At 37.6% G+C, this 72,089-nt stretch overlaps 3 protein-coding genes across 3 annotated transcripts; all 3 read left to right on the top strand.

The window, feature by feature from the left end:
• The first annotated feature begins 34,434 nt into the window (after positions 1–34,434).
• Positions 34,435–38,392, top strand: LOC122020382 (transmembrane 9 superfamily member 8-like). The gene is made up of 7 exons (XM_042578295.1): positions 34,435–34,661; positions 35,965–36,129; positions 36,215–36,324; positions 36,405–36,513; positions 36,592–36,704; positions 36,782–36,935; positions 37,016–38,392. The coding sequence occupies exons 1-7, from the start codon at positions 34,545–34,547 to the stop codon at positions 38,171–38,173; spliced, it is 1,926 nt and encodes a 641-aa protein (XP_042434229.1). The 5' UTR covers positions 34,435–34,544; the 3' UTR covers positions 38,174–38,392.
• Positions 38,393–39,770: 1,378 nt separating this feature from the next.
• LOC122020587 (tubby-like protein 4) lies at positions 39,771–57,532 on the top strand. Its single transcript, XM_042578571.1, has 9 exons — positions 39,771–40,178; positions 40,266–40,377; positions 55,689–55,865; positions 55,951–56,003; positions 56,101–56,203; positions 56,726–56,815; positions 56,897–56,992; positions 57,074–57,141; positions 57,300–57,532. Exons 1-9 carry the CDS (start codon positions 39,847–39,849, stop codon positions 57,373–57,375), a joined length of 1,107 nt encoding a protein of 368 aa, XP_042434505.1. The 5' UTR covers positions 39,771–39,846; the 3' UTR covers positions 57,376–57,532.
• A 1,438-nt stretch (positions 57,533–58,970) lies between these two features.
• Positions 58,971–60,668, top strand: LOC122021431 (60S ribosomal protein L7-2-like). The gene is made up of 7 exons (XM_042579551.1): positions 58,971–59,123; positions 59,226–59,414; positions 59,517–59,614; positions 59,721–59,778; positions 59,852–59,931; positions 60,008–60,110; positions 60,270–60,668. Exons 2-7 carry the CDS (start codon positions 59,235–59,237, stop codon positions 60,483–60,485), a joined length of 735 nt encoding a protein of 244 aa, XP_042435485.1. The 5' UTR covers positions 58,971–59,123; positions 59,226–59,234; the 3' UTR covers positions 60,486–60,668.
• The last annotated feature ends 11,421 nt before the right edge of the window (positions 60,669–72,089 follow it).

Here is a 72,089-nt window from a genome sequence, read left to right as displayed (position 1 = left end):
AATCCTTTTAATTTTCTTAGGGCCGGCCACATCATGCTTGGACTCCAATAATTGGCCGACCACATACTTGGCTCATCCTATTGGTCTTGGCCGGCCCTTAGCTTGGGTTCCAAGCTAGCTTGGCCGACCCCATTAGGATGGGTATAAAGGTGGGTATAGGTGGGTATTATAAATAAGAGACTATGTAGGGACCGAGAGGAGAAATTGGTTTTGGTCTCCCGATGAAATTAAGCCTCCCGTGTTCGCCCCAAACATCCAACTTAATTTCATCAATAATAATTCATACCACTAAAGAATTATTATTGAACTACCGCACCAATCTCAAATTACGTTTTGGGCTCCTTTTTATTATTAGTGTGTTAATCTCCCTGTGTTTAAGATGTCGAATGTCCACTAATTAAATGAGTTATTGACAACTCACTTTAATTAATTTCTTAGTCCAAGAGTAGTACCACTCAATCTTATCATCATGTCGGACTAAGTCCACCTGCAGGATTTAACATGACAATCCTTATGAGCTCCTCTTGAGGACATTATCAACCTATATTACTAGGACACAGTTTCCTTCTATAATCAACAACACGCACTATAAATAATATCATTTCCCAACTTATCGGGTCTATTGATTTATCGAGCTAAATCTCACCCTTTCATAAGTCAAAGAAATAAATACTAAATATATGTGCTTGTTATTATATTAGGATTAAGAGCACACACTTTCATAATAACTAAGGTCTTGTTCTTTTATTAAGTCGGTATAAAAAGAACTTACCTTAAATGGTCCTACTCAATACACTTAGAGTGTACTAGTGTAATTTATTAGTCAAGATAAACTAATACCTAATTAACTACAACTATTCCAACGGTTTGTTCCTTTCTATCTTAGTCGTGAGCAACTATTTATAATTCATAAATAACTGATAACATAATATTCTGTGTGTGACACCACACACCATGTTATCTACTATATAAATTAATTGAACAACTACATTTAGCATATAAATGTAGATATTGACCAATATGATTCTTATTTCTAAGTAAATGTTTATACAAAAAGCTAGGCTTTTAGTATACATTCCAATAGTTAATCCAAACGAGAGATCAAAAATGGGTGATGTCTATATCATGGTCTCTGAATTGAACTTAGTGGGTTCAAACCTGTGGCAACGGTGGATTGATACTGGAGCCACCAGACATATCTGCTGCAATAAGGAGTTGCTCCATAACTTTGAAGAAGTCAATGGAGATAAGATGTTCATGAGGAACTTGACAACCTTGAACATCGTGGGCTAAGGAAAAGTGGTGTTAAAGATGACCTCGGGCAAGGACCTTTCTTTGAATAATGTGTTGTGCATTCCGAAGATTCAGAAGAATCTAGTGTCCAGATCACCATTAAGGAAGCATGGCTTTTGCATTGTGTATTATCCAAAAATGAAATGTTTGTAGGAAGGGGCTATGTATCTGATGGCTATTCAAGCTCAATGTAATGGCCATTAGGCCTAAGATAAATAAAATGAAAGTTCTTTCACTTATATGCTTGAGGCTTAGTGTTTGTGATATGGTAGAGTAGGACATGTTAACTACGATGTGTTGTGTAGAGTAATAAATATGTAGAGCATACCTACATTCTACCTTGACCCAAAACACAAGTGTGAGATTTGTGTTGAAGTAAAAATGATAAGGTCATCCTTTCAACATATTGAAAGAAGTATGAACTATTTGACCTAATCCACACTGATGTGTGTGACCTAAAAGGTACACCAACACGTGGCAGTAATAAATACTTCATCACTTTTGTAAATGATAACACAAAATACTGTTATGTGTATCTTCTTAAAAATAAAGATAAAGCTATAGAGAAATTTGCTCTCCATAAGAATGAGGTTGAAAATCATCTTAATAAAAAGATTAAGGTGGTTCAAAGTGACCGAGGCGGTGAATATGTATCACCATTCGCTGAGTTATGTGTTGAACATAGGATCAGACATGAAACAACTGCTCCTTATACACCTCAGCAAAATAATCGAACTCTAAAGGAGATGATGAATGCTCTTCTATTGAGCTTTGGGCTGCCAGAGTTCATGTGAGAGGAAGTTGTGTTAATAGCTAATTACCTTTTAAATAAGGTGGCCCAGAAGAAAATAGATAAGAGCCCTTATGAGTTATAGAATGGAAAACAACCATCTTATAAATATTTATGAATATGGAGGTGTCTTGCCAAAGTGTTGGTGTCTGATCCAAAAAGGACTAAGATAGGACCAAAGAATGTTGATTGTATATTTATTGGATATACACATAATAGCAGTGTGTATCAATTTTTTATGTATGAGTCACAAATACTGGATATATACAATAAATCGATAATAGAATCGAGAAATACCTCGTTCTTCGAGCATATGTTTCCGTATAAGACCTGAGAGGATGCTAGCTCCTCAAAACGGGCATATGAAACACAAGGCAAAGAAGATGATGATGAACCAGTCGAGATTAAGCCTAGAATGAGTAAAAGATCTTGGGTAGAAAAATCCTACGAATGGGATTTTACCACTTTCATGTTGGAAAGTGAGTCCCAAAGTTACTCAGAAGCTGTAGGCTCTTCTAATGGACCTCACTAGAGAGAGATAATTGCATCTGAGATAGATTCTATCTTGTAAAATCATACTTGGAATCTTATGGATCTTCCTCCTGAAATTAAACCACTAGGTTGTAAGTGGATCTTCAAAAAGAAAATGAAGTCAGAGGGCACAATTGATAAGTATAAGGCCAGATTGATAATCAAAAGATACCGACAATGAGAAGGTCTTGATTACTTAGATACGTATTCTCCCATTTCGAGAATAACTTCTATTAGAGTGTTGTTGGCTATTGCAGATCTATAAAATCTTGAAACACATCAGATGGATGTAAAGACAGTCTTTCTAAATAGTGATTTAGAAGAGGAAATATACATGGAGTAACCTGAGGGACTTTCTGTGCCAGGACAGAAAAATAAGGTTTATAGATTTGTGAAGTTATTATATGACTTGAAACAAGCACCAAAACAGTGACATGAGAAATTTGATAATACCATGAAGGAATATGGATTCAAAATTAATGAGTGTGATAAATGCATCTACATGAAAGACACATAGGATGATTATGTCATCTTGTGTCTATATGTAAATGACATACTTATCATTGGGAGTAATGATAAGATAATCAAATCTACTAAGGACTTGCTGAACTCAAGGTGGAAAAAGACGAATACGCTCACCCCCAGCGCCCCCCCCCCAACCCATCCCAGGGCCAACACAGAGGAGGTAAATCACGGGCGGCTACTAGACTTTAGAATAGTGACTAGAACAATGACTTGTTAAACTCAAGATTTGACATGAAAGACATAGGCCTAACTGATGTGATTCTAGAAATTAAAATTTTTAGAACCACAGAAGGACTTGTTCTTAGTCAGTCCCATTATGTGGACAAGATTCTTGAGAAATTTATTAAGGGTGATACTTGTTGGCACAAACATCAATAGATACGAGTCAACATCTATCAAAAAATTAAGGTGAAAGTATCTTTCAGATAGAGTACTCTTGAGTGATTGAAAGTTTGATGTATCTGATGAGTTGTACATGACCAGACTTTGCCTACGGAGTAAGTAAATTGAGTAGATACACAAGTAATCCCAGTGTTGAGCACTGGAAAAGGATAACAAGAGTACTGAGGTACTTGAGGTATACTCGTGAAGATGAACTGTACTATATGAGATATCCTGCTGTGATCAAAGGATACAACAATGCAAGTTGGATATCTGGCATAAAAGACTCTAAGTCTACAAGTGGATATATATTCACTCTAGAAGATGCAGCATTTCCTAGAAGTCTTCTAAGTAAACGGTAATAATCAGATCCACGATGAAATTTGAGTTTGTAGCTCTTGACAAATATGGTGAAGAGGTTGAATGACTACGGTAATTTTTAGAAGATATTCTGAGATGGCCGAAACTTATACCGATAATTTGCATACATTGCAATACTCAATCAGCAATCGGTCCGATACAGAGCCATCTGTATAATCATAAGTCTAGACATATACGGCATATACATAATACCATTAGACAACCACTCTCAACGAGAGTTATCACTGTTAACTATGTAAAATCAAAAGATAACCTAGCAGATCCATTAACTAAGGGATTAAACAGAGAGTTAGTTGCAAGCTCATTGCGAGGGATGGACTTGATGTCGATGAGAAATGTTGGTGCAAAGGAAGCCTAACCTATGCAGACTGGAGATCCCAAGAACTAGGTTCAAAGGGATAACCTAATTGTATCGATAAAGTTGCTCACTATGCGGGGAACAACCCAATGGATCAGTGAAGGATAAAGGATGAGCATACAGCTTTTAAATGATCCAAGTAGAGTAATGAGGAATACTCTTAAGAGATCACTTATGTAGAAAGAAGTGGGGTCGCTTCGAAGAGAATTGAAGGCACAATTTTTAGAACTTCTCATAAAACCAGGCGTATTCATGGCCAAAAATGAACACACCCATACGAACTAAGTTATATTGGGGAGAGTCTTGGGTGAGAGATGTTAATACTTGCACAGATGGCAAAATAGTTCAAGGACATCGAGTTTACTGTTAGACAGTAAGCAAATAAATCTTCATAAGGGAATGTTCAAAGGGTAAAATATACCTATCCTATATTGGACTTAACTGCTAAATGCTATCACATACCCTATTTCCATTCCTGTGAGGGGTTATTGGATATATGTGAATGGAGAAGAAGTGAAAGAGGCATGAAACTCCATTGTGAATGGGACTTTAGTCCCACATTGGGAGTTTCAAGACATGTTTGTTGGTTTATATTGATTCACATGCATTGATGATGGGAACAAATGCATGGGGAGAGACTCTCTCTCATGCATGGCTGTGCAGGGGTGGGAGGTACAAATCCAGGGCCGAGATTACACTGTACCAAGTTGACTCGTGTGCGAGCACGACCTGCATGCGTTGAATGTTGGACCGGTTAGGGCAAAATTTGCCTAAGTGGAACAACCAACATTTTACCACGTAAACCTTTTTGTGGCTTATGTAACGAATGCAAAAAGATTAATATAGAATCAAAATCAAGTGAAACTCTGGCATTTCAAAGCTCGACGAGTAATGATCATTAATCGATCATTGATGTTGCCTATTAGTTTGAGCTCCTATAAAAGGAGGTTGCGACCACAGGCAAAAGGTTACACACACAGAAAAGCTAAAGTTCTCCACCTACGTTCCCCCTCCTCCATTGTCGAACATTTCTTGTTTGACGGAGTATTCGTGATAGCAGTCGGGTACCTCTCAGTTCGCCGTGACCACTAGTGCTTGGTGGGAATAATGGTTAGCCATTATATCTTAGGAAATAGATGACTCAAGGAAACCTCGAAACACAGACGGACATGGGGCGAATTTGTTTTAAGGAAACTACGTCCATCGTGGGCCCCAACCTCTTCATCTGGTCGGTTACACTCTCGTCCGACCGCACACTCGCTCGGCCACTCCTTCGCTTGGCCTCTTCGTTGGGTCGGCTGCACACTCGTCTGATCGCATGCTTATTCGTTCGGTAGCTTATTCGCTCGGCCTCTTCATTTGGTCGGCTGCACGCCCATCCGGTCGAACGCTCATTCGCTCGTCCTCTTCTTCCGATCGGCTCCACGCCTATTCGACCGCATGCTCATCCACTCAGCCACTCATTCGATCAGCCTCTTTTTCCAATCAATTGCACGTCCATCCGGCTGCATGCTCACTCGGCTGCTCATTCTCTTGGTCATTTACTCGCTCGACCTCTTTGTCCGCTCGATCGCAAGCGCGTCCAACCGCACACTCACTCGATCGCTCACTCACCCAGTGGATCGCTCGGTTTGCTCGGCTAGTCACTTGCTCAGCCGCTCACTTGGTTCACTCGGCCCTCTGCCCGGTCAGACATTCGGCCAATCTGTCTACTTGGCTCACTCGGATACTGTGCAGTCTATTAGTACCCCAAGGTAGTTTTGATGTTATCAAACAAGTTAAGTTAGATCTTGTTGTCTTTAACCCTGTGCCTAAGTGTGCAAGAACTTAGGAGCACAAGACGTCGAGCAAAAGACGCAGCTAGCGAGAAGGATGGCATGGGAGAGAGCCGATAGGCTCAGTGTGTCTGAGGGACAAGGTGCTGTGAAGAGTAAATCGGCGGACAAGAAAGGAGCATGCGGTGTTTCCGAGGGGTGAGAAGCTGGAGTGGAAGATTGTTTGAGGAGCAAAAGATGCAGCTGTCTGAGGGACGAAAAGCTGTGAAAGAGTACACTAGCGGATGAGAAGGAAGCACGCAACGATTCCGAGGGACGAGAAGTCAGAGTAGAAGCTTGTTCGAGAAGGCCAGAATTTGGGTTCGGGTGAGCTCTATTTCAGATGGTCGAAATCACCCAAGCGAGCAGAGCCAGAGCGAAAGACTTGGACTAATGTGAGCAGAACCGAAGAAGGAGGTCAGGACCAAAAATCAACAAAGGGCTGATTTTTGGCCCTGGGCCGCCCAGAACAGGTCGGGGCGCTTGGACCAGTCCGGGGTGCCCGGAATGATTCCAGGCACCTAAAACCCAAGTTTTATCCATTTCGACATGGCATTTGAATATTGCATTGGGGATAGAATTCTATCTCATTCCAGGTGCCTAGAACCCTTCTAGGCACCCCGAGCAGGGTTATATAAGCAGCCCTACTCCCAGAAGCTGAGACCAAGAAGAAATATCCAAGCAACACTTGTACACACTTCCTTTTCTGTTTAGCTTTGTCTTTCTGTGCTTTCATTGCTGTAAAGAGGCTTCTCCGCTTAAATGAGAAATTAGTACGACTTCACTGCCTTGGATTAACAACCTCTCCGGTTGTAACCAAGTAAACATGTGTGCCTCTGTCTTTTAGTCATTTTTATTATTCTTATGCAAGTGTTATTTTAATTAAGTTATAAGTTGAGAAAGGTTTTGTTTTATTTTTTTGCAGGGGTTATTCACCCCCCCCTCTAGCCAATCGTCAAGAGTTTTAACAAGTGGTATTAGAGCTAGGACGCTTTAGGAGGACTAACCGTCAAACGAAGCACACGAGATGGTCGGACTAAGCATCTACCCACCAAAGTTCGAGGGGGAGTTCGCGAGCTAGAAAAAGTGAATGAAGGTATTTTTTTTAAAACCAATTTTGAATTGCTTTTAATAATGAAGTTTAGTTTTGTAGCACCGAAGGTAACGAAGAATACCAGTGGACAAAGAAGAAGCAGACCGACTTCATGGCAAACGACAAAATATAGTTCCATCTGCTGAGTGCCCTACCACCACAAGAAGTCAACCGGATCGACGCCTACAACTCAGCAAAGGAGCTTTGAAAGAAGTTCCTTGAGTTACAGGAAAGGGCGTCCGAAGCCAAGCTCGCGAGACGGGATTTGCTAAGGAGCCAGCTGAGTAACATAAAATTAAAAGTAGAAGAAATCGTTGCACATCTTCACTCGAGAATGAAGGAACTAATCATCGAGCTCACGAATCTCGGAGAAAAGGTAAGCAATCGAGATTCTCTAAAGTACGCGCTTAATGTATTTCCTATAACTACCGAGTCGCCATTATTAGTAGATGCTTACTATATATGTAAAGATTTAGAATCTATCACCTTAGAAGAAATATTTTCAATATTTGAAGTCCATGAAACGAGATGTGCAAATTCGAAGAACGAGCTGAAGCACAATATTGCCCTCAAGGTGAAGATGGATGAACTAGATTCAGAATCCTCTCTCGACGACGATGACGAAACAACAATGATGGTAAGGCGATTTAAAAAATTATTTAAATCTAGAAAAACTAACCATCTGCAGGGTAAAAAGAAAAGAAAAAAATCAAATGCTACCATTGCAATGAAGAAGGGCACATTAAAGACAACTATCCTACGTTGAAGAACAAGGACAAGGGCAAGAACAAGAAGTCTGTATCTAACAAGTACAAAGCACTAAAGGCTACGTGGAACGAAACGTCATCCGAATCAGAAATTGAAGTCATCGCCGGACTTGCATTAGTGGCAAGTCATCAAGAAGACGAAAACGAAGCAAGCTCGTCTGAAATAAGCATCGAGAGCATAGATGACGGAGGAGCGGCATTGGAAGAAAGCAGCAGTTCAGGAGGAGTTATGGGCAACGAGATCGACAAGGTAAGTCAGGTATGATCTCTATCTTCTAATAAATTATTCAAGTTTGTTAAATTATTGTCAAAGGATTGATATAAGCTAGAAAAAGAAAACCAAGAGTTAAAATTAATTCTAGCCAAATCTTGTCCATTAGAAGAATTTGACAAAATAAAATTGAAAAATGATAATTTGTAAAAAGAAATAAAGAACTTAAAAAATCATACATGCTCATATAATAAAAGTATTAGAAAATTTAATGGTCTAAATTGGTGCCTTAATTACTACAAGGGACAAATTAGGAAAATTTCTTAGAAATATATTCCTAAAAGATTTTTAATCAACCCAGTTGGAAGGAACATATTCTTGGATTAAAATTTAATTGGACTTAGGGCTTTCATAGAGTAGATTAAATGTTTAATTTCCTTAAGAGGCTTTGTCTAGAAAGTGGTTGTTGCTCCAATAACCAAGAAGGCCTAGAGCCTAGCCACAGTCTGAAAGCCAATTAATGAAATAAAATATTTAATTAACTAAACTGATAAAGTATTTAATTGTAATTAATTCTTTAGATAGTTATTCAAATATTTTTTCTTAGAATTACAAAACTTAAAGTTTCTAAAATTACTACAATTTTTTTTAAGTGATATTAAAATTATTTTCAAATTTTTTCAAAGTTTTTAAAAACTTGATAAGTTTTTTTTAACTAAAAACTTTCTTATTTTTGAAAAGCTACCCTTAGTTTTTTTGTGTATCCCATTTTTTATGTGATCAAAGGGGAAGAAGGAAAGATTTAAGTCTAGAGGGTGACAGCTTAAATTTTTTAATTTTTGTACTTTATTACAAAATTTATTGTTTTATCTTTATGTTAGTTTACCCTAACTTAACTTGGGTTGCTCACATCAAAAAGGGGGAGATTGTTGGTACCCCAAGGTAGTTTTGATGTGATCAAGCAAGTTAAGTTAGGTCCTATTGTGTTTAACCATGTGTCTAAGTGTGTAGGAACTTAGAAGCACAGGGCGTCAAGCAAAAGATACAGCTAGCGAGAAGGATGTCACGAGAGAGCGCTGACAAGCTCGATGCGTCTGAGGGACGAGGTGCTACTGAAGAGTACACCGGCGGATAAGAAGGGAGTGTGCAGTGTTTTTGAGGGGCGAGAAGCCAGAGTGGAAGATTGCTCGAGGAGCAAAAGATGCAGCTGTCAAAGGGACGAAAAGCTGTGGAAGAGTGCACTGGCGGATGAGAAGGAAGCATGCGGCGATTTCGAGGGAGAGAAGCCTGAGCGGAAACTTGCTCAAGAAGGATAGAAGTTGGGTTTGGGTGAGCCCTATTCTGGATGGCTAAAATCACTCAAATGAGTGAAACTGGAGCGGAAGACCCGGACCGATGCAAGCGGAACCGAAGAAGGAGGTCGGGACCAAAAATCAGCAAAGGGCTTATTTTTGGCCTCGAGGCGCCCGGAACCCAAGTTTTAGCCATTTCGATGTGGCGTTTGAACGTTACGTCGGGGATAGAATTCTATCCCATTCCAGGCACCTGGAACCCTTCCAAGCGTCCTGAGCAAGGCTATATAAGCAGCTCTACTCCCAGAAGCTGAGAACAAGAAATATCAAAGCAACACTTATACACACTTCCTTTTCTGTTTAGCTTCGTCTTTCTATGCTTTCATTGCTGTAAAGAGGCTTCTCCGCCTGAAGGAGAAATTAGTGCGACTTCACTACCTTGGATTAACAACCTCCCCAGTTGTAACAAAGTAAACTCGTGTGTCTTTGTCTTTTAGTCCTTTTTATTATTTTTATGCAAGTGTTATTTTAATTAAGTTATAACTCAAGAAAGGTTTTGTTTTGTTTTTGTGCAGGGGTTATTCAACCCCCCCCCCCCTCTCTAGCCGGCCGCCGAGGGTCCTAACACAGTCTACATTCAGCACTTGACAAAAACTAGCCTCTACCGGTAGCCTAAGATTATCTGCTCAGGTCATCTTGACATATAAGTTGAATTTAATTTAGTTTAATTTAAATTTGATTAATTCTCCAAATCTCCGGCAGATTATCCAACAATAACTACTAGAAATGATCGTTTGATTAAATAAAAATAATGGAGTCAAATTAATGTTAACTTAATTTACCCATTTTTTTAACAAATCAAACCAAACCAAAGTTTATCACTGAAATTGAATAAACTAAATCGATATTAATGGCTCTTTTTTCTAGTCGCTAAGACTCCTCAATAAGTCCTCTCTCGTATAACTTTGTGAATCTAAGACAGTAACATTAGTAATTAGAGTAGGGATCAGCTCTTGCGGCACTGCCCCTCCGACGTGGCCTCTCCAACACTGCCCCTCCAATGCTCAAGTTAGTAATCGGTAGAGAAAAAGTGAGTAAAAGAAGAACAAGAACTTAAAGAAGAAAGAGTTGCCTCCGTTAGTTAAAAACGGAAGGCCATCGTACCTAATAATTACCATCTGGGGTGCTTATGTAGTTGTTAGAAGAGAATCTTCATGTCACCTACTTTCGCACCTTTTTTACTTATTCCCGCCTAAGTCAGTGAAGACACGAGTTTTGATGATCCATTAATGTGCTACCAATCCTTGACTGTCGTGTAAAGTGAAGAAGACTTTCAAGGAACCACCTCTGAGAGTCATTACTCATTCACCATTCATTAATTATCATGCATTATGAATAAGAAATTAAGGGAACTGCCTCTAACATCCATCACTTATTTTTTCAAATCATCGAGTGTCACATGTTGGCAACCAAAAGCTTCCTGACAAAAGACTCGCCCAGTAGTATTGCTCTGTGACCTTAATATAATTGCCCTGCAAGAACTTAGCACTGTTGCTCGATGAATCTCAATGATGTCACTTGTGGAACTAAGCGTCACTGCTTAGCGGAGATTTGATTTTACTCTACGGGCACTTAATATTATTGCTCAGTGAACCTCAATGATGTCACTTTGTGGAACTAAGTGTCATTGCTCTACAGAGCTTTGATATTATTCTATGGACACTTAACATTATTGCTTGATAGACTTCAATGATGTTACTTTGTGAAATTGAGCGTCATTGCTCTATGGAACTTTGATGATATTATTCAACAAACCTTTATGCTATCACTATGTGGGACTGAACGTTGTTACTCGACAAGGCTTTGGCATTGCTTCGTGGAACTAAGTAACATTGTCTTGTGGAGCTTTGATGATATTGCTTGGCGGATCTTTATAATATCGCTATGTGAGACTAATAGTTATTACTTGGCAGGGCCTTGTGGAGTTTTGATGATATTGCTCAGCAGACTTTTATGTAATCACTCTGTAAGATTAATTGTTATTACTCGACGAGGCTTTGACATTGTTTTGTGGAACTAAGTAACATTACACTGTGGAGCTTTGATGATATTACTTAGCGGATCTTTATGCTATCATTCCGTGAGACTAATCATTATTACTCAACGGAGCTGTGACATTATTTTGTGGAACTAAGTAACATTGTTTTACAAAGCTTTGATGATATTGCTTGGCAGACCTAATATAATATCACCGGTTTAAAACTCTGTCATTGTTATTCTGTAGAACTTAGAATATTGTTCTACGGAGCTTTGATGATATTACTCGACCTAAAACGAAAGAACTCAACTATATTATTCAGGAAAACTGCTGCATCCCTCAAAATAAATCTAATTACCATCCGATATAAAATAATTAATTTAATCAGTTATTGAGCAATCGATTAATGTTGCATTATCATTCGACTACAATATGAGCAATGCCATTCGATTATATGTTTTTTTAAACCATCACAGGTCCTAAACTTGCATCAATAGTTTATTAATTATAACACATCCATCAACTATTGACAATTTAATTTAATAGATTTAATTAAATTCTAAATTTTATAATCGAACCGAATAAATTAAAATAATCAAAATTTAAAGATAAATTTAGAATTAATTGAATTTTCAAATTAAATCTATTTAGTCGATTATTTTAATTTAATTAAGACTTTGCTAAGTGCTAATAACTAAGGCATCCTACCCCGAGATTATGGTGCAACGGCAAAAATATTCAATTGACTTCCAATTGTCTATAGTTCAATTCCCAACTATGATATATTTATAAAAAAAATTTCTTCAAATAAAATTTAAAATTACCTTCTCTTTGGAAGGAGGTGGAGGAAGAGGAAGTTTGAACCTTGTTTGGGAAAGAGTGAGAGAAGTAAAGAAAATGTAAGAAAGAGTAAACTTTAACCTTCCTTATCCATGGAAAAGGTGATTTTCTTACACCTTGAATTGGGGTGTAACAAAGGAAAAGAGAAAATAAATTTTTTTATTTTAATCTTATCCTTATTTTTAATAGTTTAAGAAAATTTTCAATTTCTAACGTTGCTATACCGTCGGAGTCCAATTCCTTCACCTTCTTCACAACTCCCTTGCCACAAGATTGTCGGAGAAGGAGATCTGACGCGTACTAAATTAAAAGAAGAAACTATTTTTACAGTTAAAATAAGGGGAGACCTATAGGTCATTATCTTCCAGTTTTATTATTCAAAGTTTTCAAAAAAAATATTTTCATTATTTCTCATTTAATTACTTGGTTATCGATAATTCATTATTTTTATAACTCTCTTATTAGAGCATATGTAATACTCATTAATAAGGGTGCTATAACACCCCTTGATGTTAAACACCTATTGTGAATTCAACGCGTTCAAATTGCAACGTGGGGTGGGCTAGCCAAGAGGGTGGGCATGGCTGGCCCACCCCACGTGTATTTTTTTAATATTTTATTTATTAAAAATTTAAAATTAATAAAAAAAACTTCTATTTTTAAATGTATGATTATTATTAAAATAATAATAATAATTTAAATATTTTAAAATATATTATTTAATATGATATAATTTTAAAATGATCGAGTGGATTGTGGAACTCATAAATAATGAGGATTAATATTAAAAAGAATGTGAGTGAAAGAAGTATATTGTTATAATGAATATGTGACAATGGACCCCATTTTTTTTTTATAAGATGTTGGGTGTTATGACGATAATGCATTATGAATGCTCTTATTGATAGTCTTTAATTTTCTTATTAAAAAATAATTAATCTAAATGACAATATAAAAGAATTAATTTTATTATTAAAAATATCTAATTTATATTTATAAAATAAATATTAATATTATTTTAAAAAAATCTAATTAAAAAGTAAGGGTATTTTTATAATTTTATCTATTTAACTTTTATTTATTTTCCCTTTCTCCAAAATAAAATAATACATATTACATTAATGAACTTCTCTCCCTTCCAAACAAAGGGAAGCTGAATACTTTACTTCCCCACCCTTCCCCTTTCTTCTCCTTCTGTTAATGAAGTTTTTCTCATCCCATTCAAATAGAGTATAAGGGATAATGGACTTCTGAACCACCCATCACAAATACTTACCAATTTATCCTGATGGCCAATAGAAAACTTCCATAAAATCAAACTGATTGATCATGTCTGAAAGCATGAAGTTGGAAAACCGAGGAGGTGGCAGCTCTGCTGACTGGGTGAAGACCTCTCTCCTATCTGCAAAACAAACCAAACCAGGGAAGGGGTCTCTGGCGTTGGCATTCCGACGCTCAAATTAGAAACAGAAGAAGAGAAATTGAAAATAATAGGGATAGAGATGAATCTTACTTTCTTTATACTTAGCATGTTCTTTTATATATACCTTTCTTAGTGACCCTCCATCATCTCCTATTTAATGATATTAATTACTGGCAGAAGGTATCTTTGTCTTGGAACTAATATTTATCATCGACAGAAGACTATTTTGTCTTGGCTTCGTTGCATTCAATGATAGATGGAATGTTTTCTTTTATTTTCTCTTCTCCTTATTAAATATCTCAGTCTTTTCCTCTTTTATTATTTTATCGGATCATTATTAATACATGCAATACCATATCCCAAATCGAACGGGTGGTCCGCTCGGCCCACTCTACTACCGACCGGGCTAACCAGACACTGGTTCATCCAGACGATCGGCCTGACAGTGGTTCCTCCGATCGGCTGAAGTAGCCACTTCCCACTCGGGTCATGCGGGCGAGCCTTGCTTAAGCCTTAGTGTTGACCACCTTGACTTTGACCTACACCATGGAAATTGACCCGTGCCAGGTAGGCTCCTCCTTATCACCGCATCACAAGCCGCCCCCTCAGGTCTAGTCGAAGGAGGTTGCAAGTCCGACTGACTGGACAAGTGGTGCCTTAGGTGATTGCCACGTCCAATCGGGCTATGCTTGGTCCTTAATCGCTGATCAACCCATAAGCCAATGTCGCTTGTCCTCATTTTGTCATTGCTGGGTTCAACCCTGTGACCCATTCTTTGCGCCGATCGGGACGATGAGCAGCAACACTTGGCAAATTTTCGTCCTCTCCCTGTGCTTCCTTGGGTGAGCGTGGTCTTGGCTGACGTCATCCAAATTTCTCGAAGACCGTACAAATTCCTGATAATTATGGCCAAGCATGCGACCATACCTTTTAATTAAGCGCCTTAAATGATGCCTGATGACCGAAGGACACGTGCCCCACACTTCCGCCGCAAGCTTGATGTGATAGGCGGATATCCGCTTGCAACATGACGTGCGTCTTTTCAAATTCAACAGTTGGATCTACTTCTAGGTTTTCATAATTCTGGATCGGATGGCTGAGGTCGATTGACCGCGAGGTTTATAAGCCTTGCATATGTCGTCGTCTTCTACTTCGTGCCTTCGTCTTCGAACTTTGTCATTGCGACGTTCTACTCTCTTCTCCGACGATCTTTCATGTAAGCTTCTTTCCTTCGATCGAATCTATTTGTCATACTTCTTCGATCTCGCTATTTTTGATGGCAAGCTCTTCACAACCCTTGCCTCTTGTAACAACCACCCTTTCTTACTACTACTCTCTAAGGGAGATTGTTACCTAACTATAACTTCACTCCTAGTGGCACTGACTCTATAATTAGAGTCAGGTAGATTTTATCACAGTTCAGAGGGATTCCCACCGAAAAATTTGGCAGAGTCTGCCCTGTACCGGTGACCAAATCCACAATACATAAAAGATATACACAGCCACATGCGGCTGGATCACAATATTCTTCACCACCACGCATTAATAAATCATATTCTAATCAAAAACTAAACTAGCAATAAGAATTAAACTCAAAACTCTCAGAACAAAGCATAACAAGCTACAATGCACTTCGAACTCAAGCATAAACTCATGATTTCATAATGGAAATAAGGAAAATGAACTAGACATAAACTCTAAATGAATAAGTCTTGCTAGTCCCCTCTGGATCCCTCCATAGTTCAGCCACCACACACATCCATCATCACCACCACCCTATCGCCTCCCTTCATATCTTAGCTTTTCCTTTATCTGCAGTAGGAGGAAAGAAAACAAGATCTATAAGCGAAAACGCTTAGTAAGTACTAATCTATCTCACAAAACTCGAAATGCATAAATGAAATGCATAAGTACTGAAACTGAAATACTAAAACTATCTGCATATGCTCATGGTATACAGAAAATGAACTAGATACAAATCATACTCAGTATCGAGCAGAATAACAAGAAACTAACTATGTAAACTTAGAATTAAAGAAACTAACCATTCTTATTTATTCTAAGCATGTAACTTGTTTCATTTCTTGTATCCTTGTGTTAGAAATTAATCTTTTAATTTCTATATTTTACTTTCTTCTTCTTTCTTTCTTCCTTCTTACTTAACTTTTCTTTTCTTTCTTAGGTTTTCTTTTCTTGGGCCCAGGCCTAGTACCAACTCATGCGCGTTCCCTAATAGGTTGGGGTTGCGAGCCACCAATCCTAAAAGAGCAGACCTCGATCTACCAGGGCCAAGACCTCGGAAATGGTCACCTGAATTTGTTTAACGACAAGCTCTTGGATGTCGGGTACTAGCCTCTTGCTTGACTTACTTTTTATCTTTCTTATTCTTTTTTATTAAAGATTGTGGGAGTCCTTTAAATATACTTAACAAGTATGGGTGTATAATCAACTAACCATGCTATATAATAGAATAAAACAAGTAACTTAAAGCTTACTGATCATGCTATAAGCTAAACTAAATAAAGCAATTTAAAGCCTTTGAATCATACGGTGAAAACATGGCAAAGGATGCTATTTTTGTGCTTCTAAACATGCTGTAAAATCAAGTATGAAATGATTCTAATCATGCTGTAAAAACAAGTATAGAACGATACTTTAGGGCTGCTAACCTTGCTGTAAGTACATGGCAAGGATGACTACTCTAAGGCTTTTAAACATGCTGAAAAATAGAATAAAACATGCTACTTTAATCTTCTAAACATGCTATACAAAATAGGCAAAAACATACTACTTTAAACTTTCTAATCATGCTAGAAATAAAGCAAAAGGAAGCTAACTTTGGGCTTTCTAAGTATGCTGTAATAAACAGGTATAGGATGCTACTTTAGTGATTCCATTCATGCTGTAAAAATAGGCAAGGAATGCTACTTTAGGGCTTCTAAACCTGCTATTAAAACATGACAAAGAATACTACTTTAAGGCCTTTAAACATGCTATACAAAATAATGTAACATGCTACTTTAAACTTCTTAAACATGCTATGAACGAAGCGTAAAGGAAACTAATTTCTTGGCCTTCCAAGTATGCTGTAAAGACAAGTATAGGATGCTACTTAGAAATTCTCATCATGCTATAAGGGAAGCAAAGGAATGCGACTCAGGTTTTATAAGCATGCTGTCCAAAATATTTACTTATCAAACTTAAGTATGTACAACATGACCCTAAAGCAAGGAGGTTCATGAACGACATACGCTCAAGAATAAAATGCATACAATTCTAATTAGCACTAAACCATTCTACTTGCTCAATTAGCCTAGATAATACTTGGAGTTCCCTATGCAGGTCACGGCATAAACCCAAACTTCATGTGCAGGTCACGGCAGGTATCAAGGCTTCCTGTGCAGGTCTCGGCAGCAATCGGATGGCACCAAAAATCCACCCACTTCAACCCCGCAAGCTCATATCATGCTAGACTTAGGCTTAAAACCGAAATCTACAAACCCTAATGTTAAAGGATGTTGTTCGGCTATGAACAGGGCATGGAAAGGAAACAAAACCGAGCTTACAATTCTACACGGCAAGCAAAAATCCGAAAGCAACCATACCAAACGGAGCAACTCCTACCACAGGTGAGAGTAGTACTTACCTAGGGTTTCTTGCACTTACAACCGGAAAGAAGGGAAGGGAACTTCTAGGGCTAGGTAGATCCCTTTTCCGGCGTGTCCTCTGAGCTCTCGGGCTTCTCTCCGTCGGGAACAGCCACCGTGGATGAAGGACGGCTGGAGGGAAGCTTCGCCGGCGTCGGAATCTCCAACCCTAGCTGCTCCTGGTTTCCGCCGAGAGTTCTTGCGTCGTCGCGAGGGAGAAGGCGAAGAAGAATTTAGAGAGAAGAAGTTAGGTTTTTTAAAATCCCAAAACTTATTTCCTTTTATAAGTAATCGGATATAACTCAACTATACTATAACCTTATTTAACTCTATTTGAGATTAACATAAATCTCTTATCCCAGCTGGTCAAGCCGGTTTGGCTTGGTTTGGTCCGACCCGAGGTCGCGGGTTCGAACCTCTTCTCCAACACTTTTTGCTTAAACTTCTTTGGTTTTGTAAAAATACTAAACGACCTCCAAAAATTACGTAAAAATACTCTAAAAATTCCTAAAAATCTCTAGAATATTTTAAAGGCATTTCCAAATATTTTTATGGCCCTTTAGAACTTGAAATGGGAAAAATTGGGTCGTTACAATCCCCCATACCTTATAAAAAGTTCGTCCCCGAACTTAGAATAGCTCTGGATACTTTTGTCTCATGCTGTCCTCCTGCTCCCAAGTGACTTCCTCGTGCTTCTGGTTCTGCCAGATGACCTTCACTAGTGGTACTTCTTTGTTTCTCAGTCTCTTAACTGCTCTGTCCACTATCTGTGTAGGTCTGCTCTCATAACTGAGATCCTCTTGGATTTGCACTGCCTGAGGCTGAATCACTTGGCTCAAGTCACGGAGACACTTCTTTAGCATGGAGACATGAAATACATTGTGTATTGCTGACATGTCTTGTGGTAAGTCCAGCCTGTAAGCTACTTTCCCAATCCTCTCTATGATAAGGTAAGGTCCTACGTAGCGAGGACTTAATTTGCCCTTCTTGCCAAATCTCATCACTCCCTTCATAGGAGCGACCTTGAGGAAAACCGAATCTCCTACTTGGAATTCCAATGGCCTACGGCGCGTGTCCGCATAACTCTTCTGTCTGCTCTGGGCAGTCTCAATTCTCTGTCTGATCTTCTGGATAGCCTGAGTAGTCTCATCTATCAGTTCTGTCTGAATGCCCAGCTCCACTTCCATTTCTCTTCTTTCACCTGCTTCTTGCCAGCAAATGGGTGATCTGCATTTCCTGCCATACAACGCCTCATGAGGTGCCATCTTGATGGTGGCCTGATAGCTATTGTTGTAGGCGAATTCAGCTAAGCACTGATACTTGCACCAACTTCCCTTGAAATCTAGCGCACAAGCTCTGAGCATATCTTCTAAAATCTGATTCACTCGCTCTGTCTGCCCATCAGTCTGTGGATGGAAAGCAGTGCTGAACTTGAGTTTGGTGCCTAGTGCATTCTGAACGCACTCCCAAAAGTGTGAGGTGAAACGCCCATCTCTATCAGAAATGATAGATTTAGGAACCCCATGAAGTCTGACTACCTCTTTAACATATAGCTGGGCCAACTGCTCTATGGAGTGGGACACCTTGATGGTTAGGAAGTGAGCAGACTTGGTCAATCGGTCTACTATTACCCATATCGCATCATGTCCATTGGTGGTTCTTGGAAGACCTGTTATGAAGTCCATGGATATATCTTCCCATTTCCATTCTGGTATTGGAAGAGGCTGAAGAACTCCTCCTGGTCTCTGGTGTTCTGCTTTGACTCTATGGCATGTCAAGCAGGTACTGACATACTTAGCTACATTTCTTTTGAGTCCTGACCACCAAAACCTTTTTTTCACATCTTGGTACATCTTGGAAGAACCAGGATGCATGGAACATGGTGTACTGTGAGCTTCCTCTAAGATCTTCTTTCTCAGTTCCTCATCATTGGGCACGCAAATGCGACTCCCCTGATAAAGAATTCCGCTATCTGTCACTCTAAACTCTGAGTTGTCTTCTTTCTGTATCCCTTGCTTGATCTTCTGGATGTCCGGATCTTCACTTTGCTTTCTCTGTATCTCCACAAGCAGTGTAGACTCTAAGGTCAATGTAGAGAGCTGTCCTTCGATAATTTCAAGCCCAAAATCTGACAACTCCTTCTGCAGTGGCAGGGCTAGTGATGACAAAGACATCAGTGATGCACTAGATTTTCTGCTGAGTGCATCTGCCACTTTGTTAGCTTTGCCTGGGTGGTAGAGAATTTCACAGTCGTAATCTTTGACCAACTCCAGCCACCTACGCTGTCTCATGTTTAAGTCCTTCTGAGTGAAGAAGTACTTAAGACTCTGATGATCTGTGAAAATTCTACACTAGACTCCATACAAATAATGCCGCCAGAGTTTAAGTGCAAAAACTACAGCTGCCAGCTCGAGATCATGAGTAGGGTAGTTCTTCTCATAGTCTTTGAGTTGTCTGGAAGCATAAGCTATGACTTTTCCTTCTTGCATGAGTAACTCCTAAGCCCATCTTGGAAGCATCGCTAGATGTCGAAACTCTTGTCGCTTTGTGGAACAGTCAGAGGGAGCACCGATCAATCTCTTCTTTAGCTCTTGGAAGCTCTGCTCACATTTGTCTGACCATTCGAATCTCTTGTTCTTTCTGTGGCTGTTAGTGGAGAGGCTATCCCGAAAAATCCTCCACGAACTTCCTGTAGTACCCTGCTAAACCAAGGAAGCTTCTGATCTCTCTGACGTTCTTGGGTCTACTCCAGTTGTTGACCGCTTCCACTTTGGCTGGATCCACTTGAATACCTTCTTTAGAGTTAATGTGACCTAAAAACGTCACCTGATTTAATCAGAACTCGCACTTTGCGAACTTAGCATAAAGCTGCTTTTGCTGAAGAGTCTGCAGTACCATCCTCAAGTGCGTGTCATGTTCCTCTGGGGTCCTTGAATAGACCAGAATGTCATCGATGAATACAATGACAAATTTGTCAAGATATTCTCTGAACACTCTATTCATTAGGTCCATGAAGACCGCTGGTGCATTAGTCACACCAAAATACATGAATCACAAACTTGTAGTGTCCATATCTGGTTCTGAAAGCTGTTCTGGGTATATCTCTTTCTTTCTCCTTCAGCTGATGGTACCTAGAGCGCAGGTCTATCTTTGAGAACACTGTTGCTCCTCTTAACTGATCAAATAAATCATCGATCCTGGTAAGGGGGTACTTGTTCTTGATTGTCATTTGATTCAGAGCTCTGTAATCTATGCACATTCGCATAGATCCATCTTTCTTCTTGACAAACAACACAGGAGCTCCCCAAGGTGAGTGACTAGGGCGGATGAAGCCTTTGTCAAGTAGCTCCTGGAGTCGTTCTTATAACTCCTTCAGCTTTGCTGGAGACATGCGATACGGAGCTTTCGAAATTGGACCGGTTCCAGGAACCAATTCAATCTCAAATTCCACCTCTCTGTTGGGAGGTAGTCCAGGTAGCTCTTCTGGAAATACTTCTGGATACTCGCATACTACCCGGACCTCCTCCTGCTTGAGTCCCTTCTCCTCTTCTGCCTTTACTATGTATGCAAGAAAACCTGCACACCCTTTAGCTAACATCTGGTGTGCTGCTAGGGATGAGAGGAGCTTCTGGGTCTTCCTCCTTGGCACTCCGGTGAACTCAAAAGTTGACTCACCTTCTGGACTAAAAATTACTTTCTTTCTGCGGCAGTCCACTGAGGCACTGTACTTGCTGAGGAAATCCATACCAAAAATGATATCGAAATCCTGCATGGCGAGAACTATCAGATTTACATATAATTCCCGGTCTGCAACTCTAACCAGTACAGCTCGGAGCCACTGATTGGATTCCATGACTTCCCCAGAAGGTAGGGTTGTCAGGAACTTGGAGTTTGTACTCTCTGTAGGCACCTGTAAACTACTGGCAAAAGGTATCGATACAAAAGAATGGGTCGCCCCAGTGTCAAATAGTACAGTAGCTATGTGCTGGAAAATAACTACTTGACCTGTTACGACCGTGGAGGCACTAGCAGCTTCTTCTTTGGTGAGGGAGAATACTCTGGCACCATCAAAGGCTGGAACTGGTGGGGCTTCTAACCTTCCTTGACTGATGTAGGGTCCCTCTAATGTCTCCCATGTGGTGCAACTGTGCAGGCTGGCCTCCATATTGCAATGGCTGTGGCTGAGGTGCTTTGAATTTATTAGGACACTCTTTAGCCATGTGTCCTTCCTGACCACAGGAGTAACATCCAGTCTTACCCAGAAGACAAGCTCCTGGATGTGTTCTCCCACATTTGGGACAGGGAGGGAACTTGGTCTGCTTGTTTGCTGGTCCTCCCTTCTGGCCACCTCCTGTGTTCCACTGCTTCCTTTTACCTTTGCCTTTCCAGTTCTGTTTACTTGACTGTGACTTCTGGCTTCCTGCTGTCTTGTCCTCTGTCTTCACTGCTTATGTTGTGCTCACTGTGCTTTGATGTTGTTCATGTAATGTTCAGCAATTAATGCTCTACTGATCAATTCTTCGCCAGTCTGGGGTCGATGAGCTCCACTGCTCACATTCAGTGCTATCTGTGGTCTCAGCATTCTGAGCATCAGCCTGACTCGCTCCTTCTCTGTACTCACTAGCTCTGGACAGAGACGAGCTAACCTGTTGAACTTCTTGGCTGCTTCCTCCACTGACAGGTCACCTTGCTTGAACTCTATAAACTCCTCGTAGTGCTTGTTGGTGATCTGCAGGTGGAAGAACTCTTCATAAAACTCTGACTGAAAATCAGCCCAGCTCATCTGATCAGCTGCTCTCTTGGTCTTTATCCTCTCCCACCACATACGAGCATCTCCAGACAGCAGAAGAGGCGCACTTGACCTTCTCGACTCGGCCATCAGAAGCTCCATAGTGCTCTCTAGTGTTTTAAACCAAGCCTGGGCATCCCAGGGCTCAGTCGTGCCTGAGAAGCTCTCTGGTTTCAGCTTCAGCCACTGTATAAGATAAGCTTCTGGTCTCTGGGGTGCTGTGACGGTTCCCTGAGTAGCTGGTGGAGTCTCAGTTACCACTGGGGTCTCTGCAGCGACAACTGGAGGAGGGGGAGGAACTGCTTGCTGCTGCTCTGCTACTTGCCTCTGGAGCTGAGCAACCACTTCAGAAAGGTTGGGCTCAGTTGCTCTAGGCACTTCGTTCTCTTGAGCTGGTTCCTCAGTGTGAGTAGCACGGGGACGTCCTCTTCTTGCCATCTAATTATGAAGGGTAAAAGCTTGATATCTTACTTTAACCCTTCTAATCATACTTAAATATGAATAAATAAAAGGGAAACTAAATCTTCTATCTTACTTTAGTACTAAAAAGGAAAGTACTCTATACTGCAGTAAAAATAAGGAAAGCAGAAATAAGAAAGGAATTTAAATACTTTCTTACTTGGAGACGGCAAGGATGATGCTGATGTGTGTGTGATGCTGGAGAATGGAACACTGCTCTGATACCAACTGTAACAACCACCCTTTCTTACTACTACTCTCTAAGGGAGATTGTTACCTAACTATAACTTCACTCCTAGTGGCACTGACTCTATAATTAGAGTCAGGTAGATTTTATCATAGTTCAGAGGGATTCCCACCGAAAAATTCGGCAGAGTCTCCCCTGTACCGATGACCAAATCCACAATACATAAAAGATATACATAGCCACATGCGGCTGGATCACAATATTCTTCACCACCACGCATTAATAAATCATATTCTAATCAAAAACTAAACTAGCAATAAGAATTAAACTCAAAACTCTCAGAACAAAGCATAACAAGCTACAATGCACTTCGAACTCAAGCATAAACTCATGATTTCATAATGGAAATAAGGAAAATGAACTAGATATAAACTCTAAATGAATAAGTCTTGCTAGTCCCCTCTGGATCCCTCCATAGTTCAGCCACCACACACATCCATCATCACCACCACCCTATCGCCTCCCTTCATATCTTAGCTTTTCCTTTATCTGCAGTAGGAGGAAAGAAAACAAGATCTATAAGCGAAAACGCTTAGTAAGTACTAATCTATCTCACAAAACTCGAAATGCATAAATGAAATGCATAAATACTGAAACTGAAATACTAAAACTATCTGCATATGCTCATGGTATACAGAAAATGAACTAGATACAAATCATACTCAGTATCGAGCAGAATAACAAGAAACTAACTATGTAAACTTAGAATTAAAGAAACTAACCATTCTTATTTATTCTAAGCATGTAACTTGTTTCATTTCTTGTATCCTTGTGTTAGAAATTAATCTTTTAATTTCTATCTTTTACTTTCTTCTTCTTTCTTTCTTCCTTCTTACTTAACTTTTCTTTTCTTTCTTCCTTCTTACTTAACTTTTCTTTTCTTTCTTAGGTTTTCTTTTCTTGGGCCCAGGCCTAGTACCAACTCATGCGCGTTCCCTAATAGGTTGGGGTTACGAGCCACCAATCCTAAAAGAGCAGACCTCGGTCTACCAGGGCCAAGACCTCGGAAATGGTCACCTGGATTTGTTTAACGACAAGCTCTTGGATGTCGGGTACTAGCCTCTTGCTTGACTTACTTTTTATCTTTCTTATTCTTTTTTATTAAAGATTGTGGGAGTCCTTTAAATATACTTAACAAGTATGGGTGTATAATCAACTAACCATGCTATATAATAGAATAAAACAAGTAACTTAAAGCTTACTGATCATGCTATAAGCTAAACTAAAGAAAGCAATTTAAAGCCTTTGAATCATACGGTGAAAACATGGCAAAGGATGCTATTTTTGTGCTTCTAAACATGCTGTAAAATCAAGTATGAAATGATTCTAATCATGCTGTAAAAACAAGTATAGAACGATACTTTAGGGCTGCTAACCCTGCTGTAAGTACATGGCAAGGATGACTACTCTAAGGCTTTTAAACATGCTGAAAAATAGAATAAAACATGCTACTTTAATCTTCTAAACATGCTATACAAAATAGGCAAAAACATACTACTTTAAACTTTCTAATCATGCTAGAAATAAAGCAAAAGGAAGCTAACTTTGGGCTTTCTAAGTATGCTGTAATAAACAGGTATATGATGCTACTTTAGTGATTCCATTCATGCTGTAAAAATAGGCAAGGAATGCTACTTTAGGGCTTCTAAACCTGCTATTAAAACATGACAAAGAATACTACTTTAAGGCCTTTAAACATGCTATACAAAATAATGTAACATGCTACTTTAAACTTCTTAAACATGCTATGAACGAAGCGTAAAGGAAACTAATTTCTTGGCCTTCCAAGTATGCTGTAAAGACAAGTATAGGATGCTACTTAGAAATTCTCATCATGCTATAAGGGAAGCAAAGGAATGCGACTCAGGTTTTATAAGCATGCTGTCCAAAATATTTACTTATCAAACTTAAGTATGTACAACATGACCCTAAAGCAAGGAGGTTCATGAATGACATACGCTCAAGAATAAAATGCATACAATTCTAATTAGCACTAAATCATTCTACTTGCTCAATTAGCCTAGATAATACTTGGAGTTCCCTATGCAGGTCACGGCATAAACCCAAACTTCATGTGCAGGTCACGGCAGGTATCAAGGCTTCCTGTGCAAGTCTCGGCAGCAATCGGATGGCACCAAAAATCCACCCACTTCAACCCCGCAAGCTCATATCATGCTAGACTTAGGCTTAAAACCGAAATCTACAAACCCTAATGTTAAAGGATGTTGTTCGGCTATGAACAGGGCATGGAAAGGAAACAAAACCGAGCTTACAATTCTACACGGCAAGCAAAAATCCGAAAGCAACCATACCAAACGGAGCAACTCCTACCACAGGTGAGAGTAGTACTTACCTAGGGTTTCTTGCACTTACAACCGGAAAGAAGGGAAGGGAACTTCTAGGGCTAGGTAGATCCCTTTTCCGGCGTGTCCTCTGAGCTCTCGGGCTTCTCTCCGTCGGGAACAGCCACCGTGGATGAAGGACGGCTGGAGGGAAGCTTCGCCGGCGTCGGAATCTCCAACCCTAGCTGCTCCTGGTTTCCGCCGAGAGTTCTTGCGCCGTCGCGAGGGAGAAGGCGAAGAAGAATTTAGAGAGAAGAAGTTAGGTTTTTTAAAATCCCAAAACTTATTTCCTTTTATAAGTAATCGGATATAACTCAACTATACTATAACCTTATTTAACTCTATTTGAGATTAACATAAATTTCTTATCCCAGCTGGTCAAGCCGGTTTGGCTTGGTTTGGTCCGACCCGAGGTCGCGGGTTCGAACCTCTTCTCCAACACTTTTTGCTTAAACTTCTTTGGTTTTGTAAAAATACTAAACGACCTCCAAAAATTACGTAAAAATACTCTAAAAATTCCTAAAAATCTCTAGAATATTTTAAAGGCATTTCCAAATATTTTTATGGCCCTTTAGAACTTGAAATGGGAAAAATTGGGTCGTTACACCTCTGTCCCTGGACCTTGGTACACTTCTACCGAGTCCAAATTTGATGGTGGTGATGCTGAAAGTTTGAGAGTTGCTTACAAAATCCCATATGATTATCAAATCGCTCTCCCTTCTTCTTTCAATTGAAAATATGCTTCGCCGCCTGGTTTTGTATGTTTCTTTTGGGACCAATTCACCGTCAGTCTGTGGTTTCCTATCCATCCGTTCTTCTCCGCCATTTGCATTTCGTATCTCTCTCCACCAATTAGTCCCCAACTCCTTCAGGCTGTTGTACGAGACTATTATCCTGTTCCGCCTGCACGACCTTCCTTTAACCCCTCGGCTCTTCCACTATTTTTATTATCCAAAATTATCCAAGTCGAGGACCTTTTTGTTCTAAGCCCGAGTGGGCTCGGTCTTCTTTGATAAGATGTCTTCCTCCAACAAACATTAGAGGGAGTATTATTTTTTTGTTAAATTCCTTGAGCGACCAGATTTCCCGACCGGTTGGCAGCTAGAGGTTGCGAATCCGCCATCACTCAGTAAGTACAAAGGCTTAGTAGACTACCTCCAGGCAACCTCAAGCTTGGCTGGGCAAAAGTGTCACATTCACAAGTTGGTGTTGGAGGGCATCCTCTACTTGTTTGGCCTGAGCCTGATCCGCACGAAGTTTCAGTCTAGCTTAGGTATGCTTCTTCTTAGTCTAACCTTTGAATCTAACTGATTTTTCTCCTTCTTTTACAGCTCGAATCATGTTGCGAGCGCGTCTGGCCGTCAAGTATAAGCTTGCGGATGCAGACATCAACGCCATGGCCATACCTGAGTTGGAGAGCCGCAGTCTACAGCCGGTCGGCTCCGGCGAGAATCCGCTCGACGAGGAGGAGGGGGACCCAAGTGTTTGGGAGCGGCGCTGGTGGAAGCCGAACATCCGTGAGTGATGCGGCGGCTACAACAGCAGACCTTCCACTCGAACGGTCGTCCATGGTCCCGATAGCGGTCGCTTCGGAGTTGGCAACTTCCAACAAGCCCCTTCGACAACGCAAGAGGCGCCGAGCGGAGGGGTCTTCCCGAACTGCCACTTCTGCCTCGCAGACTCCACGTCGGCCTTCTCTCGACCCCCTTCTGAGCGGGGCGAGACCTCCGCACCTGCTCTTGATCAAGGAATCACTGCGCTCCAAGGCTCTATATCTTCCGATCGAACACCGTCATTGTCCAGGCTACCTGAGGGGTTGCTAGCTACACCACCGGTCGCCTTCATTCCACCCTCTTTGTCGGCGGCACGAGTGTCCCGTGTTCGACCGGCGTCAGCACCTCAATTAACTGGCCGAGCAACTTCAGCCCCTTTCGCTCCGAGCGGCTGACGCCACATAACGGCAGTCATTCATCTGCCTATGGACGAGTGGCATGCCTTGGATAGCGTCGAATCCCGAGCCCCTGAACACCAAATAATTATCCATGGGCCGCTCGCCCAGATATGGGACGATGCTAGGGCTCGCGTGGCGGTCATGCCTTCAGGGGCACTCGTCGACAGTCATATCCAAATGCTACTGGGGTAAGCATTTTGTACATTTCGACTTATTTCCGTTTGGCTCTAATACTTTCCTGTTTCCTTACAGTATTGGGTAGAGAGTCTGGCCATGTGTCAAAGACTCACATTTTTAGAGCAGGAAGTCAAGCAGCTGCGTGCACCGAGCGGCCAATCGTTTGCTTTCCAGGCGCAGGTGGAGTAGATGAGCGCTGAGATGGCTCAACTAAGAGCCGATCTGGCCACGAGCTCCGAGCAACTGGAGGCAGAGAAAGGTAAAGCGCCAAGTAGGCTACACAATTGGCTCGGCTTAATAAACAGGTCAGTACCTTCGAATCAAAAATCCACTTGGCCAACACTAAGAAGCTATGGGTGATCGAAGACTTGGAGATCAAAAACAAGGAGTTTCGGGTGTTGGCTCAGAAACTGAAGGATACGAAGGCGTCTTTTAATGCCAAATGGGAGGGTCGATCGGCTGAGCAATCCGCCGTGAGGATCCAACTTGATGCCAAAGACGTAGAGCTGGCTAAGTTGAAGGCAAAGCTTGAAGCCTCCTAAGAGGCCCTAGAGACTTATCAGGGAGCCGAGTCTAGCAGGTTTGAGCTGTTGAAGAAAGCTTACCTTCGCTCGGATGTTTTCAATGACAAGGTCGTTGACCAAGCTCTCCACCTCTTCAACCTCAAAATCGATGGGATGCTCGACCAACTTAGGCACGACGGCCATATTCCGATTACTCTGACCAACAAGGTCATCAGCCGAGACAAGTTAACTGAATCGCTGCCCGACAATATTTTAGATTATATTGAGTGAGCATGTTCGTGTGAGTTTTGCTTTATTCTGTACTGCCCTTCCTAAGCTTTGTAATTTTTGATGTATCAATGAATGATCATTCGTCTAGCGAACCTTTCTTCTTTGTTCGTCCCCTTCTTATCGTTCGGCCGATTTGACTTGCATTTAGTTCACCTGTTGACGTGCAAGCTTGAGCGAAAAATGCGAGTTGTTTACACCCCTTAGTGTGGCCTCGTGACCTTCCGATCGGTAATGGGCTATCCATTATCATAGTCGATCGATAAATTTCGGGTTTAAGGTTGCCGCTCGACCATTGATAGGCGTAGACATGAGTTTAAGGTCGTCGCTCGATCGTTGATAGACGTAGACATGGGTTTAAGGTCGTCGCTCGACGACTGTTGATGACGATAGGGGTTTAAGGTCATCGCTTGACCGTTGATAGACATAGACATGGGTTTAAGGTCACCGCTTGACCATTGATGATGACAGGGGTTTAAGGTTGTCGCTCGACCATTGATGATGAAAGGGGTTTAAGGTGTCCGCTCGACCGTTGATGACGATAAGGGTTTATGATCGCTACTCGACCGTTGATGATGACAGGAGTTTAAGGTCGCCGCTTGACCGTTGACGACGACAAGGGTTTAACGTCGTCGCTCGACGATTGATAGGCATAGACATGGGTTTATAGTCGCTGCTCGACTTTTAACTTGGCCGATCGACTCAAGAGTCTGGAAAACTTGATTGTTATTCATGTCTGTCCTGCATCTAGAAGGCATATACACAAGTACATCTATATTTACTCACGCACCTCTCACCTGGCTCTGTAGTGTTGGAGATGATTTACGCTCCATGGTCGCTCAAGTCGTCTTCCGTCTTCGTCCTCCAAGTAGTAGGCCCCCGAACGGAGTTTCTGCATGATTTTGTAAGGTCCTTCCCATGACGCCTCTAGCTTGGTGATGTCGCCGACTGGCTTGATTTTCTTTCACACCAGATTGCCGACCTGGAAAGACCTGGGGATCACCCTTCAGTTGTAGTTCTGTCTCATCCACTGTTGGTATCCATTAGCCAAATGGTAGCTTTATCTCGTATTTTATCCACCAAATTGAGCTCCAATAACCTCCGCTCCACGTTTCCCTTGTCGTAGAGTTGCACTCGGTCAGATTCTACTCCCACCTCCACGGGGACCACCGCTTCTCCTCTATACACGAGTTAGAAGGGTGTTGCATCGGTCGCCTCTTTTGGAGTCGTGCAAACTGCCCACAAGACACTCGGGAGCTCGTCGACCCAGCTACCCCCGACGTGGTCGAGCCGAGCTCATAAGCCTCTAAGGATCTCCCTGTTTGTGAATTCCGCCTGACCATTGCTTTGGGGGTAGGCTACTGAGGTGAAGGTCTGCTGGATGTCATAGCCTTCACACCACTCCCTGAGCCTCTGACCCGCAAACTACCTCTTGTTATCCAAGACAAGCCAATGGGGGATGCCAAACTGACACAAGATATTCTGCCAGATGAATTTGATGACCATCTGTTCACTTGTCTTTGCCAGTGGCTCAGCCTCCACCCACTTTGAGAAGTAGTCCACCGCGATGAGTAGGAACCTCCACTAACTAGTCGCCATGGGAAACGGTCCCACGATGTCCATGCTCCATTGGTCAAACGGGCAAAACACCATGGATGGTCAATCGGTGCAGGATGTTGTGATACCTTTAGTAGGGCAAACATGTGGCTACTATCCGAGCAGCATCCACTTGGAGAGTTGGCAAAAAATATCCAGCTTGGAGAATCTTTCGAGCCAGCGAGCAGTCGCCCGGGTGGCTTCCATAGGAGCCAAGATGTACTTCTTGGAGTATGTACTTAATGTCCTTCGAGCCCACACATTTGAGTAGCGGCCTTGAGAAAGACCTCTTATAAAGCTCGTCTCTAGTCAAGGTGAATTGTCCGACCCTCTTCTTCAGTAGTTGAGCTACCTCCTGGTCAGTCGGGGTGCTACTCGATCGGAAGAATTCAATTAGCGATGTTCTTCAGTCGCTTGGGAAGACCACTCTCTCCATCCGATCAATGTGCGCCACCAATGAAACTTATTCGATCGGTTGGCTAATCACGGCCGGTGATAATGAACTAGCTAACTTAGCCAGTTCGTCCGCTGCTTGATTGTCCGATCGAGGGACTTTTGTATAGTGACCTCTTGAAAATTTACTTTCAACTTCTTGAAAGCTTCTACATATAACTTGAGTCGAGCGCTGCTAATTTAGAATGTCCCGGAAAGCTGTTGGGCGACCAACTGAGAGTCCGAGTGAATGAAGACTTTTGTGGCTCTGACTGTCGCACTGCCTATAAGTCGGCTATCAAGGCTTCATACTCAGCCTCATTGTTGGTGGCCCAATAATCCAGCCGAACAGAAAATTACATCCGATCTTCCCGTGGTGAAATGAGCAGAATGTCGATCCCGCTTCCTTGTCGAGTGGACGAACTATTAACATATATTCTCCAAGTTATTGTTAGCTCGGCGTTTTGGACCTCCGTGACGAAATCAGCCAAGGCCTGAGCTTTGATCGTCGTTCAGGATTGATATTGAATATCAAACTCGCTTAGTTCAGTTGTCCATTTGATTAGCCGCTCAGATACTTTTGGGTTGAGGAGGACTCTTCCCAGGGTACTGTTGGTCATGATGATGATCGGATGGGCGAGGAAGTATGGGCAGAGTCTCTAAGTGGCTAACACCAACGCATAAGTCAACTTTTCAAGACAGGTGTAGTGGGACTCTGCATCTTTCAATATATGGCTTAAAAAATACACGGGTTGCTGTTCAAGGCCGTTCTGCTTTACTAATGTCGAACCAACTGCATACTCGGTGGTCGATAAATAGATCTAAAGTGGCTCTCTAGTGCTCGACTTAGCTAATACAAACAATGAGTTAAGGTACTTCTTGAGCTCTTCTAATGTCCGGTCGCACTCCGCGCCCCATTGAAACTTTGTGGCTCGGCGTAGAACCTTGAAGAACGGATGACTTCGATCGGATGACTTAGAGATGAACCAGTACAGTGCGATGATCCGTCTGATCAACTGTTGGACCTCCTTCAAGTTGTGGGGTGGCAGCATGTCTTGTAGCGCCTTCACCTTACTCGAATTTATCTCGATACCCCATTCGGTGATAATATATCCGAGGAAGTGTCTACTCTTAGCGCCGAACAGACACTTGCTCGGGTTCAGCTTCATCCCGTATGTCCTTAAGATCATCAGCTTGGACTGACTTTATTAATATGCCGTCGACATATACCTCCAAGTTATGGTTGATCTACTTCTGAAACACCTTATTCATGAGACTCTGGTAGGTGGCACCAGCGTTCTTCAGTCCGAATGACATGATGTTGTAGCAGAATGTTCCATCGGCTGTGATAAAGCTAACCTTTTCCTGATCTTCTTTGGCAAGTAGCACTTGGTGGTAGCCTTGATACACATCGAGCATGCAGATAAGCTCTCTCCTTATTGCAGCCAACAGTGTGGATCTCAAATCGCTGAGCAAGCGACTTCCTTGCTCAGTTAGAATCTCTGTCGGTCGACCTACCGGTGATCATTTCTATCTCTCCCCGAGCATGGTTACTCTAGTTCTCTTCCTCCTGTGTTGATGGTCTGATCTGCTCGGCAAAGGCTCGGTCGGGACCCAGGTTATTCCTTTGTAGGGGTTGATGATGGTGTGGCTCAGTCGTCCTCCTTCCTTCACCCTATAGATCGGATTTGGTGTCGTCGATCAAGAGGTGGTGATTGACGGCTATATCCACGCAAGACCGGTCTACTAACTATCATGCGTAACAATCACATGTGTTGTGTGTTGCTAACTGGTTGAAGGAGCAGAAGAGTGGTATCCATTCCTTGCCTTTGGCGGCCTTCGAGCGACCAGTCGTCACATATTGTACGACATGCATTCTTAGCTCTTGATGAGATTGGGCTCCTCTCGATCGAGGCCCCTTGGGGGTTGATGACTACTCGACTGTCGCCGTTCAGACGCTCCTACGAGCTCGGCAGATGTCTCCTTCTTTCTTGCCGCCTAGGCTTCTTCCACGTTGATGTATTCGTTGGCCTTCTTTTGTAGGTGGCCAAAGTCCCTCAGCGGCCTCCGAATGAGCGACCGGAAGAACTCTCCTTCGGTGAGCCCTTGGGTGAAGGCGTTCATCAACACGTCCGAGGAGACCGTCGGGATGTTCATCGCCACCTGATTGAAGCGCTGGATATAAACTCTTAATGCCTCTCGAGACCCTGCTTCAGTGAGAATAAATTAACGCTCATCTTCTGGTGGCGGCGACTGCTAGCAAAGTGATGCAGGAAGGCCACTCGGAAGTCCTTGAAGCTATGGATCGAGTTGCTCGGCAACCGTTTGAACAAACATTGCGTCGATCCAGATAGCGTGGTGAGGAAAACACTGCACTTTACCCCATCCATGTACTGATGAAGTGTGGTCGCATTATCAAACTTGGTCAGGTGGTCGTTCAGGTCGGTCGCTTCATTATATTCCCGATCGTCGGCAGGTTATAATGCTTGGGCAGAGGGTCGTCCAAAATCCCTTACATGAACTGTTGATTGACCCATTCGGGCGAATCATCTAACCTTGGCGCTTTTCCCTTTCGTGCGCCCTGGACGAGCACATCATCCGATGGAGATCCCCGATCTCTATCTGATTGGCCCCCTCTTCTGATGGAGCCCAGAATAACGCTCGGTGGAATGAGATCAACACATTAGGGGGTTCCCCATAGGTGCCAATAGGCTTTTTATTTGGTTCCCGAGTGGAAATTTGTTCCGCTCGGTCTCCTCGCTCAACCTGGTGGTTTGTCGCTGAGGTTGCAGGCTCCTGCACTTGGCACTCGAACAATGCATGTTGGTGCTCGACCAGCGTCTATTGTTGCTGTTTCTCCACTATCTTCGTCGCTCGGGCATGTATCAGTGTGTCAAGATCCTCTTGCGTCAGCGTCACTGTTGTGAATCGTTCACCATCTTCTATCTTCTCGTTCGGATGCAGATTACGTTTCCACAGACGGTGCCAAAATGATCCTGTCTGAAAGCATGAAGCTGGAAAGCCGGGGAGGTGGCGACTCTGCTTACTAGGTGAAGACCTCGCTCCTATCTGCAAAACAAACCAAACCAAGGAAATGTTCCCTTGCATTGGTCCTCCGATGCTCAAGTTAGAAACAGAAGAAGAGAAATTGAAAATAATAGGGATAGAGATAAATCTTACTTTCTTCATACTTAGCATACTCTTTTATATGTTTCTTATTGACTCTCCATCTTCCCCTATTTAATGATATTAATTACTGATAGAAGGTATGTTTATCTTGGCTTCTTACATTCATGGAACTAGTATTTATCATCGGCATAAGATTATTTTGTCTTGGGTTCGTTGCATTCAATGATAAATGAAGTGTTCTTTTTTATTTTCTCTTCTCTTTATTAAGTATCTCAGTCCTTTTTCCTTTTATTATTTTATCGGTTCGTTATTAATACGTGCAATAATATATCCCAAATTGGACAGGTGGTCCGCTCGACCCGCTCTACTACCAACCTGACTGACCAGACACTGGTTCATCCAGACGGTCAATCGGGCGATGGTTCCTACAATCAGCCGATGTAGCCACTTCCCACTTAGATCATGCGGATGAACTTTGTTTAAGTTCTAGTCTTGATCGCCTTGACTTTAATTTACACTGTGATAATTTACACTGTGATAATTGACCCTTATCAAATAGACTCATTCTTATTGCCGCATTACCGATCCTCCGACCTGAGTAAGTATTTTTTTTTTAATAATCAAGGCATCTGGTAGGTAGCTACAATGAGTAGCTGCAACGTTACTAAGTTATTGTTGAGACAAAAAATACACCAGGAGTTATGTTAATATATTTTTAAAATGGGAAGTCAATTTAGCAATAATTATAATAAAGAGGGCTCTTTTATTTTATTTTATTTTTCTCTCTAATAATAAAAAACATAAGATAATGACATAATTAATTTATTAATTATTTTTATTTTTGATTTAGGAAGTCTTCCTAAATTTTTGAAAACTCTACAAAAATATACCATTTTTTTATATGTTATTTTTATTTTATTTTCTAAAAATAAGATTTGAAATCCCAAAAGGAAAATAAAAGCTATTTTTAATTCATTTATGCTACTTTGAATTTATTAAAAGTGAAAGATGTTAAAATCATTTTAAATTTCCAATTCTATTCAGTCGAAAATAAAAGCTGGAAATATTTTTTTTTGTGTCATTTTGAAAATAGAGGTAAAGTAAGGAGGCGAAATGAAAATTCCCGTCGAGTTAAAATGAGCGAGCATCGCGGACGAGAGAACGAGGGTGGTTGTTGGCAGATCGACAGATCCCGATCTCAGATCTCGCTTTGAGCTCGCTCTGTTCTCCTCCGTTCCACCTCTCAGATGGTGTTCTCGCGGTTCATGGCGGTGGCCCCCTGGATCGTGGCTGTGTTCCTGCTCGCCGCCGACAGGGCCAGCGGCTTCTACCTCCCTGGCGTCGCCCCTGCCGATTTCCAGAAGGTGAGTGTCCCCCCCTTTTGTGAGTTTTGATCTATTGGTGGATTCGTTCCGCTTTTGTAGTTTGGATTTGGTTCGATATCGTGAGTTGTGAAGATGCAAAAAGTGATCTTCATGAAGGTGTTTGGTTTCTACCACTCCCGTTACTCTTTATCCGGTGCGAAACGATCGATCTTTTCGTTTCAGATTAGAAAATTGAACTCTTGGAAATCCATATTCGATAAGAAAAGAAAAGCATTGTTGTTAGAATTTGTCATGTCTGTTGGCCAGTATTGTTAGATTCGTGGATCTCATGTTACAACTGACCCTTCTCACGTATCTTGTTTGGGTTCATTTAGCTCAAACTAAATGCAGTGTCTCACTATTTATTGCGCCATCAAAAGTCCTTTCTTTCCTCATTTGCTCAGAAATTAAAGGGTTCTTTAGAGAAGGCAAGCAAACATGAACTACCTTTCCAGTAGGATCAATTTCTTTTTTTCTATTGTAAATGCAACTGGAACGGGATACTTATTCATCCACAATGTTGCAGTTGTCTTCAATACCAAGCTTGTACATATAAAATACATAAATAGTTGGTGCCTTTGATATCATTAGATGAATTGGAGACCACTCTAATACCACTTGCTAGAATCCACTGCCTACCAGAGAAAAAGGAAAAATAAAATTAGACAATTCAATGCCTATTCCTTGTGCAAGGATATCTTATTTCTTCTTGAAATATTCTCTTAGCACTAATGATAGAAAAGAGTGAAAAGCTCACATCTAGTGCTCCCTGGATACAAAAATATATTTCTTAGACAAAACTCATCTTCACTACAAGACTTTTGTCTCCTATTAGCATACAAATGCATCCCATTATGTCTCCTAGGCTCTAGAATGCTTCACTGGTAAAAAATTCACATTCCTAGCCATCACTATGTAACCATATTGAAAACCAATCAAAAACACCTCAAAACAGAGTTTACTTTGTTGTCAATGCTGTCATTTCATTAGTTAACCCTTACTGATCTATTTGGTGTATAAAGCTAATGGCAGCTTATAGCTACTTAATTTGATGCATTGATTTATGTTCTTCTAAAATGAATAAATCAGCAAGTTACCCAGAGTGACGTTTTGGTTTCTCTTTTATGACTTGTTTATTTTCCTTTTTTATACCTTTAGTAGTGTATTTAAAGTACTTCTTCTCTTTCTATGTGTCTGTCTGTTTGTACACATTTAGATGCAAATTATGATCTTCTCTTTGACAGTTCTTTGTTCAAGTTTTTTCATCCTCATAATAAGAATAAATTGCAATTGCTGACTGCAGAAAGACCCACTTTTAGTGAAAGTAAACAAGCTTACTTCGACAAAAACGCAACTGCCGTATTCCTATTATTCTCTTCCATATTGTCAGCCAGATACCATAGTAGATAGTGCAGAAAATCTTGGAGAGGTTCTTCGTGGTGATCGTATTGAAAATTCTCCCTATGTGGTTAGTGCTCTCTTTGTGACTAAAGTTTCTTATATTGTTGCACATTCTGTATTTTGCTCTAAGTTATTTTTGTTTTTTGCTCCAGTTTGAAATGAGGGAACCTCACATGTGTCAGATCATTTGCAAGATTACACTCACTGATAAAGATGTTAAAGAACTCAAGGAAAAGATAGAGGATGAATATCGCGTCAATATGTAAGGCAACCGTCAGTGTATTAGCATTTGTCTAGTATTATCGACTTATATTGTCGATGAGTGGGCATGTTCTTTCTCAGGATCCTCGACAATCTTCCACTCGTTGTTCCTATCAAAAGAACGGTTCAGGAAACTCCCACATTTTATCAACATGGCTTTTACGTTGGTGCCAAAGGACAATCTACTGGAGTAAACAATATCTCACACTGCATAGACAAAATCATTTTGTTGTTGTTTTATTGATTCATGCACTTCTGTTTTGTACAGAATAAGGATGTAAAGTACTATATCCACAATCATCTAGAGTTTCTAGTCAAGTATCACAAGGATGCACAATTGGACCTTGCAAGGATTGTGGGATTTGAGGTCACACCATTCAGGTTAGTGTTGTCTACGAGTCATCTTTTTGTATGTCTAGGCTTTACAATCCAGAAATATTTTATTGTTTGTACTGCAGTGTTAAACATGACTATGATGGTGAGTGGAATGGTAACAAGACTCGCCTTATCACATGTGATCCTCATGCGAAACGAACAGTTGTGAACTCCGATTTCCCACAAGAGGTTGAAGTAAACAAGGATATCATATTCACATATGATGTTGAATTTCAGGTGAAACTGCTATTAAGAAAGAGTACAAGATTGATTGTGTCATATTATGTTTCAATTTGTTTCCTTTCCCTACTTTGCAGGAGAGTGATGTGAAATGGGCGTCACGGTGGGATACATATCTTCTAATGACAGATGATCAAATCCACTGGTTTTCTATTGTCAATTCCTTGATGATTGTTCTCTTCCTCTCTGGAATGGTAGCCATGATTATGCTGCGGACTCTATACCGAGATATCTCCAAGTACAACCAACTCGAAACTCAAGAAGAAGCTCAAGAAGAGACCGGATGGAAGTTGGTCCATGGAGATGTATTCAGGCCTCCAACTAATTCAGATTTGTTGTGTGTCTACGTTGGTACTGGAGTCCAATTCTTTGGTATGTTACTTGTAACCATGCTTTTCGCAGTCCTTGGATTCCTTTCTCCATCAAACCGAGGAGGATTGATGACAGCAATGCTCCTACTCTGGGTGTTCATGGGTTTGTTTGCTGGTTACTCCTCTGGCAGTCTCTACAAGATGTTCAAGGGAACAGAATGGAAGACAATTACCTTGAGAACAGCATTCACATTCCCTGGAATTGCATTCGCCATATTCTTCGTCTTGAATGTTCTTATCTGGGGCGAGAAGTCATCTGGTGCTGTGCCATTCTCCACAATGTTCGCCCTCGTGCTACTCTGGTTTGGTATATCAGTGCCCCTGGTGTTTGTAGGCAGCTATTTGGGGTTCATGAAACCTGCTCCCGAGGATCCTGTGAAAACAAACAAGATTCCTAGACAGATACCCGAACAGCCATGGTACATGAATCCAGTTTTCTCGATACTAATTGGAGGCATTCTTCCATTTGGAGCTGTGTTTATTGAGCTATTCTTCATCCTCACCTCAATCTGGCTGCACCAATTCTACTACATTTTTGGGTTCCTTTTCCTCGTCTTTCTCATTCTTTTCGTGACATGCGCCGAAATCACAATCGTACTGTGCTACTTCCAGCTATGCAGTGAGGACTATCAGTGGTGGTGGAGATCCTACTTGACCTCAGGATCATCAGCACTCTATCTCTTCCTATATGCAACCTTTTACTTCTTCACAAAGTTGGACATTACAAAGTTTGTATCGGGTATTATGTACTTCGGCTACATGCTGATTGCCTCCTATGCATTCTTCGTGCTGACTGGCACGATCGGGTTCTATGCATGCTTATTGTTTACAAGGTTGATCTACTCATCAGTCAAGATTGACTGAGAGAATCCACAATCATTTTTAGGGTTTGAATTAAAGTTCAGTTAAGTTTGCCGTTATGTTTCCCTACAATATTGGTGTTGAGCAAAGATGTTTTTACTTTGTAGATCTTTGTTGTAGAACAGAAGTTCCATATGTGTGAGGTAACTTCTATAATATCAGTTTTGTTATTGTATCAGTTTAAATTTGAGACATTATAAATTTATTTATTTTTCTTTGATATGTACCTTCCTAATGAGAATAAATTATTATTATTATTATTAGAAATGAATTTCTTTATGTGATTTATTAAATTGTCATTTATCTTTTGAAATTACTCAAATTGATTATAAAAGATGCATCTATTTTACGATTGTAAATGAATTAAGTAGCCCCTAGGCCTGGTTAGTTGGTAAGTGAATGAGACAATAATTATAATGGTACGGAGTTAAAACATAGCAGCGGATTTCATTACCTCTGCAGATCTCTCATACACTTGTATAATCATGAGGGGTAAATCTAAATAACTCATTAAATTAAAATAAATAAGTTTGTAATATTAAATTTATTAATTAATATTTAAATAATATTAAAGTTTTAAATACTTAAATAAAAAATTCTCTTTTTAGGAATTTTCCCTAATTTCGATAAATTACTTAAAAATCTCCAACCACGATTGAAATTTTGCTCTGAGTCCCTATGTCAGAATTCTTTTTTTTTCAATTCCCTGATCAAACATATCTATTTGTTTTAGGTCCCAATGAGTATTAAGTTACTTCATTTCCTTTAGTTTTGATTAAAATTCACTAATACTCATTCTTTCCCTTCCAAATTCAATGTGGACTTCTACCCTAAACCATTGACGACTATGCCGATCGAATTCAGTAGACCTTTAAAGTCAAAATCTCCCATTTTTTTTTAGGTAAATATGTCTAAAATGAAGTATAATTCTTCCTAAATTTAGTATAATTTAACTAAAATCGATTGATAGCTCAATGAGATAGAAAATATATTCAATTCTAATTAAATAATACTGAATTTAAGAGTAATTATATCTTATTTTAGAATTATTATACCTTCTCTTTCCTCACGACAAATAGATCAATTGTCGATTGATTTCTAATCAATAAAATATACTCGATTATAGTTAAATGAGATTAAATTTAGAATAAATTATATTTTGTTTTAGACTTTTTATACCTTATATTTCTTCACACAAATTGATTGATTGTTGATCGATCTTCAATCAATCGGAGTAGCTCAATTGATTAAAAAAATGATAAACACAGTTAGTCTTGAAATGATCAGCTTGATCTCACGGAATTTTTTTAACGGCCACCAGAGTTCAATTAATTAAAAAATATATTAAATTTTAGTTAAATGATACTTCATTTTTAAAAAATTATATATTATTTTAGATTTTTTTAATAAAAAAATAAGGATTGAAATAAAGAAATGTTAAATGCCGGTAGTGAAAATAAATATTTTCTGACTAAAATAAATGTTTCTATGCAGGAAGTTTAGACAATTTATCCATTTAATTTACCCCTTTTTTTCAAAAAAAAATCACATTCCCCGAGACTAAAATAAATGTTCCTGCCATTCGTCCTCTCCAATTCAAATTTTGAACTCCAAAAATCTAACCTTTTTGTGCTCTCCCTTCTCTTCTTCCTCGTCCTCCGTCGTCTAATCCATCCATGGCTGCCCCAAGGAAGCCCTTGCTCCCCTCCCACCGCCACAACTCGTCCTCCTCCCCATCCTCCCTCCCCACCCTCCACTCGCCGGCCTCCGCTCACAACAAGGAGAACCTCGCCCCCGTCGTCTGCCTCACCGTCTGCAACGGCAAGAAGCCGGTCGACGTCAAACCTCCCGCCGCCCTCAAGCCCTCGATACAGATCTGCATGAGTCTGGGCGATCCTTCTTCGCGTTCCTGGGAGCCGCTCGCCGCCTCATCATCCTCCGACGTCTGGGACCAGTTCTCCGACTCCGAGTCTGCGCCGGCGTCCTCCTGGGCGACGCTACCCAACAGGTATGTATCGGATTTACGGTTCTTATAGGAGAGATCAGTGTGGATTTGTCGAGGGGGGATCGGGCTCAAATTGAAGTTCTCGTGTAGGTCGTTGTTGTATAGGCCTCTGCCTGTCGATGTTGGGCGATGCACTTGTGTGATTGCCAAAGAGAAGCCGCAAGGGAGTAAGGGGTTGGCTCTCTACACACTGTACACCAATGTGAGTGCTTCAATCACGCAAGTTTTTTTCCTTCCGTGGTTGCTTTGATTCCGCTCGACATTCTTCATTGAAAAAAAAGGAAGCTTTGCGTGAAATCAAAGAAACATGTTCGTTATTATCTCTAACACCCCTCACCTGATCAAAGTGTGAGAGTCCCATGTTATATATAAATTATATTAATACATTCATTCTTTCACATTATTTTAACATTAACACTTATTAGTTATTATTAATAGACCCCACTGTCCATTCATCTTTATTTTTATTACAATTTCAATTGTATTTACATAATTTAAATAATTATTATTTAAAATAAATAATAATATTATTTTTAAATATATTATTTACATAAAATTAAATTATATTTATTTAACATTAAAATAAATAATAATATTAAATGATTATTGTTTAAAATAAATAATAATATTATTTTTAAATATATTATTTATGTAAAATTAACATGTATTTATTTAAAATTAAAATATTATTATAAATTTGAAATGAAGAAATATATAACATATAAAAAAAATTACACTTGTATAAACTTAAAATACAACATTTTCAAGGATTGTTCTTGTATTATGACCAAATATGTTCAACTAAGTCTGCACGAAGTTGGTGATGCACATAACTGTCACTTAGTTTGGAATTTATCCGTAGATAGTTATGAAATTCTCGATTTGAACCCTGGACGGATTGTGCAGGGTTTATCACTTTCATTGTTGTACCAATTTGTCACCTGATTTTCCTCATCTTCAACAATCATGTTGTGTAAAATAAGACATGCTAATATAATATGTTTTAACTTTTTCTATACTAATAACGAGCTGGACCTCTGACAATTGCCTATCGAGCTTGGAGCACTCCAAATGCTCGTTCAACATCTTTTCTTGTAGCCTTGCCTTTACTTAAACAACCTCCTCTTGGGATCTTCCGGGCAAGGAAAAGTCTTTACGAAAGTAGCTCATTCCAGATATATTCCATCTGTTAGATAATATCCCTTTGTATATGGAGTCTCGTTGACCATGAAATTAATCTTCGAGGCATTTCCTTACAAGACGTTATTAAATATGGGAGATTCATACAACACATTAATATCATTACGTGAAGCTGCGACACCAAAGAATGTATGTCATATCCACAAGTCTTAAGATGCGACCGCTTCAAGCACGATTGTTGGTGATCCATAACCTCTTGTAAACTGGCCTTTCCAAGCAACTAGACAATTTTTTCATTCCCAATGCATATAATTAAGGCTGCCCAACATTCAGAAGTCGTACCTCTCATTATGCATTTGAAAAAGACATTGAATATCATCAACATTCGACCTTTTCAAGTATCGATCACTAAATAGTTCAACCACATAATCGCAAAACTTGAATAGACACTTGATAGCGGTTGATTCACCCATGTATAGGTACTCATCAAGATGGTCAGCTTGGACTCCATAAGACAATTGGCGAATCGCAACTGTGCATTTTTGTAGTGGTGACAGGCCTTTTCTTCTCGCAGCATCGTCCCTCTGCTGAAAATACGAAGAATGACTCTCAAGTGCATTAATTATGCAATAAAATAAATCCCTTCACATGCGAAACCGTCTTTGAAATATTTGATCTAGATTCATCGAGTTTGTGGAGAAATAATCATTGAAGAGCCTTGCATGTCCGGCTTCACGATTTCTTTGGATGAACCTTCTTCTTTGTCACATCTCGTTATTACTTTGATATGCTTCAACTATTTATCGACTTTATTGAAGTATCAATGACATTAGCTCATTCCCCAGATCATAACCTTAGTCATCAACTTCAACTTGGACTTCGTTTTCATTTGTTGAGTTAGAGTTGGTGCTACTTGAATATTGAGACATTTTGGAGGAAACTAATTCAAGTCTATGTTTAGAATAAGAATTGTAGAGCACAAGATGTCTATTTATTTTTTTCTTGTCAACGGATATATTCCAACTATTACTTTCTATTAATTGAATTGTATATTAATTGTACATATATTCCAACGGTTATATTAATAGAATGATTCTTATTAATTAATTAATTAATTTCTTATTTCTGAATAAAATATTTGTTTCATTAAAAATTGCAATAATCGAAAATTAGATTAAGTGAGGAGTACAATAATTGAAAGTTACATTAATTGAAAAGTACAATAATAAAAAAATACATTAATTGAAAATTACAATAATAAAAAATTATATTAATTGAAAAGTACAATAATTGAACATTATAATAAATGAAAATTACATATTCCATCTCCCCTTAATCTCTTGACATAGATGTTCGTGGATGATTAATTGTTCCTCTATCATTTGCGAAGTGTCCTTCGAAAGGATTACGTATTCTTTAATTGAACTTTGGATAAGGCAGCTTTTGCTTTCATCTCGGTAGCATCTGCTTTCATCTCCTCAACTTTGAGTTATTTTTTTTTTTTCATTTCAACTTCAGTCAATTTTATGCTTGTATACTCAGTAAAGTCCAAATTTGTTGTCATACCTTCAATGTCTTATTTCATTTTGCCTTTTCCCTTTCTTTTTCCTGCCTTTTGACCCATTGGACGAGTTTCTTCTTCATTTAGGTCTACATGTAGACTCGCATCTTGGTTAGATGAGGTGTTGCTTGCCCCCGACTCCGAGGTCCTTGCCTTCGTGCCAATGTCGTTATGATTCTCCATAACGGACTGTGGAGTAAATATTGGACGGTCTTTTATGGTTCTCCATACATACTTAAGATTAAATGCAATGTCGTTATTTTCCTTGCGATATTTTTCATACGCAAGCCGCAATATGTCCTTATCATTGTGGCCGCTACGATATTTACTATAAACACTATTATAATTTGCGTTGAAACGATATACCTTTTTTTGTATGGTATTGTGCCAGTGCGATCATATAGCACTAACAATTCTATTGGGTGCACCTGAAGGACGATTCTCATTGTAGTGGCTTGCAATACGTCCCCAAAAAAACATCCACCTTCTGATCATTGTCGATGATTGGATCATCACTGATAGTAACAAACGATCTTGCTAAAACCTTGTCTTCAACCTTACCTTGATCGCTTTCTTCTACCTGCGACGTCAAAATTTACCTTCTCCAAATTTGCGAGTTCAATTGGGGATTCACGGTCAGACAGTTGAGTCTTGGGAACAAAAGTTTGAGTAAACGGTTCATTTTCCGTCGGAAATGTAAAAGACATACTGGTTGCATATGGAATAGATGGATAATTTTGTGGATATGAATTATATGGATAATTTGGTAGATATGAATCATATGGATTTGGTGGGTATGGATTATGTGGATAATTTGGTGGATATGGAAAATATGGGTAATTTCATGTAATTTGTGAATTTTGGGAAGAAGGATTTTTTTCCGGCAATTTTTGGTAATTCACAAAATTTTTTAAAAAAATCTCGGTTATTTTCATTTATTTCGGAGGAAAATAAGAGAAGATTTTTTAGAGGGACTTAGGTGTTGAAAGATTGAAATAAGGTGATGAGTATTTATAGATGAAATTTTGTTTTTTTTTAAAACTATCCATTGAAAAAGTAGTTGAAAAAGTCGTTGAAAAATTTAAACTATACGTTGATTAAAAACTATCTGTTTGAAAGATTTTTTTTAAAACTATCCGTTGAAAAAGATGTTGAAAATCAAAACTATTCGTTGATTAAAAACTATTCGTTTAAAAGATTTTTTAAAAATTTTTAAATTTTAATTTTTTTAATAGAATATATATATATATATATATATATATATATATATATATATATATAATAACAGGTTTTACCTATGTGGGGGGCGGGGCCACAAACGGACATTGATTAAAAATATGTAAAAAAACACATTGAATGCGTTCAATGTTTTTATGGGTCCCATGCACGTTATAACAATTCTTGCATTGATTTTAATGCCCTATAAATGTTATAACATCTTATGAATTCTCCAATGCAGTTGCTCTAAATCGAACCCATTAATATGATCTAACTTAGGCTTTTTGGGTTTCGGTTGTTGGATGTAGACCTTGTATATGTAGAACTTATAGTCTCGCATCTATGCCCACTATATATAGGATTGATCCCCAAGGATTTAGGGCATTATCTTGACACAACTCATGGTTTTCCATTAGACCTAGAGTTTTTTGGCATTGTCAATCCTAAGCCCCTTGGAAGACCTTCCTTTTGCTTTTGCATTGCTTCTTCTTCCTCAGGGTTTATTTTTTGGACGACACAAAAGAACAAGGATGTCTCTTCAATCATGTTCCTTTGTCTTTGGTTATTCTTTATGTTGTTCTACCATGATTAATTGTTGAAACTAGATCCATGCTCATATGTTCTTGTATTTCATATATGTGAATTCTTATAAGGTTCTTAGAATCCATGCGACTTAGGTTTTATAAGTTCTATCAATTGGTATAAGAGCCACGATTCTATTTCTTCAAATTTCATGGATTAAAGTTAAGGTTTTTCATAGATCTTTTGTTTTAGCAATTTGATCATCGATTTACTGTAAGAAAAAATCCTATGAAAGGCTTGGGTTTTTGGGCTTTTTGCGTTTTCGTGAAGAACATTAAGAACAGCGAGCAAACCACCACTTCTTCGTTGAAAACTACTGTGTTTGATCTAATTTTAGGTCAAATTGCGATGGCTTAATCCATTGGCTTGGTCGGCCAATCGATTACCAAGCCTAAAATTGCGAACAGAATCATCTAGAATCGATTGACTCAATCGACCAGTTGGCCCTAATTGATTCCGTTGGTTTGGTAATCGATTGGGACCACGAATCGAATGCAAGATCAATTTTAATCGATTAGGTCAATCGATTCAATGCTACCAATCGATTGTGTCAATCGATTAATAGCTAAAATCGCGATAAATCGATCAACTTAATCGATTGATTTCATCAATTGATTAGGACAATCGATTAACAACCTTAATTTTGTGACAAGGACTATTACCAGTCGATTAAAGCATTTAGTAATTGATTAAAATTGATTCTAGTCGATTAGAATACAATTATAATTGATTAAAACATTTGTAATCGATTTGCACGGTTTCTACGCGAAATAGTGCATGAAATGAATTATATATATATATATATATATATATATATATATATATATATAATATGCTCTACATGCAAATCCTAATCGATTAAGGTGAAAATGCTATTAATTGATATGAATTAATGATTCATATAAAAATGGATTAATTAGTATTAAATAATGATTAAATTATAGAAGTTAGGGAAGCTTTAGCTTCTTAAGGAATGATTCTATATATAATAATATAGTCGCATACAGTAGGTTTTCAAATTGATTGGGATAATCGATTGGATCATACCAATCGATTACTATAATGTATCAATCGATTAATAAGCCTAAGTTTGTGTTGTTTCCTGTTTGAATAAAGTTTCTAGGGTTTTCTTGAGTTTATCTATACAACGTGTTACTAAATTGAACTATTGTCTTGGTACAAAGGAAGACACTTTAGGTAGATTTAGTCTATTTTTACGTTGGTAGACGTATATTTATGCTAAGAGAAATTGATCCAAAGGAATCATACTTTTATGCCAGATATATGGTCAAGGTAGCTTACAACTATAGAATAAAATATTATTTTTTTAGATCATGTACAAAATATATCGGCTCAAAGGAAGATATATTATGTGGCTGATTAAGGTTGTTATGAGCTATGGACCAAAATATAACTTATATAAAGTTTCATATTATGCGCACAATGGATTGACCCAAAAGAAGACACATTGTGTGGCTAATTAAAGTTTGAGTTATATAAGAGAGTATTACTAACAAATAATGCGTCGACCCAAAGGAATACACATTATGTTGTACTTAGTATCTCATAAAGAGTTCATTTATGTGCATTTAAAATTTTATTTTATTTGCATAATTTTATATTATAAATGTTCATGACTTTAATTAAATCGTGAACTTAAATAAATTTTTCTCTTTAATTTAGTACAATCTGTAACTACCAGTATTAATAAAAATCAATATTAACTGGTTCGAATTTTATTGAATGGAAAGAATATGTGATCATAGTCTTGGGCTACATGAACTTAGACTATGCATTAAGGAATGATCGTCCCGCATCTCTGATAGAGCAGAGGGCTGAATTTTAGTTGTGGGAGAAATCCAATTGAATGTGTCTGAGTATCATGAGACTTTCTATATCAGCACCAATAAATGACTCAATAACAGAGGGAGGAGATGTTAGGAGTTTCTTGGACCAATTGGCAGACTGATTCACCTGAAATGAAAAGGTTGAGATTACCACACTTCTTACAAAGTTGATAACCATGCGGTACAGTGGTAAAGGAAATATAAGAGAGTACATTATGGATATATCCAATATAGCGACAAGTCTGAAAGCACTAAAACTCGATATGTGGTATGTTAGTGCATTTCATCTTGATGTCTCTGCCTGTACGGTTCACTCCTTCTAAGATATCGTATAATACTCAAAAAGAAAAGTGGACATTAAATGAGCTCATTGCTCAGTGCGTGCAAGAGGAGGGGAGACTAAAGATTGAGACATATGAGAATGCCCACTTAGCATCTGGTTCTTAAAATGTAAGCAAGAAGCGAAAAAAGATTAATAATAAAGGAAAAGGAAAATAAACTACAGATTCTAGATGCAATAGTCATAAGGAGCACAAAAAGTAGAATAAGGAATCCACTTGTTTCTTTTGTAAGAAGAAAGGTCATATGAAGAAAGACTACTTTAAGTACACCAACTGGCGTGTAAAGAAGGGTAAACTTCTCAACTTTGTTAGTTTGGAAGTCAATTTAGTTATTGTATTCACTGACACCTGGTGAATAGATATCGATTCTACTATTCATATAAGTGTCACTATGCAGGGTTGTCTCAGGAGCCAACTTCCGCTTGATGGTGAAAGATACATCTATACAGGAAATCGAAAGAAGGCTAAAGTCGAGTCGATTCATGTTTTTAGGCTTTGTTTAGGAACCAATGTCTTTCTGGATTTAGAAAATACATTTATTGTATCGTGTTTCGACGGAATTTAATTTCAATTTTTTGTTTGGACAAGTCAGGTTATTTTTGTTATTTAGAAATGGAATTTTCAGTATTTTTTTTAATTCAGTATTGGTTGACAATGGTTCCTTGGTTGACAAGTTTTATAAATTGAATATCTTTACTCCTACGATTGACAACATAATAATGCATAGTATAGGTACGAAAAACAAATTCTTTGACGAGATTCTTCCATATTGTGGCATAGGCATTTAGAGCATATATCTAAACAACGTCTAGAAAGATTAATGTTACATGGAATTCTTGATTCCTTTGACATGTTAGACTTTGATGTCTACATAGAGTGTGTTAAGGGGAATACCACTAACAAAAGGAACAAGGGCGCTAGCCGTTGTAGTGACGTTTTGGAGCTACTATATACAGACATTTGTGAATCATTCCCTAAGACATCTTAGAATAGACACACATATTGTATTAGCTTCATAAACGACTATTCTAGATTTAACTATTTGTATCTTATTCATGAGAAATTACAATCTTTGGACATGTTTAAAATTTTCAAAGCCAAAGTTGAACTTCAACTAGATAAGAAAATTAAATTTGCTTGATCCGACCGTGGAGGTGAATATTACAGCCGATATGATGGATCAGGTGAATAACGTTCAGGGCCTTTTGCTAACTACATTGCTGAGTGTGGGATTGTGTCTCAATATACCATGCCTGGTACATTTAGTCAGAATGGTGTTGCTGAGTGTCACAATCGAATCCTAAAAGGTATGATGACTTTCACTTCTCTACCTGAGTCTTTGTAGGATGAAGTACTTAAGACTGCAGTTTATATACTCAATAGAGTACCTAGTAAGGTAATAACTAAAACTCCATTCGAGATGTGAGCGGATAGAAAGCTTAGCATTAGACATTTACACGTTTGGGGTTGTCCAGCTGAAGCTAGGCCTTATAGGTCTAATAAAAAGGAAACTGGACTTAAGAACAGTTAGCTGCAATTTTGTAGGTTATTCTGAGAAGTCAAGAGGGTATAAATTTTATGATTCCTCTAATAGATCTTTCTTCGAAACGGGAAATGTCAAGTTCATTGAAGATAGTAGAAGTGATAAGGTCAAGAAAGTATCTTTTGAGGAATGCATTAGCAATCCTCTTGTGGTCACTATTAGTGCGAAGTAGTGGTGTGGTTACCATACCATACATTATGGGTATTACACATTTAGTGAGTGTAGTGAATTAAAATATTCTCATGACATCTCTAATGCAATTAGAAGAGTCTGCCACTGAAATTGAAATATTGCCTCATATTGATGAGCAAGTAATTTAACCACCTCAAACACAAGTGTCTTTAAGGAGATGCACAAGGGAACGGAGAATCATGTATTCTCGTGATTATGTTTATCTCCAAGAGCATGATTTTGACATACGGTTGGAAAGTAATCTTATATTTTTCTAAGAAGTCAAACAATGCTTTAACCCTGAAAGGTGGATTAATGTTATGCAAGAAGAGTTGAAGTATATGACAGACAATGACGTTTGAGAATTTGTCAATTGCCTGAAGGTAAGAGCCTGTTGGTTGTAATGGATATTTAAAATCAAGTGAAATTCAAAGGGCAATGTCGAAAAATATAAGGCTCGTCTTGTTGCTAAGGAATTCACTTAAAGAGAAGACATTGATTACAAGGAGACTTTCTTACCTGTGTCGATGAAAGACTCCCTTAGGGTAATCATGACACTTGTAGCTCATTATGATTTGAAACTATATCAAATAGACGTAAAGACTGCATTCCTAAATAGAGATATAGAGGAATCTATATATATGGTGCAACCAGAGAACTTTGAGTCTAAGGACTCAAAGCACCTAATATCTAGATTAAAGAAGTTCATTTATAGTTTGAACCAGGGTTTTCAATAGCGGCGAATAGCGCGCTACGATTAGCTAACGCTCTGTAGCGTTCGCTGATTAGCGATTGTCTCGAATAGCTCACGTTGTTTGGGACAAAAACGTAGATAATGCACATAGTGTGCGCTATCATGACTTAGCGGCCCATAGCGGACGCTATAATTGCAAATTGCTTACACAATAGGTAGGGCAAAGGCGTCGAATTGTTATCGTCGAGGTAGGGCAGAGGCGACAAGCGACGATCGGCGAGCGGCGAGCAAAGACCTGTGAGCGGTGGCGAGCAGTGACCTGTGATCGGCGGGCGACAAGGCGAGCGACGAGTAGTGACCTGTGAGTGGCGGCGAGGGACAACGATTGGAGGTAAGCTTTTCACCTTCCTTTCGTTTTCTTCGTTTTTTCATATTTTTTTCTCAAAGGAGCAAAGATTTCACGAGTCAGGTATCTGGATCAATCGAGTGATCGATCCAGATCCTTTCTGTTCGAATAGAAAGGATCTGGATCGATCCAGTGATCGATCCAAACCCTTTCTGTTCGAACAGAAAGGACCTCGATCGATCACAGGATCGATCCAATTCCTTGGATCGATCCAATGATCGATCTTCTAGATGCCTTGATTGATTCCCATTTTTTTCTAATTAATTAATTATTTGTTCTGATTTTTTCCTTTTGTTTTTCTAGGATTTTGATTGTCTGGTTAGAATTTGCAATGTCTACGAATTTGTCAAAAAAGATAAAAAAGATATTGGTTGGAAGTATTGTTATCAAAATGAAGGGGGAAAATCTGTTCGGTGCAAATTTTATCATCATATATCGAATAGAAGGATTACTCGCTTGAAGGAACATTTAGCTCAAACTCATAAAGGGGTTCACCTTGTGTTAGTGTTCTGGATGATATTAAGAAAGAAATTAGAGAATCACTTGACAAAATTAGAGCATCTAAAAGCAAACAAACCTAATTGTTACGAGAGATTGGTGAAGGTCCCCAGAGTATGAGTACGCAATCATCAAAAATTAGAAGTGTAGGGGGAAATTCAATTGGATGTTCTGGTAGTGGTGAATCAAAAGGTAAAGGTACCCTTCATGGATTTGTTAGTTCTGAACCTCGACAAACAACCCTAAATTCGACATAAAAAAAGATTTACTGGTTGATGTGAAGCGTAGAGTTGGTTGTTTTATTTACTCTGCCGCACTTCCGTTTAATGTTGTGAATGATCCTTATTGGTTGCCTATGGTTGAGGGCATTGCGGAATATGGAAGAGGGTTCAAGCCTCCTTTAATGCATGAGTTAAGAACTTGGATACTTAAAGCTGAGGTTGATGGCATCAACCTAATATATGAGGAGCATAAAAAAGCATGGAAAAAATATAGATGCACTATTATGTCCGATGGTTGGACGAATGGAAAGAATAGAAGTTTGATCAATTTTTTAGTAAATAATTCCGCCGACACTTTCTTTTTGAAATCTATTGATGCATCAGCTTCTATTAAAATTGGGGAATTGATCTTTAAATATCTTGATGATGTTGTTGATGAGGTGGGAGAGGAAAATGTAATTCAAATTGTCACGGATAATGCTTCGAATTGCATTAAGGCGGGGGAAAAAATTATGGAGACTAGGCAAAGAATTTGGTGGACACCTTGTGTGGCGCATTGCATTGATCTAATGTTGGAGGATATTGCAAAGTTGAAGATTTTTTCTGACACAATTGAGCAAGCTAAGATGGTTGTGAAGTTCCTTTATGGTCATGGGACTATACTTTCTTTGATGAGAAAGTATACAAACTGTAAAGAAATTCTTCGTCCCGCTGTTACTCGCTTTGCTACTTCATTTCTCACTCTTCAGAGTATGTATAAGGTTAAAAGGCCACTTGAACAAATGTTTGCTTCCGAAGATTGGGTTAGTTTACCACTATCTCAAAGAACTTAGGGGAAGGTCGTGAAAAGAATTTTGTTATTAATGATCCCAACTTTTGGCCACATGTTGCATTTTGTGTTAAGAGTGTTGTTCCTCTTGTAAGTGTGTTAAGGGAAGTTGATTCGGAGGAGAGATCGACCATGGGATATATTTATCAACTTATGGATAAGGCAAAAGAGATAATAAAATTTAATTGTGGGGGAGTTGACAGAAAATACAAGCCCATTTGGAAAAAAATTGATTCACGATGGGCTCCACAACTTCATCATCCTCTACACGCGACTGGGTACTATTTGAACCCGCAATTGCGTTATGAAGAAAGATTTTCTGATTGTGATGAAGTTAGAGATGGATTGTATACTTGCATGGATAGGATGTTGTCTTCTGATGATCGTCTTAAAGCAGACATCCAATTGGGCTTGTATAATAAAGCTGAAGGAGAATTTGGAACTCCAATAGCAAAACGAACAAGAATGTTGCGAACTCCGGGTAAAATTTTCTTCTTGTAACCGCTCTTGTAAAATTATACTAGCATTCATATTTTAAAATTATATACATTCTTGTAATTTTTTTAATGTTATTATTTATTAGCCTCGTGGTGGGAACGTTTTGGAAGTAAGACACCCGAGCTTACTACATTTGCAATTCGAGTGCTTGGTCTCACTTGTAGTGCTTCGGGATGTGAAAGAAATTGGAGCACTTTTGAATCGGTGAGTATTCTAAGTTTCTAACTTTACTTGAATTTTAATTGTTTTATAATTTTCATATCATTGTTTATTTTTAATTTTTATATATATGTTTTCTTCTTTGTAATATTAGATTCATACAAAAAAGAGAAATAGGCTTGAACATGCAAAGTTGAATGTGTTGGTGTTTGTGAAATATAACTTCAAGCTTAGGGAGAGAAGCATTAGGAGGAGAGACAAGATTGATCCCATTGTAGTTGATGAAATTAATTCGGATGATGATTGGATAACTGAGAAAGAAGGTCTAGTTCTCCTCGTAACTACTAAATGGCTTGAAGATGATGAATTATTTGAAAGTGATCCTATTGTGAGTGTGTCGTCAGCTACCTTTGAAAGTCTTTTCGACTCAGATAAGCGAATCGAAGATGTTGAGAATACAGTTAAAGTTCCTCCTACGAATTCAAAAAAAAGAGTTGTTGAAAATTCAAGTAAGCACTAAGCATATGCAAATTATTTATTTATATCTACTTCACCTATAATTGATTCTTAAATGTCGTATCTCTTATATAATAGTTGGAAGCAAAGACAAACAAGCAAAGTTGAGTCTTGTAGATGTGGAAGATAATCATCTTGATGCTGAAAATTATGGAGGAGTAATTCCAACAACTTTTGATAGTGGAAATTTTCCAACTATAGATACTATTGATGATGATAGTGATATAGAATTGGATGATACTGATTATTTTTAGGTTATGTTGTTTTAATTATAAGACTTTTTAAATTGTTGTTATGAGATATTTTGACATGTAATGAATTATTATGATTAATTTTAGGTTATGTTATTTTTATTTTACTTATATAAGTATATTTTATTTTTTTAAAATTTAAACATTGACTTGCACGAAAAGCTTGCGCTATACACTTTGCTATTTACGCTATGTGATGACAAGACAAAAACGCTATGAACCAACGCTATGCGATTTAAAACACTGGTTTGAACAGACGTCTCATCAATGGTATCGAAAATTTGATCAGGTGGTTACCTCATATGGTTTTAAAGAGAACCCTGTTGATCAATGTATATATGTCAAGTTTAGTGGGGCAAGTTTATTATACTTGTTTTGTATGTGGATGATATATTGCTTACGAGCAATAATAAGGGTTTGCTGCATCAAATCAAGTCATTTCTATCTGGTAATTTTGAAATGAAAGATCTTGGTGAAACATTTTTTGTTTTAGGCATACAGATCTATCTTGATCATTCAAGAGGCATTCTTGGGCTTTTATAACAAGCGTATATTGAAAAGATGTTTGTAAGGTATGGTATGCAGAACTGTACACTTGGTGACACACCTATGTCAAAAGGTGACAAATTCAACTTGCAGTAATGTCCATGGCTTGAACTTGAAATAAAGGAGATGGAACAATCCCCATATGCGTAGGGGTGTAATCGAGACTAGTCGAACTCTTGAATGTTTGAGTTTGACTCGTTTATAATCGAGTCGAGCTCGAGCTTTATTTAACGAATATATTCATGGCTCACGAGCTTATTTGAGCTTTTATCGAGCCTAAACGAGTTTAATAATTATAAATTTAAATATTTATTAAAAACTAAATTATATATTTAGAGAAAATTATAATATTCTTATTAAAATTTATAATTTTATTCTAATAAATAAATTTAATATATTTATATATATGTTTTATAAGTAAAGTGTAAAATCTATAAATTCAATATCAAAACTATTATTTTTTTATTTAAAAGTTGATTTATGAGCTTAACGAGCATGTTCACAAGCTAACGAGCCGAATATTGTGAAGCTTGAGCTTGGTTTGTTTATCTTAACGAGCCTCATTAAACGAGCTCAAACGAGCTTTAATCGAATTAAGTTTCGAATAGCTCATGAGCGGATTAGTTCATTTATACCCCTACATATGCGTGAGAAGTCTCATGTATGCACAAGTTTGTACTCGACAAGATATAACATTTATAGTGGAGATTTAAGGTAGATATGTTAGTAACCCAGGGCAATCACAATAGAAAGTGATAAAGAGAGTGATGCGGTATTTGCAAAGAACTAAAGGACATATGCGCAGATTAAATCACCTGGAGGTGATTGGATATTCAGACTCCGATTTTGCCAAATGCTTGGATAACTGGAGGTCCACTTCGAGCTATATCTTCATGCTTGCTAGAGGGGTTATATCTTGGAAGAGCGTAAAACAGACGCTAGTAGCCAATTTTACTATGGAGGCAGAGTTGGTAGCATGCTATGAAACATCCAATCACTAGACTTGGCTGCGAAACTTTATCACATTATTGCAGATTGTCGATGGCATTGACAGGCCACTGAGGATCTATAATAAAGCTACAGAACTTTATGTCAAGAACAACCATAGTTCGTCGAAGTCTAAGCGCATCGACATCAAGTTTCTAGCAGTTAAAGAAAGAGTTCAGAGTTGTCAGATCATGCTACAACACATCAGCACAGATTCTATGTTGGTCGATCCATTCACCAAAGACTTGGTGTCTAAGATGTTTCATGCGTATATTGTGGATATACGAGTCCTTCTTATGGAAGATGAACTCATTTAGTAGGAGTCTGTATTTATTTTATTGCCCTATGTTGATTAATAAAGACAAATATTTGTTTGATTATTGTACGTATTTAAAGTTCAAAACATTAATGAGAATTTATGTTTGTTTGACACTTTGACTATGATATCATCATTTACTGCTGTTTAGCATTTAGTGTTTATAAATATGATACAGATTCTTTTTAGAATTATAAAGTTGATCATGATTTGCTATTACAGTTTAGCATAAAGTATTTTATAAATATGATCTAACCTCTTTTGAAGTCATCTTAGGACCAGTTGAAAATTGATATGTACTGGTCACATTTCATATAATTTTCACTCTACACATCTACAACTTGATCTATGTCATTAATGACATTGGTATTGTGATTTCTATTCAGACTTGTTACGATCATATACAATAGCTATGACCTCTTTAGTCCTATACCAATGATGCTAATGGATTAGATTGTTTATAGGGATATTCTGTACCTATAAAGTTTGATATCAATTAAAGTTTTACTTGTATTTCATATACAACTCACAAGTAGCCCAAGTGGGAGATTGTTGGTTATTATCTCTAATTCGTGGACTTAATTGTTAGTTGTGCATATGAGTACAAACCAAACCCATTCATGTGATCTAACTTAGACTTTTTGGGTTTTAGTTGTTGGATGTAGACCTTGTATGTGTAGAACTTATAGTCCCGCATTTATTATCATCTATGGGTTGATAATAGATATACATTATATATAGGGTTGGTCCCAAGGGTTTATGACATCATCTTGACACAATTCATTGTTCCCCAATAGACCTAGAGTTTTTTTGCGCTGTCAACCCTAAGCTTCTTGAAAGACCTTCCTTTTGCTTCCGCTCTGCTTCTTCTTCTTCAATCTCATGTAATTGGCACATCAACTCTATAGGAGTTGACTTTGTTAACGTTACACCAGCATACATTATACAAAGATGGTTGATGTCAATCCCCAAATGCAATTTTACAGAGTCGGAAGACATTTTCTTTTCAATATTGTGAAGTGCATACTTACATACTTTGTTTCGATTTAGCATGAATGCAGTGTAGAAAACAAGAGATGCCAATTCATATATCAAATGGATTTCAATTGATTAGTTCTCTTCTTAAGAGGTCAATCTGCTGATATGTCACATCAACTCTTTACAAGTCCCTCTTGACACAATATTGCAGGAAGGTCATGGACGACAAGACAGGAAATTGGCTGTTGCTTGGCACAGAAGGCGAAATGGCAGGTCGGAGTTTGTCATAGCCCAGAACCCCAAGGGGATTTTCTACAACTCAGATGAGAGCTTCTTAGGTAGCATAACAGCAAATCTCATGGGTTCCAGATATCAAATATGGGATCAGGTTCTTCATGTTTATCAATGTTTTGGCTGTTCAGAATGCTTCATTGATGCTTTAAAAATGTGATCTTTTTTGTTTTTCATGTCAGGGAAACAGAATAGACTCCACAAAGAAGTCTAAGCGTCTTCTAGGTGTCGTAGTGTAAGGAAACTAAATCTGTAACGTGATCTATGAACTCGGAAACATCTTCATGTCTGCTTCACTAACCCTCTCTAATCTCATTGTTGCAATGTTATAGATATATTCCTACCATTACTACCATAACAGGAAACCATAGAAGTTTGCAGGCATGGATACCAAAGTCACAATCGATGCAACTAAAGAGTTCAAATTCCACCCAGGTGAATCCATCAATTCTCAATCCTTTTAAATATCAATTGAATTGCTCCCTAGGACGTTGCCGAGTTAGTACTCAAGTGGCAGAGTTGCTTCATTTTAAATATCAATTGAAATTTCAACATTTGGACCTTATGTATTTTGTTGAAATCCTAAAATGTATCAATTGAATTACTAGAAATATATTCTAGATCAATTTTGTGTAGCTCTTATAAGAGAAACAAAATGAGAGAAATATGGTATGAACATATTCAAAGACGATCAATAAATTCTAAAGTTAAAAAAAGTTGAATCTGTTGAAATAAAGAGAACTCAAGGGAAGTGCTACTTTTGTTTCCCTCCAAAGAAATTTTCTCTGAATTGTTTAACCATTATAAACTATTGATTAACATAAAAATTAATTTAATATAACTTGTAATCTAGTTTTAGAGTTCAAATAGAAGGATAAGATTCACATAGCCATGGTAACAAAAATTTGATCATGGTAACAGCGATGATAAGATATTTGATTCTCAAAAATGTTGCAGATACAACACATTAATGGACTTCCGAAGGACTGGGAGGAAAAACGAAGCAAAGTGAATCAACTTATCTCAAGGATACCTTTCTACAATACTGTAAGAACTACAATTTTCACCCTCATTGTGTCTTAAAGTTCCTTTTGTGATCCGAACTCTCATCGGTTTTACTTAATTCAGTTCACTAGGAGGCATGAACTAGACTTCAGAGAAAGAGCTGGGAGAACAGGACCTAGGATTCAAACTTCAGTCAAGAACTTTCAGCTAACAATGGAGGTTAAGATCTACTTGCTTTACAAACTAATTTTTCAGAACCTGTAAGGATGAATTTTTCCATGTTTCAAAATGGATGAACAGGATAAAGGAAGGCAAACAATTCTGCAGCTGGGGAAGATTGGGACATCAAAATATGTGATGGATTACAGGCAAGTGAGACAGATGCTATATTTTCAGCATTAATCTGATTGTGTTTTGCATCTAACAACAACAATCATGTCATTTATCTTATAAATGGAGTCGGCTATATAAATCCTCCTACGATTATCATTTTACATCTAAAAAAATTCTTTCATTCTTGATCCAGGCATCCGTTGACTGGCTACCAGGCATTTTGCATTTGTTTGACTTCCATTGACTCCAAGCTTTGTTATTCAGTTTAAGGGTTTGACTTTTCCTTAACTTAGTTCAGGACTTTTGTAGTTAATGTTGTAAGTTTCAAGCTTGTTTTAGTTTAGTGACATTGACAGTGTGCCGCATAAACCTCAAAAAAGGATTTTACTTGTGTTTTAAACTTTTAGTTAAATTTAGTGGAGAAAGTGTTTTCATATTTCATGAAAAAAATTCATTGTGCGATTTATCGATGAAGAACTTCCACAGTTTGTGTCGGTAATTGGAGTTCTTTTTATATCGAAACTTGGAAATACTATAAAATAGCGACAAATAAATCATTATTTATTTTCTATTTCTTCCTTATCATTTTCTTTGATTTATCCAAACAACATGGCTTGATTTTTTTTTTTCTTTCATAATGTATAAAGGCATTTAACAACATGCTTGATTTATTTTCTATTTCTTCCTTATCATTTTCTTTGATTTATCCAAACAACATGCCTTTTATTTTTAAAGCATAAATAAAAGGAATAATATACTAATAGAAGAGGGAAGGGAGATTAATCAAAAATATGAATATATTTAATCAAATAAATTAATTAATTTAATATTTTTGAAATTAAAATTTTAAATAGATAAATAAGAATATCTAAATTTTTTAAATGTTTAAATCACATATTATTTTTATTCCGCATTTTAATGAACCGTGTGAATAAATTTCAATATTATCCATTTCAACTTTTATAATTCCAAAAGGAAGTTTTATATTTTTTTTTTGTTACACTTCTCCTTCCTTTCCGCTAAATAATTACATTGGTTTAGGGTGCTCGTGTCTTCAAAATTTTCTTCTACTCATTTAAAAATGTGTCACTCAATTTATACTATCAAAATTAGATATAAGGGTATGGTTATATAAATAAAGCTGATAGCAGTATTATTTTTGGTTTAAAATGATTTGGAATTTATTAGATTCATCAATTAGTTTTGGAATTTGTAAAAGCTTGAGAATTTTTGTTGCAAGTTCATTATAAGCTTTAGGTTAATGATTATAAGCTTTAGGTTTCTAAATAGTAAAATTTTAAACTTACAAAGTCTTAATAAAATTTATTATAAGACTTAGAAATTGATTGATGTACTTTAAAAAAACTCTCAATCATTTTAAATAAAAATTAACATACTTTGCCAATTATTTTTAATATATTTATATTCTCATATCTGAATTCAATAATATAAATGGATAATAATAATAAACTTTTGAATAAATTGAGAAATTTTAAAGATGCACGCAAGCAAACTCACTTAATTATTGTGTGGAAAGGAGAGGAATAAATGGAAATATGATACATATTTTTAAATTATAAAAGTTAAATTCGTAAAATGGATAATACTGAAATTTTCTTACATGATTTAATCATTCTCTAGTTTTCAATATTACCCTTTGTCGAAAAAGATAGAGAGTAATTTTAAAAGTAGGAAAAAATTAGGTCTGTCATTTAGTAAATTTAAATTATGGAAGGACACTGAAAGAATTTTCTCAAACTTTCCCTTAACTTTGATGAGCCCTTGAATGCCCATGCCATCCAAGGCCCAACCCAATTCACCATGACTGGGCTAGGATTAATCTAATGGTTCATATTAATCCGTCAAGCTCTCCTCCACTTTACGCCGTTGGATGAATCCATGGCGCCTCCACAAACCCTAGCGCCGAACGCTAAATCTCCCTATTAAGAGACCTGGATCGCCTCATTCATCGCCGCTTCTTGGCCTCGGTCCATTCGCCGCCGGAGAGATCACGAAGGTAAACTTCTCTTTTTTTCTGGTCTCCGTTTCGTCTAATGATCCCAATTCACTGTTAAAAGTATTGTGTTTTTTCCATCGTCGTGGCGTGTGATTTCGCCAGAGGGTGGAGATGTCGACGGAGGAAGCGAAGAAGGTGATCCCGGAGTCGGTGCTGAAGAAGAGAAAGAGGGAGGAGCAATGGGCAGTCGCGAAGAAGCAGGAGCTCGCGGTTAAGAAGAAAAAGTCTCGGGAGAACCGGAAGCTCATCTTCTCTAGAGCTCAGCAGTACGCCAAGGAGTATGAAACTCAGGTGCTTTTGCTAGAACCTGTGGCGTTGCTATGATTGGTGTACGGCATTTTCTATCTTTTCTGTAAAGATCAGATTTTTTATCTGTTTTTTTTTTCCTGGTAGGAGAAGGAGCTGATCAGCTTGAAGAGAGAGGCCAGGATGAAGGGAGGATTCTATGTCAGTCCGGAGCCGAAGCTTTTGTTCATCATCCGCATCAGAGGGTGCGCCATTTCTGTGGTCTGAGCAACTTTTTATGCAATAAGATGTTTTACAGTGAAATTTATGTGATTAACTTGTTGATTTTCTGCTTGCAATTGATAAAAATAGTATAAATGCAATGCACCCGAAGACCCGAAAGATCTTGCAGCTCCTTCGTCTGAGACAGGTACATTTACAATAAAGTTCTTGATCGTTAGAGTTGATGGAAAACTGATGTTTTGATTCTAAAACTGGTGTAGATATTCAATGGCGTGTTTCTAAAAGTTAACAAAGCTACGATCAACATGTTGCGAAGAGTTGAGCCTTATGTTACCTATGGGTATTGAATTTTTGCCTTTTTTCCATCCTTCCAAAATCATGCAATTGTCTTTTTGATTTGGATTTTAATGGCTTAGGTATCCCAATTTGAAGAGTGTTCGAGAGTTGATTTACAAGAGAGGATATGGGAAGCTGAACAAGCAGAGAATTCCTTTTACAGATAATTCAGTGATTGAGAAGGTATATCATAGGATAATAATTGATAATCTAGATTGTTTGGTTCTTCTGATCTAGTTTCTTGTTTCTAGTTAACTTAATTAAAAGTGATTTAAGATAGTCTTGCATAAAGTTTAAGAATTTTCTGGATGATTATAATGATGGAGATGCTTTGGTCTTTAGGGCTTGGGCAAATGTAACATCTTGTGCATTGAAGATCTTGTGCACGAGATCATGACGGTTGGTCCACATTTCAGGCAGGCCAACAACTTCTTGTGGCCTTTCAAGTTGAAAGCACCATTGGGTGGCCTGAAGAAGAAGAGGAATCACTATGTCGAAGGAGGTGATGCAGGAAACCGCGAGGACTATATTAATGAACTCATCAGAAGGATGAACTAGATCTCGTGCTGTCTTAGACTTCTTCTATTACTTTAAGAAAGATTTGTTCTACTTTGATTTCACTTCCAGTAGAAGTTCTGCTATTTTGAATCTTGTGTTGGTGACATTGTTACCTTGAAACACTTGTTGGTTTTGCTTTTGCATTATTTATGATTTATGCTACTTTGAAATATTTGATGTTGATATGCTTGTGGTAAACTTGTGATGTCTATGTAGGACTTGTGTTCTCGTCGAAGTATTGAACTGTCTCCATGATCATCACTGGTTGAGATTCTTTTATTTCAAGTAGAGTGAGGAAGGATCCCTGCACATCTGTTGGATTTCCCATGATTCTTGCTGAATTGGTTTTGGTTGAGTAGATTGGTAGATTTTTCAATTTATGGCTGAAACTCTGGTCGGATTGCATCTTTGTTATTTATGTTGCTGCTTGGATCTCAGTGGAGGATCTTGGCTCTTCAAAAATATTTTTGAGTTGACATAGTATCTAGTTTATGTGGATTAATTCTGGTGATGCTTGGTTCTGTTTTATGAAAAGTTTTCAATCGGTTATTAAGGTAAATTGGTAAGTGTTTACATCGGATGGTTTATTAGTCTAGTATTGTTAGATCAATCGGTTTATTAGTATTGTTAGATCAATCATTTAAAGTAAAATTTATTTGTTAATATATTGAAATTGGGACTCTAAATTTATTGAAATTGGGATATCTTATAAACTTGGGAAGCAGACAAGATGCTTCGGCACTATTGAATTTTGACATGATCAGAGTGCATGTGAGATAGAAGTTTGGGAAGCTGAGAAAATGTTTTATTTGTTTATTTATATTTATCTTTCTCTATATCATCGGTAGTAGAGTATTATTGAAATAGATTTTTTTTTTTTTTTTGAAAATTTGAGAAGATGCTTTGGCGCTGTGATTCTATCAATTGTTTAATTTACATTTGAAGATCTATGGTCTGTTTATCTAAAGAAGTCGACAATGGATGGATGAAATAAATTTAAGAGCATGAGAAGAGAATGAAAAGGGATAGAAATCTTTTCTTCTCTCGTTTACTTTGATTGAAGAAGTTGTGTAATTTTTATAATTAAAAAAGAATATATGTATTATTTTTTGGATATGTGGTGTAATTTTGTGATTTAAAGTGGGTATATGTATTATTTTTTTAAGGATATATGTTATAATTTTGTGAATGAAAAGAAGTACATGTGTTATTTTTTTTCCATCAATTACTCTTTTGAGATCATCGATTTTGTCTCTAAAACTATCTGTTGATGGATTATGTTTCTCTTCTTTTTTAAAATTTTAATGAAGTTTTGGAAAAAAATTATTGTACATAATCTTATTATACATAATCTTAAAAATTTATTGTACACAGTTTTATCTTCGCTTGAAGAGATTGTTTTCATAAGTCAGATTTTCGATGATCTCTCAGTTAACTTTGTCACTGTATTAAGACTCTCCTCACTTATGAGAGTGAGATAGTTAAATGTTTTAATCAAGTTGGGGAAGCTTGATAGTACGATCAGGCCAAGCAAACTAGAAGGCTAGTCAAGTCAAATATATTGATTGCTAGTGATGATTGGGTCAAACGACCATATCTAGCCTATTAGGTTAGGTTGAGAAAATCAGTCTGACCAAATACATTAAACAAGTAATTGAGTTGAACGAGTTAAATTGAATAAGTCAAATATATTGGTTGGGTCGATTAAATAGTTCAATTCTTAGATGAGTTGGCTAGACTGAGCATAGAGACTAATTGTGTTACTTAGGTCGAACAAATGAACCAAAACAGTCGAGAATCAGTTATATGAGTTGACTGGTCAATTAGGTAGGAGCATTATTAGGTAAGAAGCTAGTTAGACTAAGCAAGATGCACCAAATGAAATGAGATGAACCAAATGCATCATTCAGATCCATATAAATGTGAATTCGACACCAAATTATTTAATCATTTTAGACGTTTTAGCCGATGTTATCAACTTCAAGATTGGTATCAACTTCAAGATTCATACCAATGCAGATTGACACCTTTTCATATTAAATTTTGGTATAAAAAATATATATTAATACCATACCTAAAATTTGATATTCCGAAATTTCAATATATTAGATTTTTGGTTTGGTATAAATTTCATATCATTCATATAAAAAATTTTTAGTATACTGAAATTTTTATACGACACTACCGTCTATACCAAATTATAAAAGAAAAAATATTTACCCAATTGCCAGAACAAATTATGCAAAGTGAAGGAAAATAAAAACGATTGATTTAATTGTTTAAAGACTAATATTAAAAAATATTAAATCTCATATCGATACTAAAAAAAATTCGATATACCATAATATCAATATATTCCATATATGTCAATATAATTCGTATCATATATCAAAATTTTTTATATTTGTCCCACTAATAAATACTGTCAGATTTGCAAGTTGAGTGGAATTTTTTTAAAATAAGTATGAATAGTAAAGTTATTATGAAAATAGGTAAACGTATTTCAGATTTAAATCACGGCAGCTTCTATTTCCAGGATTTAAATCCTGACAATTTTTTTTTAACAATAACGAGATTTAAATTCATGTTCTTAGTAAATTTTTTTACACACGGTTTGATTTTACATTTAAAGCTTAAGTTTTATTTAAAAAAAAAAATCAAATTCCTAATAAATTTTATAATTTTTTTACAAAGCTAAATTGTTTTATTAACATATATTTAAATAATAATAATTTATATTGATATTTATTAAATATATTATAAGTTATATTAGCAAATAATTTCAATAAAAAAAAAAGAAATTGGGAGATTTAACAAATATATTTAAGATTGTCACATCTAAATATAAGGAGAATCAACATTTATATTATGGGTAGAAATAGTGTCACGTTTAAATATAAAAATATTTATGAAACATGCTACAAATTATATTCAATTGGTACCAGACGTCGACGATTTCAATGTAGGAGGAATCGTCTGAGAAAATGAATTCTATCACTTGTATTCTGTTTGTATGGTTGTTGAACTATAGCGTCATTATCTATATCATTTCCAGCCTCTTCGATATTCCTTTGATTGCCCCCTTGTGGTTCATTGTCATTAGTTTCAGACAAACGGCACATACTAGATATATCTACTGATCGGAGGTTAGACATTACAGACATACATTTTATTTGAAATGGAGCAAAAATATTTGTAGAGGGAGTAAAATAATCAGGTCCTAAATAACCCTAAAAATGAAAGCCTAATCCAAACATTGAAAATTCTAAAGTGGTCGAGTGGCCACAATCTCTATAGGCTGGCAACAATGACGACCTTAGAAATGGCTCAAAAATGATTGTGGATCGGAGTACTGACCAAACCCATTTGATGTGGAATAACAATCAAAACTTGTCCAGACTTGTGTGAATGAAGATGAGCCAACTTGCATCAATAGATCTTTCCAGACTGGTGGTATACAAGGAGGATTGACATATCTGCCTTGGTTGACGGGTTCTCGGACCTCTACCTGATGGTGCATTAGCAGTAGGAGTGAACCCATAATCTGGAATATGCATATCATCCTGAATGATATATTCACTTGGGTAGTCCACGTATCTTCGCTACTATATGAAAGTACCAAGAATAGCCCCAGCCATTCAATTATGTTGTCGTCCAATCAGAGCATTATCTGAGCATGAAGAGATCCATTATCTCTCGTGAGTATCAATCTAGAAGAAGAAAAAATAAATATAATGGAGCTTAAATTGCATTTGAATATTAATTTGCTAAACAATTAGAGAGTTTGATGATATCTTACACTTCTTACATGAGTGGCCCCCTCAACTATCATAAATTTTCGCGTTACTCGTCTGTACCAGTCTATACACTGACTATGGTAAATTGGTGTTACTATGAATCATAAATTGTTGGCGGTTATTCCAGATGTTAATCTCCTTTGCCTATTCAACCCTTCAATCAACCTCGTACTTTCCCTTTAGACTTGTTGAATGATTACCACAATGACGAAAAGGAGAAACAAGGATAACTAGAGCCAGTCAAATTGTCGTTGTACCCTATCTGGATAATACCATTCGACGACATTGAAGCATATTAAGGGTACTCTAGCTATCCAAATATCCTGCTCGGATAGATAAATCAGATCTAACTGGTGGATAAATTGTGCATATGACTCCTATGAGATCTACATAAGATCATAACAATTAATCTTTACATTAATATAGCTAACGTTATAAATGACAAAGGTAAAAATAGCAAAGATCTTACTTGGTGGTGTGTTTGAATGTAGAATTCATATCTCCATCCCTGCAAAGTGAATCACGACGATTGTCGCACTTCTTTCTTACATGCCCACTTGAAATCATAATTTTATCAAGTGAATGAGCATATAATACTTTAATCTGAAATGATATGAACAAATAACTATTGTACCTTGTCTCGAACGAAAGCATGGGCGTATATTCTATCCCAACCCTAATAATAGGACGACATTGAGTAAAATGCTTCCATGCCCATAACTAGAAGCAATAAGAGACCTGATATCTGACTAATATATGGGTCAACAACATTACACAAATTACGATATAAGTATGAAAGGCATGCGCTACTCCAACTATACTCTTGCATGCGATGTAAATTCTTAATAAATTAAAAGAACATGTCGTGCACATAACCCTCTATTTTATAGCCCATCAGATCATAGCCTATCATTCGCAATATAGTGGCACAAACATAATATTGTATAGTTCGTCGGTTGCATTGCGGGAAAGTTTAGTTAGATCGAAGGTTTTAGCCAGCCACCCAATTGAAAGACGTCTGAGCTTCATATATGAGGGGTATGAAACTTGATCTTGGAACCTTAAATAATAATCATATATGTCAACATTCATCCTACCAGATATCACTGACCTATGAATAGGTAGTCCCAACAGAATTGCAACATCTTGCAAAGTTGCTATCATCTGTCCTTCGGGCATGTGAAATGAACTAGTTTTCGGTCTCCATCTCTCAAGAAGAGCAGTAAGAAGTGCTCCATCAATACAACGATATCCAACTTGGAAAACCCCCAAGAATCCGGCTACGCTCATCCCATAAATAAAATAATCATTTTGAATATTATATTCATTTTGATGTAGGCGGGTTTGCTTTACAAGCAAAGGTTCAAGGTAACTAACGTCATATGACTCACTGCAACTTGCTCTAACCTAAAGAAACATTGTACAATAAATTAATTTTATCATGATCATATGTGCACAAATATATTGGCAAAGAAATTAACGACACAATTTATTTTATTACCACATTATCCCACATTGTTTCAAATTTATGTGACGTCTATAGATGTAATAATTCGTTGTCAACTAGACCTGGATGTCTAAGCTAATTAGCACCGCCATGCCTGTGATCCATATCTGTACGCAAACTCAAATGAATACATGTATATCAAATATTATATTGTACTTACACACATAATCTTTGCCAATATAAATACGTCATACATAATATCAATAATATTTTACAAAGGTAATTATAAAATGCATGTATTACAAAGGTACAAAATATTTGAAGTTACACATGAACAAAAAGAATCAAACATATGAACAGGTTTTTCTATGTTGTCTAGGTTGGCCACAACATCGACAATGTTACACTCCTCTTGTGGATGGTCCAATATCCATCTCATTTCTCCTTCTTCCCTCTGGATTACCTTTTTTTTTCTCTTCGTGTCTGGATTAGGTATTAGGAATCGACCATCATCACCTTCCATAATTGGCCAGTAGGCCTCATTACCCAAGGGATGAAAACTACTTCTATAATATTTGATTGAAGTTGACAATAAATACATAGCATCTACATAGACAAAATAATCTCTTCTAGTTGCCATACATGTTATTGCATGCAAACAAGGTATCTTCATCCCCTGAAATTTTCCACAATTGCAATGTTGAAGGTGAAGATGTACTATTTGCCTATTACCTCCTTTTCGCATTTCACATGCGTATCCAGTCTTCACTTTAAAAACTTCATTTTCACGATTGAAAGAGGTTACTTCATGGGTGTATGCAGCTTTCAGATGTCTATCAAGCAGTTTGAGGCATTGCGAGGTGTACACTTTGTCATTGACCATCTGATCAGAGTGCACATTTCTTCTATTATCAAATAACTTGACCATGTTCTAAAATGTGTGCTCGATAAGTGTAGCAACAGGTAAACGACAAGCATCCTTTAGAACTAAATTGACACACTCAACTACATTTGTGTTCACATGCCCATATATGTGGCCCCATGATAGGACATTGACCATTTTTCTATTGGGAGCGATGTAATCCAGTTCCATGTCTCATTATTCCTCTCTTTTACCGGCTCCAAAACTCACTCAAACTTTCTTACTTGACACGTCCTCCCTATATATAACATTAGTTAAATGTTGTATATAAAACATGTATGCATATGTATTAATAGCATTGCAAGGTTTTGTTATTGTACCAGACTTTATATGTAAATTCTTAAGTCCAATATTTTTGAAGCGCGTGTTAAAATTGTTGGCCACGTGACAGAGGTAATAACGATGTTTTGCATGTGTTTCATCCCAACCTAGATATTGGTTATTCATTGTTTGCATAATTCCAATATGCCTGTCGGAAATGACACATATACCATCACACCTTACTACATGAGTTCAAAGGAGCGTCATGAACCAACCCGAACTCTCCACATTCTCGGGCTCTATTAGCACATAAGCCACTGGAATCACAAAGTTATCTGTGTCAATGGTTGTTCCAATTAGGAGTGAATGTTTATACTTACCATAAAGGAAAGTTCCATCAATTCGGATCATTGGCTTTGTGAACTCAATACTATTGATAGCTGGTTTGAATGACCAAAACAGTTGATATAAATTTTTTTGTTGAATTCAACTGCACGATGCCTAACATGAGTGTGATCATCGAATGCCCACCAAAATTTGTCTATTGCAGAGTTGCAATGAAATATGGTAGACGTTGGTATGACTCATCCCAATCATCCCAAATTCTGGTGATAACCTTCTGTTTAGCCTTCCATGCTTTTCTATAGGAGGATTTGAAATGCAACCAGTTGTGAATTTCAATGATAACACTTCCAATTGACTTGGACATATCTTTCTTCACCCCTTCCAATATGCAATTGTATATAAAGTTTGAGTCCAATGTCTGTGATCAAGCGACATGGCCCTAGCAACACATGTGTGTGGACCTTTATATCGTGTTATGCCCAATCCTCCACCAAGTTTCCTTAGCCTTGCTGCACGTAATTGCCAAATACAACCATATTTAGTGTTCCTACATACGGCTGACCAAACACGCGAACTTGCCTTAGCAACTTCATATTCTCGACTTCAATTCAAGGAATACTGTTTAATTACATTACTTACATCTTCCTTCACTTGAAACTCCAATGTTGTGCCAAATTCTGTATCAACTACCATTCCAACCATGTTACCCACTAATCCGATCCAATTCGCTGAAACAAGGTAGTTGACACCTATAGTAAACTAAAATGTTTCAGGCACTTTGATCATTGCCTCTTCCTCACAATCGTCTTGACCGAGTAACCCATCACTATCTTCCTATTCTAAGGGGTTGGATTGATAGTCATTTGTTGCCATCGGTATGCCAATGCTCTTAGGTAGTGGGACATCTGAATGGCTCAATACACAAGAAGACTCCATAACTTCATGTGATGGACTAACCTCATCATAAATACTTGCGTCGAGACTTGGTTCGAATGGAGTTTCAGATAAAGCCTGATTCACACACTTTGTCAGTCATATTATAGAGTTAAATCACTGAACAGTTGAGAACTTGGAGCACATAGAATGTGACGACCAGGCAATATAAAAGGTGTTGGTTGGTCCTAGGAAGATCATACCGGTTCCACTGTACAAAAATTTTTGTACAAATGTCAAACCTTTCCTAACAACCTATTGTGTTCTTTAGAAATTAAATTCGGAATCGCAAACGGAACTTAACATTATTGATTCCAAATTTAACTTATCTGTTCTTAGTGGTTTAGACTTGGATCGCAAACGATACTTAACATTATAGATCCAAATCCACCTAGGTTACAAATTTAATTAAATATTTATTTCAGAAATCGGCTCCCAGGTCCAACATGGCGAGACACTTGACCTTCTTGAGTATGAGAACATCCACCACTGCCTCGATAAAGCCTCTTAACGAAATTCAATATTTAATTTCCTTATATAGCCTTAGGTTTAACCAAAAATAACAATCGAATCACAAGATCGACAAATAAAATACAAGAAACACAACTTTGAATTACAAATCTGAAAATCTAGAATCTCTAGCCTCTTGTGTTTGGTATTTCAAAATCTATACAAAGAAAAACTAGTATGATGCGGAAAAAAATTACTAGTTATACCTTTCTTTGTAAGAAACAACCTCTTGATCTTCTATCGTATTCCTCTTCTTATCTCGGACGTTGTGTGAGCAACAATCTATCGAGATGAGAACCACCCAAGCACTTCTTCTGCCTTCTTCCAAGTTTCGGCCAAGCAAGCTTCTACAAGAAATTATAAGTCTCGGCCACCAACTAAGCTCCAAGGAAAACTAGGAAACAAAAATCCTCCTTTCTCTTCTTCTTCTCCAAGCTTGATCCGACCACCAAAACAAGCTTCTAGAGGTTGATGTGGTTCGGCCACTAAGGATGAAGAAAAGGAGGAGATGGGAAGATGATATGGTCAGCCACCACCAAGGAAGAAAAGAGAGAGGAAAAATAGAACATAAGTTTTTAGGTGAGGCACCTCTACCCTCTCTTTTATATTTCTTGGTTTTGGTAAATAAGGAAAATTTTATTAAAACTTCCTTATCATCTTTGCCATTGAAAGAAAATTTAAACAATTTCCTTTCCTCAATCAATGTGGTCAGCCACCTCTCATCCTTCAAGCAAGGAAAGTTTTAACACAAAATTAAAACTTCCTAATTTGTTTCCGGAATTTTTTAAAATAAAAATTTCTCTTAAAAATTCCCTTCATGGTTGATCATAAAAAGAAATTTTTATAAATTAAAATCTGTCTATTAAAACTTGTGGATGATTTACAAAAAGGAAAGTTTTCTCTAAAATTAAAATCTTCTTTCAATCTACAAATAAGGAAAGATATAAAATCTTTTCTTAATCTTTTGTAGAAACTATAAAAGGAAAAATTTAATTTTAAAACTCTCTTTTAAAATTATGAAGATAGTTTCATAAAAGGAAAGTTTTCTCTAAAATTAAAATCTCCTTTTAATCTATAAATAAGGAAAGATATCAAATCTTTTCTTAATATTTTGTAGAAACTATAAAAGGAAAAATTTAATTTTAAAACTCTCTTTTAAAATCATGAAGATAGTTTCATAAAAAGAAAGTTTTCTCTAAAATTAAAATCTCCTTTCAATCTACAAATAAGGAAAGATATCAAATCTTTTCTTAATCTTTTGTAGAAAGGAATGATTTATAATTTTTAAAACTCTCTTTTAAATCATGAACATGTTTACAAAAAAAGGAAAGTTTTATAAAAAAATTAAAATCTTCCTTTTAACTACAAATAAGGAAAGATATTAAACCTTTCACTTAATCTTTTATAGAAAACTATAAAAGAGAAAATTTTAAATTTTAAACTCTCTTTTAAAACCATGCTTCCACATAAAAAAAGATTTTAAAATAAAAATCCTTTTAATTTGGTTAGGGTCGGCCACACCATGCTTGGGCTCCAAGCATTGGCTAGCCACCTACTTGGCTCAACCTTTTGGTCTTGGCCGGCCCTAGCTTGGGCTCCAAGCTAACTTGGTCAGCCACCTAAGGGTGGGTTGGAAGGTGGGTATAATTCTCTATATACAAGATGCTACGATAGGGACCGAGAGGAGGAATTGATTTTGGTCTCCCAATGAAATTAAACTTCCCGTGTTCGCCCCGAACACCCAACTTAATTTCATCAATAATAATTCATTCTACTAAAGAATTATTATTGAACTACCGCACCAATCCCAAATTACATTTTGGGCTCCTTCTTATCATGAGTGTGTTAATCTCCCTGTGTTTAAGATGTCGGATGCCCATTAATTAATTGAGTTACTGACAACTCACTTTAATTAATATCTTAGTCCAAAAGTAGTACCACTCAACCTTATTGTCGTGTCGAACTAAGTCCACCTGCAGGGTTTAACATGACAATCCTTATGAGCTCCTCTTGGGGACATTATCAACCTAGATTACTAGGACACAGTTTCCTTCTATAATCAACAACACACGCTATAAGTAATATCATTTCCCAACTTATCGGGCCTATTGATTTATCGAGCTAAATCTCACCCTTTGATAAGTCAAAGAAATAAATACTAAATATATGTGCTTGTTATTATATTAGGATTAAGAGCACACACTTCCATAATAACTAAGGTCTTGTTCTTTTATTAAGTCAATATAAAAAGAACTTACCTTAAATGATCCTGCTCAATATACTTAGAGTGTACTAGTGTAATTTATCAGTCAAGATAAACTAATACCTAATTACACTCTGACTATTCCAATAGTTTGTTCCTTTCCATCTCAGTCGTGAGCTACTGTTTATATTTTATAAGGAATTGATAACATTATCTTCTATGTGTGACACCACACACTATGTTATCTACAATATAAATTAATTGAACAACTACACTTAGCTTATAAATGTAAATATTTGACCAATATCATTCTTATTTTTAAGTAAATATTTATACAAAAAGTTAGACTTTTAGTATACATTCCAACAAAAGGATCATCAATTGACTCTGAAGTAGGAGCATATACACTATGTCTACCATTTTGCATAACAGGTTCATGCAAAAGACCAAAACTATGATAACAAAAACGTCACCTACCACCCAGCTCTACCTCCTGAGTATATACACTTCTCTTCCCTTTAACTCGATATTTTCTAATTTTCACATATAGCTGAGGATAATTTATACTTTCAACAACAGCAATACTATCAATAATGACATGTATATCATCACCATCTTTGACCTCCATACAATAATAACAGATGACTCCATTTAATATACAAAGCAATCTATATATTATATCAGATATAACATCATCTGATCGGAGCTCCAATTTCTGGCTTATGGACTCAACAAGGTTACTATACTCAAAGTTCTCTCGTAAAAACACTACTCGATGTGACCCTCCTGTTGGTTGCTACTCGGAATACCATCCTAGTTCCCCTGTACAAAAATTTATACAAGCATAGAACTATCCTAGTTACCCATGTGCTCTACTGAAGTTAAATTTGGATTGCAAACGATGCTTAACATTATTAATCCAAATTGTCCTTCAGAAGTTAAACTTGGATTGGAAACGATACTTAACATTTTTACTCCAAGTTTAACTGATGTGGTCTTCCTAAGTTAAACCATATTACAGAAGTTATCAAATATCTATTCCAAAGATCGACTTCTAGGTTAAACATGGCGAGGCACTAGACCTTCTTGGGTATGGATCATCCATCACTTCCTAGACAAAGCCTCACAAAAAAATCGGATATTTAACTTCTTACAGTAAACTAGGTTTAACTATAGAGATCTCAAT

This window comes from Zingiber officinale, chromosome 9A (assembly GCF_018446385.1).
Source record: "Zingiber officinale cultivar Zhangliang chromosome 9A, Zo_v1.1, whole genome shotgun sequence".
Lineage (NCBI taxonomy): Eukaryota > Viridiplantae > Streptophyta > Magnoliopsida > Zingiberales > Zingiberaceae > Zingiber > Zingiber officinale.
The sequence above is the reverse complement of the archived record's forward strand: the minus strand, read 5'-3'. Positions and strand labels throughout refer to the sequence as shown.

Coding starts and splice junctions, on each gene's coding strand:
- LOC122020382 (XM_042578295.1), top strand. CDS start 34,545: ATGGTGTTCTCGCGGTTCATGGCGGTGGCCCCCTGGATCGTGGCTGTG. Junction 36,130..36,214: donor TTGAAAATTCTCCCTATGTG/GTTAGTGCTCTC, acceptor TTTTTGCTCCAG/TTTGAAATGAGGGAACCTCA. Junction 36,514..36,591: donor CCAAAGGACAATCTACTGGA/GTAAACAATATC, acceptor TGTTTTGTACAG/AATAAGGATGTAAAGTACTA.
- LOC122020587 (XM_042578571.1), top strand. CDS start 39,847: ATGGCTGCCCCAAGGAAGCCCTTGCTCCCCTCCCACCGCCACAACTCG. Junction 55,866..55,950: donor GATATCAAATATGGGATCAG/GTTCTTCATGTT, acceptor TTTTCATGTCAG/GGAAACAGAATAGACTCCAC. Junction 56,004..56,100: donor CGTCTTCTAGGTGTCGTAGT/GTAAGGAAACTA, acceptor GCAATGTTATAG/ATATATTCCTACCATTACTA.
- LOC122021431 (XM_042579551.1), top strand. CDS start 59,235: ATGTCGACGGAGGAAGCGAAGAAGGTGATCCCGGAGTCGGTGCTGAAG. Junction 59,779..59,851: donor AGCTCCTTCGTCTGAGACAG/GTACATTTACAA, acceptor AAACTGGTGTAG/ATATTCAATGGCGTGTTTCT. Junction 60,111..60,269: donor ATAATTCAGTGATTGAGAAG/GTATATCATAGG, acceptor TTTGGTCTTTAG/GGCTTGGGCAAATGTAACAT.